Source organism: Corvus cornix, chromosome 2 (assembly GCF_000738735.6).
Source record: "Corvus cornix cornix isolate S_Up_H32 chromosome 2, ASM73873v5, whole genome shotgun sequence".
Lineage (NCBI taxonomy): Eukaryota > Metazoa > Chordata > Aves > Passeriformes > Corvidae > Corvus > Corvus cornix.
In genome coordinates, this window is record NC_046333.1 from 119,194,056 (window position 1) to 119,265,222 (window position 71,167).

The window sequence follows — 71,167 nt, forward strand, 5'->3', positions numbered from 1 at the left end:
GCTTCTCCAAGGGAACACATCCCTGATTGTGAGTGAAGCTGTGGCTAATTCCCTCAGGAGAAAAACCAGTTTGAGAGATTGCTGTTCCCTCTCAAACGCCTAGCCACGAATTCACACTCCCACCCCATCCCAGAAGCTATGCTGATTCAGCTACCCTGTGAGCATGGCCTAAAATGTGTGAATTGACTATGTTAATCTCTAGGACTTCTTTTTCAGCATAAGAACTATTTTAACCAAATCTGTCGTCACTTGGTAATGATGTAGAGCCACAGCCCTAGGCTGTATGACATTCAAAATTAATAACATTTGTCTAACAGAATTTCTCCTAATTTACTCTAAGCCACAATATACATCCTAGGTAGAAGATCACAGAAGTTTACAGATGATTCTTGGCTTACAAAAGTCACCTGTGGTTACATGTAGTTGAAATCCTCCTTAATATCTTGGATTGACCCTTTAAAGTGCCCTATTTATGTATACAAAAAGATCTAAACCAAGATTTCTTTCCCATTTCATTAATAACTACAAACTGGAAATCTATTAGCAAGACCTTGAAGTCTTGAATGTATCTTTAAGAACAAAATGGTCTAAAACCACACTGAGGACAAAATTCCATCCTGACAGATCAGCCTTGCTGATGAATGGAAACATGGAGGATAAAAGGTTACAAACCATGTTTGGGAAGCCTTTTTCTTGCTGTCAAGTAGTGCTGAGGCTTTGAAGACTGACTTTGACAAGCAGGACTTCAGCGTGCATCTCCATGTCATCCAGCAAGGGCTGGGAGAAGATTCAGGCAGTTGAGGTGTGTGAAATGTTGCGGTATGTGTATGAAATGATGCTTGGATGTATGCCTAGTCTCAGATACAAATTTCCCCAATAGGTTCCTGAAGAATCCTGGTCCTGAGTGCATTGCATTGTCTTGCTTTAAGATCAGGTCTCATATTTTTTCCTTTACCAAAATCAATATTTGTATCTCTTGCAATAAGTGAATGATGTTACCTGCATAGGTTTAATCACGTGCATGGAGTATCTGTACATGCACATAAAAGGATGAGATTTTCTATTGAAAACCTGTCCCAAGAAGGCCACTGCTGGGAAATGGATTATTTCTGACTCACAAAAGCAAGAGAATATAGGAACTGGCATGGTCATTGTCAGCAGATATACATTTACCCTTCTCTCAGATTCATGGTATTGAACCTCTTGCTCCATTTACTTTATCTTATGTCCTTCTGCCAACAAAAATCAGTAGTGACTATGGCACATCTTTTGTGTTATGGATGAAGACTTATATGTTTCATCTCGCTTCCAATGTTGGAGATAATTCCAACCGTGAACCCAACCCAAGAACAGAGGAACTTGTTTTGTTCTTCTGTTTACAAGTGCACACTTAATCAAGGACAAATCTCTGAGCATAACAGATTTGTTCTAAAAGAAGGAAATGTGTTCATTGGCTTTTTTTAACTTGTAGAAGTAATCTTATGCCAAAAAGTAGGTCTACTCTAGACAGATGATAAGAAGGACTGACCCTGGAAAAGGAATGTGTTACTATGTTGCCTTTCTTTCCATCACTGCCTGGTAAAGTTCTCGTTCTGTTCTGCAAATTATCCTAAAAAACACCCAACAAAACCAAGCCACACCATTGCTGGTATTTCTAATATTAAGACTGTGCTACAAGAAAACTTTTTCAAACAAAAATCAGGTCACAGTTAAGCTCATAAAAAAGCAAACCACATCACAATCTGTTCTCAGTCTGATTCCCTAATGCATAGCAAGATAGGCATCAAGCACTTGGGAAGGCCTCAAATTAGCTTAGCTTTGTTTTGTTTACCCAAAATCAGTTCAGTGAAACCACACAGTCACAACCAGTCAAATGATGAAAATAGGTTCTGGTCCACCCTTCACTTTCCACAGTGCCTGCAGTCATCCAAATCTCCCTGCTATCTCACCAGCTATCTATGTTCTGGCTTCTGCACCAAAAATCAGGCTCTGCTTAGCTATCCACTTGTAACTGCATTCCAAACTACCTAGTCTTAGGTTTTGGAACTAGAGCTACAGCCTCCTGAGTTTCATCTGCATGGTTTTTTTCGTAAATACAGCATTCTGCTATAATCACATTAAATCTTTGGACAGGAAATTTAATCCTGCTCATTTACAATCCAACCAGAAATGTTTTTAAATGTGTGAGCATAGATAATATCATCACCATCAACATAACTCGCTTAGAATTAAGTATGTTCCCTATGAGGTTCCTAGTAAGGCCCCTTACAGTGGTGAAACTATGAAAAGGAATGCCCCATTATCTGCAATGAGTAATTTAATTCTTGTAATAGGAAGAGCTTTGACTACCAGATGTATTTTTGTTATACAGCTGAAGTCAACTCTCACATTTTATAAAAGATGGTGCCTTCAATCTTTGTGGGTTTTTTTATTCCTTACAGACAGTTTTTTCACATTATATGGACTAGTGAGTAGGAAAGAGCCTTTTTTTAGCCAAATTTGTATTCCTATGTTTTGTTATTTCGACTGAAAAAGCACTTATATGTCCCAGGAAATAGAATACATGCTGAAATACATGACATGTATCATACAGGGATTAAAAAAAATGTATCAGGAAGCAGCACTGGGTCCATAAATTGTACTTAATATAGCTTCAGTGAACAAACAACTCCCTTATTCAAAAAAAATCCTACAGCACAGATTTTTACTTCAAAATGTACTGAACAAAGTCAGTGGAAGGGAATAATTCGGAGATAGTGGGGATATTTTAAGGGCACTTTCTATTATTTTCCAAAATTATCAGTACTTTGAGTTTGCCTGATAAAAGTGTTCTTCATAACAATCCTCACAGCAGGCTTGTGAATTGATTGAATCATCTTGTAACTACATCTACTGCCATCCAGAGGTAATTGGCAAAAGTTTGAAGAGTTAATCTAAGTTAATGGTATCACTAACAGTGAGACATGAATCCTGTACATTAGAGCAGCTGCTATCAAACACAAACTTCAAACTGTAGCCCAGCTGAACAAAAACTACAAAAATATAAGTTAAGTAGGATAATTCTTTATTCTTTCTCACAAGAAAAACAAACCTGACAGTATATTACACCGATGTTGTAGTTCTTTTGGTACATCACGTATATCCTGCATTATGCTTTCAAATAATCTTTTGGACAAGCGTTTCTGCAAATTATACTCTGCCATCTTATGTTTCTCATGCAGCTAAATTTTTCACGTGGTTAAAAAAAAAAAAAAAAGACGCAAAACTCTACAGCCTTCTTCACCCCAAAGAAAAACCGCACTTTGCAAGAGCATCCAAACCCTGTCTGGTCACCTCACAGTAAAGAAAGCAAGCAAACAGTACAGCATTAAGCACATATATGCACATACTATGACATGTATGGCTATTGTTCATACAGAAGAGATAAAGCACCTCAAGGAAAGGGAGAGCAGAGATTAAATTGTTTAATTATCTATGGATTGTAAGTGCCCACAGTTAGCTGTTGTCAAGCCCTATAGCTAAGCACAGCCCACAGGCAGTTTGTGAAATGTGGTATTTGATATGCCAAAAGGAACACAGGAACCCCAGAACAGAGATGATCAAAATGAATAAACACTTCTAAAAATTCATTATTTTAAAAATTGCTAGAGAAGTCTTTTTTAAAAGCTAAATTAAACATGAGATAATAAAAACATTCATTTTCTAAAAGCTGCTTCTATAACTGAACATTGGTATTACCCTTTCATCTTTTGGAAAGCCCAGATTTGCAGAAGTACACACACACACCTACTCCCTTAACAGAAGCCATGTATCTGGTTGTAATCCCCAGTTCTAAGTTGGGAGCACAAGCTCAAAGCATGACTATCATTACTACAGTAAGTTCAGAAGCTCCTCCTCAGAATGGGACAGTTTCCCAAAATATCCATGACTATTTACAAATCTTTGTTTACAAATCTATTCCAATATTCTTCCAACTACCACCTTCCCAACCACACTGGGAAATCACAAACTGCAAACGCCAAAAGCAGGGTCACACTCTGAGGTGCAGGTTCCTGGAATACATTAAAAGGCTGGAATTCAGATCAACACAGCAGATCAAAACAGCAGTTTCCAGAAAGTAATTTTTACCTTCTGAGATTCCTCTACATGTTCTCAGGTAAAACAAGAAGATAATTCCTGGCATGCACTCCTTCTGCTATTCTAGTGGTAATCATTAACAGTTCAAGCAACTTTGGAAGTGCAATAGATATTACCAATTATGTCCCCTCAGCCCAAGGCATCTGCCTGAAGCATTCTGGACTTCGTAAAAATACAGACCAAAAGAACTCCGAGAGTTAGCTGCATAAGGATAAAACAGGAGGGTACATGGATCAGTGTAAAGGTACCGACCAGACTGCCAAAACAGTGGCACCTTGCAGTACAAAAGTTTAAATTTATGCCTAAATCTAGATAGTGCCTATGCATCTCTTCAAAGAACTGTCTTTAAAATTTATCTGCAATTCCAGGTGAAAATATGAGCTGTCCAAGACAGGGTACAAAATATTATCCAATGCCATCTTGTGGTAAACAAGAAAATAGTCCATGCCAACCAGCTTGGATTTAAACACATAGGGACTCTGTTGCTCCATAGTACACAAATCATGCTGAAAACGGCTGACTTGGGGAAAAAAATTTTCTTAGTTAGACTGTGGGTAAGTTGTGTTATGTTAGCCATTAGAATTTGAGAATCAGCTATTTGTCTTCATCTTACAGACATGGCACTTCGTTTTAATTTCAACAACACTACTGTGGTATTCCACTCAGAATCATTTCCGTCACTCCAAAACTAATTTAAAGGCAAAGATACTAACTTAGAAGAGAATTGTACCTTGTATAAAAACACCCATCATTTCCCTCAACTACAGCTAAGTGCTATCATGAGCTTGTCTTTAGGGCACCAGGGATCAGCTCAAAATGTCATGGCCACACAAGCCAAATCACTGTATAGCTATAAAAGGATTCTTCTGTAGCCCATTTGTTTAAAAATATCACGGAGGTATCTTTGACCCAGCTGACCTTTAGATGCATGCCAAATCACCCTGATCACCTCATTTATAATTATGTCTGTTGAGACATCTGCCAGGTGATACTGCTTCCCAAATGCTGTTCCTCGCCTCCCTTCTCTGCGGGGAGATTTACCCACAACACCTGTGTCAGTCTCTGTGGAGCTGCAATACAGTATTTGAATTTTGGTCCTGCAAAGGAGCACTTAGAGGGACTGTTCCACAGCAAGGAGAATCAGACAGAAGCATATGCTTTAAAAAAATCATCAACAAACAGACAAACAGCCCCCAAACAAACAAACTAACAAGCCACAAAAAAAAAAAAAAAAAAAGGAAAGAGTCAGTTCCTGTGTCTCAGTCGCAGTGTTTGGATGCCATGGCACATCCCTAGTGCAGGCAAAGGCAAGGCAAGCTGCGGGGCCCTGTTGACTCTGCGATGGTCCCACCCCTCTGCTTTTGGCTTTGGCCTTCCGTCATGTGCTGACTCTTCCCACTTATTTTCCGCCTCAGCACCACCTCATGGTGGGAGCAGGAGACAGATTTGGGGCCACCCTGAACCTCACACAACCCCAGCCTGGGAGCCACCGGGGATTTCATCACTATCATTGGTGAAGGGTCCAGAAGGTTAAGTCCCATGAGGAGCGGCCAAGGGAGGCAGGGTTGTTTAGCCTGGAGAAGAAGAGGCTCAGGGGTGATCTTATCCTTCTCTACAACTGTGTGAATGGAGGGTGTCGCCAGGGGGGGTTCGGCTTCTTCTCCCAGGCAACCAGTGACAAGACAAGAGGACATAATCTTAAACTGCACCAGGGGAGGTTCAGGTTGAATACTAGAAAGAATTTCTTCACCAAAAGGGTGATTAAACATTGGAATGGGCTGCTCAGGAAGGTGGTGGAGTTACTGTCCCTAAAGGAAAGACTCAGTGCCCTGGTCTAGTTGACATGGTGATGTTTGGTCACAGTTTGGACTTGATGTGTTCAGAGGGCTTTTCCAGCCTAATTGATTCTGTGATCCTGTGATTCTGTGACTGGAAGCACCTGTCCATAAGCCACGGCCGCAGGGTCCCGTGGCAGAGCAGCTGAGGCGCGGTGACGCCGCAGCGGCGGCCGCGGACCCGAAGGTCTGTGGGGAGCCACAGCTCCCTCTGGCGGGCCGCCGCAAACGGGACTACATCTCCCGGCGGGCATTGCGCCCGCCCCGCCCCCAAGGGCCCGGCCGTTCCGGTGCGCTGACCCGGCGGAGCTTTGCCGCGCTCCCGGAGCAGCGGCGGCGCTGGTTGCACGTGGAGCCGCCGCCATGGCGGCCGTGAGGGTGGAGGCGGTGCTGGCGGCCGCCGAGGAGCAGGAGGCGGAGAAGCGGCGAAGCATCACCGTGGAAAAGGAGCTGGAGCTGGAGTACGACCTGGGCAACTTGCTGGCGGTGGACCGCAACCCCCCGCCAGCGGCGGCGCTGCGCGGGGCCGGCCCGCGGCGGGAGGCGCTGCTGCGGGCGCTGGCCCGCGACAACACGCAGCTGCTCGTGTCCCGGCTCTGGGAGCTGCCGGCCGAGCGCGCCGGCGGCGCCGGGGGCCCGCTAGTAGCACAGCTGCCCGAGCCCACGTTCCGCCTGCCGCGAGAGAAGCCGCCGCCGAAGCCGCGGCCGCCGACGCGCTGGGAGCAGTTCGCGCGGCTGAAGGGTATCCGCCGCAAGAAGAAAACCTCGTTGGTGTGGGACGAGCAGGCCAAGGAGTGGCGGCGGCGCTGGGGCTACCGGCGGGCGGGTGGAGACCCGTCCCGCGCCTGGCTGGCGGAGGTGCCTGCGGGCGCCGACCCCGAGGAGGACCAGTTCGCCCGGCTGCGGCGGGAGAAGCGGGAGCGGGTGGCGCGCAACGAGCTGAACCGGCTGCGCAACCTGGCCCGAGCCCACCGCGCCGGGAGCGCCGTGCCCGCCGCGCCCCTGCACCCCACGGGCCACCAGGACCGCGACGAGCTGCGCCGGGTCGCCCGCGTCGCCCGCGTCTCCACCGCCTCGCTCGGCCGCTTCCAGCCGCGGCTGCCGAAGGAGTCGGCGGAGCCGCCCTCTCGCAGCGGCGGCAAGAAGCGCCGGTTCGAGCCGCTGTTGGGCAACCTGGCGGCCGAGCGCAGCCGGCAGCTGGAGCTGCTGCGGGACATGGGCAGCAAGAAGCCGGTGCTCGACATCACCCGCGCCGTCAACAAGCAGCTGCGGCAGGAGGAAGCCGAGGCGGCCGCCGCCAACAAGGGCAAGAAGCAGTCGAAGCGGGGCAAGCGCGGCCGCCGGCAGCAGCGGCCTGGGCGCAGCGGCAAGAAGAGCGGAGCCCGGCGGCAGCCACAGCAGCAGAAACCTGCGGGCGGGGGCACCGGCGGGGGCAGGAGAAAGAAGGCGTGAGGGACCGTGTGCAGCATGGGCTGGGGATGCCCACCGAGGCGTGGGAAGGGACTGTTGCTGCCAGCCTCCTGCCCCGTGCTCTATTCACACACGTATCTGTCAATAAATGCGTTCTGGCCTTTATAAAATACCCTGCGTTTGGCTCTTAGCTAGTAGACAAGGAGAGCTGTGCTCTCCATCCAGGGGAAATTGGTGTCCTGTGAAGGGGGTCGGGAGCCCCGGTTCCCCCCAGGCTGGCAGTTTCACAGTGACTTGTTTCACAGGTAATGTTGCTTCACAGTTGGCCTGCAGCATTTTCGCCAGGACAAAAGCTGAGCAAAGCTGTCCCATTTTCAGGTAGCTGGGCTGGGGGTGGACCGCAGACGTGACCTGGAGTTTTGATGACTAGCAGCCACAGATCCAGTTGAAGGATGTGGCTGCTGCTCTCTGCCTTGGGCAAGTGGCCTGACGGTGGAGCTCGTGCTCTGTAAGCCAACTTCTGCCGCTCAGCTCTCTGGTATTCAGGTTCAGTTACAAAAGGAACGTGGAAATTTACTGTATGGATTTCTTGCAGGGCCTAAGAAATTGTACAGGTTTTCTAAAGCATTTTATTGATTAAAAAATAAAGTCAATAAAGACCAGGCATTGAATTCAGCAGAAAAGTGTTTGTATTGTAAGGGTTAAAACCTAAATTTCTTCTAGTAACAGTAATCCATCATTTTATAGAAATATTCTTACAGTGTTTACCAAGCAGCTTGAGAGCAGGTAGTAGAAATTCTCTCAGACTTCTGCCCATTACTCTTTTGAACTTTGTAGTGTCACATATACTCTTGAAATAGAAAAAAAAAATCTGCTGTCTCAATGTGTGGCTTAGATACAGGAAAGATGCTGTTCCCTGGTAAGAAAGTTAGTAAAACAAGTTTTAGCAATCTCAATTAAATTAGGTTTTCAAACTTTGATGTTTTTGAGTGGTTAATGATACTGTAATGCCTCACTGCAAGTGAGTTTTTGAAAAAGCTAGGTGACTTTAGCAGTTCTCCTGTCTCATTCTGTAGCACTTCAGTTAGGGTGGTAGCTTCAGTAAAAAGCATCAGAAATCAAATCCTCTGTGAAGGGAGATCCTCTGAAGGCAGAAGGGGTCTATATACACCTTGGAGCTTGGATGGCATTGATGGACTTACCAGTGCACAGCCTATGGCCTTGCATAAGGTGTGTTCTTTGCCTCTCTGATGCTTCTTGCCCATGTGCTGAGCAGTCTGCAGCACTGCAGGCTGCTTTGGACTTGTCAGTGGCAGGAATGGTCTTGTGGAGACAACCCTGTGTTATCAACCCTTCAGTGTAAGTATCAAGGCAAAGCAGGGGCAACAAACACTTGGACAGGTGGAAAAGGTTACATAGAGGCATTCCAGACCTCTGATCTTCCAGGCATTTCCATAGGGCACATCTTGTATGTGCTTGGCCCGAGAGAAGGGTTCTTTTCCTGTATGCATAGACACCTGATAAGAATTCTGTGCTGCTTACAAGGCTATTGGTCAACTTCCTCCACCAAAATCCTGTGGAATTTGTTCATTTCCAGCAGCAATGTGGTCACCTGAGCAGACGTGCAGGTGTTCCTGTGGTGTTGCCACTTCCTGGCTCTCACAAGTGGGTAAAGGTTTTGCAGCTTCATGTGGGGGCCTGAGCAGGCCACTAACCTGCTTTCCCAAGCTCAGCACCTTGCAAAATCATGACTTTTAGGCTCATCTGATCTGCTCATAGAATCATTGAATGGTGTGGGTTGGAAGGGGCCTTGAAGATCATCTAGTAAGACCTAAGAGTATGCAAAGGCAAAATACTTACATCTGTTACAATGATGCTTTTTTTTCAGAATTCAGTTGTTCCATTGCTTAATACTGGTATACTACTCTGCTGACAGCTAAGCAGCATAGCTTACAGCATCGTAAAAATTTGGTTATAAAATTTTGATCCATCCTGCACTGTAATTTACCATAATTTCACAGAATCACATAATTGTTATGGTTGGAAGAGACCTCTGGAGATCATCTCATCCAAGCCCCCTGCCAAGGCAGGGTCATCTAGAGCAGGTGGGTTTTGAATGTCTCCAGAGAGGGAGCTGGGCAGCCTGTTCCAGTGCTCTGCCACCCTCGATGTGAAGAAATTCTTCCCCACGTTCTTGTGTTTCAGTTTATGGCTATTCCTCCTCATCCTGTTGCTGGGCACCACTAAAAAGAATCGGAAAAGTATTTCACTTAATTTTAAACTGCCCCATGCTCTGGACCATGGCTTTTTTATTATTATTTTCACTCTTCATTACTTCCCATATTTTTCTGTGACAAATACTATGATACACACTCAGTCCTAATTAGGTTTTAGTCGCTCTTACTGGCATTCTGTGCTGTGTGTTTTAGCAACCAGGTTTTGCTTGCCTTAAAACAGGCGTGAGCGGGGTTTTGCCAACGCTAGGACCCTGGGCTGGGGGTGCTCTCTGCGGACACTTCTCCCCTCACCCGTGCGAGTCCCTGTTTGGGTCCCCCGTGTGTCGGGAGCTGTCCCGGGAGGAGGCGCTGCCGCCTGCCCGGCCCCGTCCCTGTCCCGGGCCCCGTCCCCAGATCCGGGCGATGGCGGCGGGGCGGGCGCGGGTGTCCCGCCTGCTGCGGCAGCTGGAGCGGGCAGCGTGAGTGCGGCGGGACGGGGCGCGGGGGTGCCTCCCGGGGGTCCTTCCGGGGTTCCCTCCCGGGGTCCCTCCCGGGGGTCCCTCCCGGGGCCGGCGCGGGCCGGGGCCGCGGCTGGAAAGCGAAAAGCGGCGGCCGCTCCGCCCCCTGCGGAGTTCTCCCGTGCCCGCTCCCGGCGGGCTCAGCTGCAGGCCCTCGCAGTGGGTGCTTACAGGAGACTTTTAGGACGTAGTCGTTCGTCTGCTTTAGTTTTCCCCTTTTAACCATACTTTTTTTTTTAATTATTTTTAACATTTTAACTAGTTGTCGGTGCCCGAGCCATGGCCACACTTATTCCCAAGGTAAGACTTAATGTGTGTCTCCCAAATAACTCTGTAGGAGACCATGGCCCTGCAGAGGGCCGTATGTGTCCATGTAACCTGGGCAGAGGGTGCAGGTAACAGTGGGAAGGAACAATCTAAAGAAGGTAAACAGCCTGTTACTTTGCAACTGTAAGGTGGTAGTGGTTGTTGCTGGAGAGAGTCACTGTTCCCACATAAACCACAGTTACTGCCTCCTGTCCCCTCCCTCCCCATACCGTGGGGCAAGCTGATCTGAACTTGGCTCTGGCTGTCATCACCTGAACTATCTCAACTTTAGATCTGCTTTTGGATACACATCTTTTACATTAGAAAAGAAACAGGAAGCGATATGGATAAAAAGTAGCTTTTCACGAAGGTCTGTGTTGGCCTGGACAATAAAATCTCCATAGGCTTTTAATACAGTCGGTCCCAAGAACACAGCTCACTTAGGCCAGGATTGTGGACTATGAGCAGGGGAGCTGCGCTGAGTAACCCAAGTCACCCTGGGAGGTGTCTCTGTTTGCCTGGACTGTAGTGAGGCTAGAAGAATAACTATCTGTCAGCCTCCAGATAGTTGCTCAGTCTTCAGATCCACTAAAAATTAGTGGTTTGGGCATCAGTAATATGTAACTCTAAATAGTGTGGTTTCATATGCTTAAAACACTTCTTAAAGAATTGGCATTGTCATTTTACATATGGAAAAGCTATTTATATGTTCAGATACTGGTTTTGCCCAAGACCATCGCACAGCAAAACAGTAGTGCAGTTGAGAAATAGAATCTCATTCTTTTGCTTGTCTGCTTGATGGCCTACTCAAGTCAATCCAAGCTAAGCTCTTGCTAAGCAGAAGCCTGAGTTAAGAGCCCTCTCTGAAGGTTTTAGGCAGCAATAGAGTCTATAGTGTAGCAAGATGATATCAGTTCAGTAAATCTCTGAATAGTGGGAATAGGTTGAACAGTGACTATAGCTGGAAAAAAAAAGTTCTTTGCGTTTCCTGACAGTGTTTGAGGAAATAGTGCAATTTTTGAACTCAGTAAAATTCACCCTGAAAGTTAAGTTTGGTTCAAGAATGTAACAGCAGGGCGTCTATTATACTATCAGAAAACAAGAGAGTAAATGGTTTGGACATGTCCTTAGCCTGTCAAATTAATGACTGAAAGTACAGCAGACTCCAGCTCCAGAGGTCAAACATGTACAGCCTGGCAAGAGGTGGCAATGAAAGAGCTGATAGCAGCTGGCCTGTGCTTGAATAGAAAGTACATAAAGGATTTTAATACATCTATCTGTTACTGTTGTGGGTCAGTGCTTCAGTGCACCCCAGAGTGTTTGCAAGACTCATTATCATGGCTTCACTCATTGGATCAGAATCCAAATTGCGTATTTTCAATTAATATAGCAGGCGTAAGGCATGACTTCAGCAGGAAGAGCAGAATGCTTCGCCTGATCTTTTCTTGAAGAAGAATGGGCAATTCCAGTTGATGTAGTTTGTTTCACTCTGTGGCAAAATCAGGATATGCCGGAAATTGAGTTTTGTGATAATTCATGCAAAAATGACATGGCAGAGAGAGGTTGTTACTGAAATACTGTCCTTATAAATATCTTTTCTTCTAAGTAAAGTTAATAGTAACACACTGATTCGTATTTATTATTAGCAGTGCATGCAGTAATTTTCTAGCAAGTAATTCAAGTTCAGGAATAGGCAGAAGTAAAAGGAAGGGTAAACACCTGTTAGTATTGCTGCCATGCATACAGAAGTTGTTCCCTATCCAGGTGGATATAGAGGATGTCTCATGAATTTGTCTTAAATGTTCTGAAGGTTATCATGTAACCCCTACACATTTCTAGCACCTCTCAGCTTGTATGTAGCAGCTGTACGTATGCTCAGTTCTACTTACTGTGTGCCGTTCTGGTCTTTGTGGACTGCAAACAAACTCTCATGCAACCTTCCTGCTAATTTATTCAGTTTTTATAAGCAATACCTAATTCTTGAAAGAACTTGAAAAAACTTACTTGTTTTGTTGGGTTATATGAGTGAGATCAAGTACTTGGATCATTTAGTCTCATAAACAACAAAGGATGACATGGTTAACTGCTATCCAGACAAGCTGAGATGACCTGTGCAAATATATTAGTGATTCTAAAAGCAAGGGAATCTGTCAACTCTTGAGCTGAGAAACAGATTTAAATCACTTTTTTTCCCCTAATTCTACTGTTTTATTTCCATTCCAGCCCCTGAACAGCCCACCCTGGGGAATACAGACTATGCATTTGAGGTAGATTTAATAATAAAATATATTTCCTTTAAAAGTCGTATAAACAATACTTCTTGACAAATACAGCATTTTAAAAATATTTACATTATTAAATATTTATATTTCACTTCGAATGAGTAGGGCCAGATGCCATTTTTGTCGAGAAAAAAAATGTTCTTTTTTTTTTGTAGATGGCCATTTCGAACATCCGATATGGAGAAGGAGTCACAAAGGAGATTGGCATGGTAAGCTGCCATGGTATAAGTCCATCACTGGTGAAAAGTTATTTTCTCAAGGGCTGCCAGTGCTATCAATCCACTTAATAAAGGAATATGGTGTGTCTGAATCTCCACTGCTTTGCAGTTATGTGTGGTCCTATGTATCAGTGTAAAAAAAGGTTGGAACATACTGTTGGTTAAAGAGCAGAGTCATGGTGCATCAGTGCTGCTGTGGTATGAGTACCTGAAATGCAGCTCAGGGGTAACTGGGTCATTGATCATTTGCTAGAATTATGCAACCATATTTTTCTCTGACAGGGAATTTAATTCAGAAAGTTTTCAGTCCTGGTGACTCACTAGGATTTTCTCAAGATCACTTTAATCTCTCTAGTGCTCATTAAAATAAATCAGAGACTTTCTATTAAATTATCTAGATATTCATTCAGCTCTCAGTTTGCCCTGTGTAAGTGTAAAATTTTTGTTTCAGCAGTGTGAGATGGTTCACCTGAGTACATTGTTCCAGTATACTCTTATCTCTGGGTTTTTTCATTTATCATTTTTCCTCCTTTCTTGGAATTTCTAGCATTAATAGATCTCTTTTTTATTTGCAAATTTGTAAAGTAAGATTATAGTCAGACAGTAAATGAATTACACAGAACCTGTCTTTAAACAGCACGAGAATTATTTATACATATTATATAGCTATTGTGACAATTAATTTAGCTAAAGTTAGGAAATAGTATTATTTTTCTTCCTTTTGCCACCTCATTTTGATTTTTCGTCAATAAATTAATAGTATTACATTTTCAAAATTTTAATGCTGTGCTTTGGTAGGCAGTTAGTGGAGACAACCTGTGAAAAGGCCTTTTTTATTCTCATGGGAACTGAGGGAAAAATATTTTTTAAAGTATTTTACATTTTACTGTAGTTTCAAGTGGTTACATTTGGTTCAGCAACTTCATTTTTCTCTATCGTAAGACTCCAACTATATAAATTTGGTAACTTTAAACCTTATTCTGCTTTCTGTATTCTACATGTGTATGGTTAATGCTCTTTTTCTTCAGCTGATACGGTTTTAAAAATTTTACAATAACCAACTATTTTTAAGTCAGAGTTCTATTATTATCAAATGGTTTGGTTGATTTGGATTAGTGTTTAGATAGTGAAGTGTTTGATTTTATACCAGTTGTTTGGTTTTTTGATTCGTTATTGTAGGACCTGCAGAATCTTGGTGCTAGAAGAGTTTGTTTGATGACAGATAAAAACCTCTCCAAACTCCCTCCTGTAAATGCAGTATTGAATTCCTTGGCAAAATATGGTATAAACTTTCAAATGTATGATAATGTCCGTGTGGAGCCAACAGACCAAAGGTACAATTTACTTCTGATAGTGCACTTCTCCAAGTAGTGCCTAGGCCTTTACAGGATTCCATATGGCTGTTTAAACACCTCCTTGTGGCCTGCATGCTGGTCTTAATAGTTTCCCTGTGTACTGGTTTCATCCTGACTAATTGGAAAATCTTTCTTGGGTTCCAAGTTTCCTGGATGCCATTCAATTTGCTAAAAAAGGAGAGTTCGATGCCTATGTTGCTGTTGGAGGTGGGTCTGTAATGGACACCTGTAAAGCTGCCAACCTGTATGCAGCCAGCCCTTCATCAGAATTCCTGGATTATGTCAACGCTCCTATCGGGAAAGGGAAGCCTGTCACTGTGCCCCTCAAGCCACTTATTGCAGGTAAAGCATGAGGAGGGCGTGTGGAGAGTTGGGGCCAGGGGAAGGTGAGTCATTCTACACTCTGATATTTCTACTGAAATCAGTTTACCCTGACTGTTTCAGCTTCCTTTGGGCTTACTTCCCCTCTGGTTGTATTCAGCAGCAATTTTGCTATTTACTCCAGTGGAGGTAAAATCAGAGGTTTTGTCATTACTTTGTCTTGTTTAGCTCAGTTAGACTACTGAGAAAAGAGGTCAAAGTAGCGTTTCCCTTTGATCTGCTGGCTTTGGATCAGGGATACCTCCAAGATTTCCTGGGTCTTGTATTTTTGGTGGTGTTACTATTGTGGTTTTATTATTTATTTTGCAATATTGTATATTGCTTATTATTTGTTGTTATCCCCATTCTTCCTTTTAAGTTCCTACAACATCTGGCACTGGAAGTGAAACCACTGGTGTTGCCATTTTTGACTTCAAAGAACTAAAAGTTAAAACCGGTGAGGTTTTGGTGTTTTGTTTTGGGATTTCTTTGTTTGTTTAGTGGGGTTTTTTGTATGTTATTCAAGACAATTGCTTTTTCAATGTCTTTGTTATTTCCCTGCCTTGAAAGGAAAGGATACTGCATGTCATTTCAGGTGTCATTTTGTTTGATTCAACTGCCACAGGCAAATTTTAAAAGCTCAAAGGTTTCCTTCTTGAATTAAATTTATAGCATATTAACATAATGAAATACCTATGTAATACAGTGGATTATAGTTGGAAGTCAAAACAGGAAACTAAAATCTTTCAAGTCCTTAAATGGCAGAAAATGTTAATTACAAAGGAAATTTCTACTTATATTCAGAGTCAACCAACTGTTCCTTATTTCCTCTGTCTTTTTCTTTCTACTTTTAAGACTTCTGTTTCTTTGTTGTATAATTGCAACCAAATGTTCCTTTTCCTGACTTTGGAAACATCAGGCCTGGGATGCTGTGCAAGTGAGGGACACTGTCTTCCTTTAGCCTTTTCATCCCTGGCAAATAAAGATTAAGGCTAAAATGTCATCTTGATCTTCATAACTGTTTTAAGGTTTTGCTTCTAAACATGTGGATTTTATGTGCCACACAGTCTGTGGAACTTGGGACCCAGATGGGTGTGCTAAAGAGGTTTGACAATAGCTCAAGAGTTTTCTAGTCTATACGTAGTCAGTCAGTCTGTCTCTGTCTCTCTCAAAGCTACATCTGTGCTCCCTTAACCAAAATGCAAGGACATGGTTACTACAGATGCTGAAGACAGCAATTGGCAATAGCAATTGATTGTAGATACAAACCAGTTTTGCCCTCTGACTGTCCACAGACATTTTGCAAGGCTGCTCAGGGAGGGTTGCAAATGGAGAGAGAACATTGTCTGGTATAATCCACATCAGGCAAAAGTCTCAAATCATATAACTTTGTTAGAGAGACTTCATCATCAGTAAGCCTTACATTCACAGATACTCTATCCTCCCTTCTCTCTCTTTGCTTTTATGTTCATAGTTTCAAATATATTTTCCCTCCTTATTGTCATCTTTGGAACATTAAGCTTATCTTGTCCTATTTTGTTGCAAAAAATCTTTAACTGATTTTCCTCCCTTTACACATTGCAGGTATTGCTTCAAGAGCCATTAAGCCAACACTGGGTATCATTGATCCTTTACACACACTGTCTATGCCTGAACGAATAGTAGCCAACAGTGGCTTTGATGTGCTTTGGTGAGTTTTCTGTGTAGGCTGCCACTTGAGTTTATTTAAGTTTTGTATTTTTACTAAAATGATTGTAGAAAAAACATATTTTGAGAGCAGAAAAGGCTGATCTTTTTTTCTCTGTTTGCTGTTCTTGTTAAGCTGAGCTCTCTCATGCTTTCCTCTTTCTCAGTTCCACTGCCTCCCTCAGAATGTACGGAAATAAGTCCTGCATTTGCAGAAATGTGAGTGTTTTTGCTGTGCACCGGAGAAACTGTTTGCTTCCAGAATAGCTGTTGTCAGGGAAGAGAGTCCAGGTGTTCCTTTTTAAGAGATCATGGGGATAGATGATTAATCACAACTGTAATAGCATTTATCATGTATCACAGACATGGCAGAGAACAAGAATTTTCTAGCAAAAGCCATGATGTGTCAATAAAAATTTGTAAAAGCTAGTGAGATGCTGGCAGGTCTTCACCCAGCTATGGTCATCTTTGTAACCAATCTCAGGTTTCTTTTCACTTGGCACAAAATTTTCTTCATCTTTAATCTACAGCTTAACTGCACAAAATGCATTGACATTTCTATTTGGAGAGTCAGAGCTTACTTTGCTTCTGGGTGCTATGTATATTAAAGTAATAGATGTGTAATGAAACTGCGGTTTCTCAAGCTTGGCGAAGGACCCTGGACTGCAATGTCTGTAAAGGAAAAAAGGCATTTGTTCATCAATGAAAATGAGTTGTCTGTAGTTTTGTTCACCTAAATGGAGCCATGTAGGCAGTGCCCCTTCTTTATGTAGTTGGATTCATGAGTATCTGGGAGATGAGACTATTGGCATTTCCACTTAGCTTAAATATCATACCCATAATTTTTTCAAGATCAGTACTTCTGAAAGAAAAGTACCTTATGAAGCTTCCAGTGCTAAAGCATCTTATGGTTCCTGTCCTACACAAAGGAAATGCACTCATTGCACACGTACAGTCGTCTTTAGTGAAAAACAGCACAGGTGCCAGTGCATCCAGCCAGGCTTTTAGCATGGTGTGAGCTGATAGAGAGGGAGTGTGTTGAGACTGCCTTCTGTGTGTTTGTTGGAGAGGGAAGTGCTCTGGAGATGCCCACCCAGCATTCTTCCAGTTGTCTGTGAGATTGTATTTCTTGTTTCAGCAACTGTTGAACACTAGAAATAAGTAAGGACCTGCATTCAAAGGACAGCAGGGCAGTAAAATGGAGCTCCCCCCCTTAAATAATGGATTCCTTATCTTTCTGTTAGCCATGCCCTGGAATCATACACCGCCCTCCCTTACAACGAGCGCAGTCCCTGCCCTTCCAATCCCATTAACCGCCCAGCCTACCAAGGCAGCAACCCCGTCAGCGATGTCTGGGCTCTTCACGCTCTGCGTATCGTCGCTAAGTATTTGAAAAGGTAACCCCTTTAACAGCCATCTCCCATGCACTGTGTTCAGTCTTCAGTGCCCAAAAAGGGATGCTTACAAGGATGTAAGTTTTAGGCTAGAATAAGGCAAGCTGCAACAGTAAGCTTTCATTTTCTACCCTGGATCTTTCTTAAATAAAGCAAAGTATTTTTCAAATAAAATTTAAAGTAAAATTGGGATTAGTAGTTTGTCTTGAGGAGGTAGCTTTATAATTCCTCTGTGAATCTATTTTAGAAGATCTCAGTTAAAGGTATTTCAAGCTGTTCAGTTAATATGGGAACAGCATTTCATATTTTTTCAAGAATGTCCTTTCTATGACAGTATAAGGGGAAAATGTAACAAACTGAATAAAATACTGCTGATGTTATTTCTGTGGAAATTAAGATACACATCCATCAAGAAGGTAATGACATGCACTTATGAATGTGCAAAATTTTGCATTTATTGCAAACCTGTTCATTCTTAGGAGAGCTTCAGTTTAGAATAGATATTGACTTAGCTTAGGAGTTGGTTTTGATCCCTGTCAATAAAGTTTTAGCTTCTTTACGGCTTTTGCATACCATGCACACTTCTATTAAAGATCAATGTGGGGGTTTTTTTGTAGAAGACTTTCCACAGTACCTAGCAAGTCAAAATAGTTGGGTTTTGTTCCTTTGAAATCTATTCATGAGACTTTTTCTCCTTTTTGTCAAACTACACAAGGAGCCTGAGGCATAGGAAGGCAAGGCATCCTGTCTTCTTCCCACACAGGTGGTAGAGTCTAGAGCACCACCAAATGAGATGGTGAGAAAACTGCAGTGATCCTGGAGCCATACACAGGATTACCAAAGCTCCTAAGTAGAAGTTTTTAATTCACCACTGAGGTGAATATGGTTAAATTCACTCTATTCACTTGTTTTTTTGAAAAGTGAAAGGAAGCTTGCCCTTCACTGAACCAGTATGATCTACTTAAGTGATCCAGATGCAGGATTGCTCTTTTACCAAAGTGGGACTTGATTCCATTTCCAGCATGTTTATCCCAGTTTATCATTAAGATTTGTTCTATATCTGTCCATAAAGAAGCCCCCTCTTCCTTCTCCCTCCTGAATCACCAGTCTGTTTGTGATTTCATTGGTACCATTTGCCTCCATGGTGCACAGAGCCATCAGAAACCCTGAAGACCGTGAAGCAAGAGCCAACATGCACCTGGCAAGTGCTTTTGCTGGTATTGGCTTTGGCAATGCTGGTGTTCATCTCTGGTGAGTACAGAGAAATAGTAACCCCATCTGAGGTCAGCTTATAGCTAGTGTTTGTTTCAGATTGTCAAAGATGTTGTTGCCTTTGTTGTTGAATGTATACTAAGGGATTGTTGCCTGGCCTGTGATGCTGAAGGACCTGTGTGTTGTGACAAACTGATGGGCTCTTGGCATTTATGTGTATAAGGATTGTGTATTCTCCAAGGGTTGTGATACTCAAAACCAGTCACGTCAAAATTACGAAACACAGCCTTCTTTGCCTTCCTTGGTAGTAAAAACAAGAGTAAAAAAAGTCAACGGCATTTAAAATGTTAAATTTCCTGCCAGCTGTTCCACAGTGAGGCAGCAATGATGTAATCCTGAGTTTTTCCTGAATTGATGCAATAATCTGGAAGTTTGTCTGTGGGGTAGACAATCAGCAACCTTAAATGAGCTGTAATTAATATTGCAAGGCAATATAGCTTCATTTGGATGAAAATCTCAAAGAAGCAAAGCCTAAAAGTGAATTGTGTGCAGAAGTTATTAGCAATCATTCTCTTCAGAGACCTTCCTTTCATTCCTTTTCTTTGAGCAAGTCTACTCTTTTAATTATACCTTAAAATTAAAGTTTATTTTTCTCAGGCAGTGTGAACCCATAGGTATGCAGATTGTGATATTTTTGGCATATCTGTATGACTTCAAGAACTGACCATCTTTCAGTCCAGTCACTGAAGTAATATAACTTCACACTCACAAAGTAAGGAGGTACTGTTTTTTACAGCTAGGTCCCTGAGGTGCAGAGGGATGAGGGTTGTCTGTACCTTATATCCACACCATTCCTCTCAATACCTTCTGAGTATCTTTACTGAAGAGACTTGCATACTGAAAACTGACCACACAAGGGACTGAACACAAATTTTCCAAATACTGGTAGAGCTGCCCTAACCACTCTCTCTCTGCTCTTTGTTCCAGCCATGGAATGTCTTACCCTATTTCTGGTTTGGTGAAAACTTATAAACCAAAGGATTATAATGTGGATCACTCTTTAGTGGTAAAACTTGTTTATTTTGGGGTTTTTATTATACATTTCAATTATCTGTTATCTGTCATTAATGAGCATTAAAGTCCATTGAAGTTAAAAGTACATGTCCTGTTGAAGTGTCTAATTCTTTTTTTCTTTTTTTTTTTCCCCCAGCCACATGGCCTTTCTGTGGTGCTGACATCCCCAGCAGTGTTTGCTTTCACAGCACAGATACATCCTGAGCGGCATTTAGAAGCTGCAGAGATTCTAGGTAGGAATCTCTATAGGTACAGTTCTCATGTACAGTTCTCATGTACAAATGGAATTCTTTCCAAAATGACATTCCAAAAAATGTATGCAAGCAATTGTCATTGGTTGTTGGGAGGAGTTTAAGTTTGAAAAACAAGATTCTGGTGTTACATGTAATGCAAATTAGATAGAATAATGCTGAATTTTGATATTGAATGTTGTGATTAGAGGAGTAACCTGGAGAAATCTGATTCTTGCCAGAAAACTGGACAGCTGAAACTAACTGGAGGTCTGTTACAAATCAAACAAGAGTAGCTGTGATTGACACAACTCTTGGTGCTTTATGGAGAGTAGTTACCATAAAGTGAGCTAGTACTCGGGCATTTGTTAGCTAAAGGAAGGATTTTTCCTAACAAATTCCCTGCTGTGACAATGAATTAGAACAGTGATATTCTGAATCACTCCTGCTCTTTTTCCATGGCACACAACTGTGGGTTTTGGTCTTTCTAATGTAGGCCTAAGGTTGTTTGTAGGCGTTGGAATTTCTCAGTGGCTGATGTCAAGGGAAAGCTTTTCTGGAGTAGCTCTTCTGTGGACACACATGTAATGACTAAGAAGAGATTAATGAACAAAGTGGCCTTTTCTGCTTTTTAGCAGAATAAAAGTGAATGCTGCAAGCTGACAGCTTATTTAAAGGTTATTTTCTCATACAGTGCCTTGTTATGTGTGCAACCCATCACCAAAGGGTGTCCTAAGAGAAAGGATAGCTTTTTATTGCACCCCCAGCATGACTATGTGTAATAAACCAGCTTTCAGTGATGTAATCTCAGCTAGCTGTGACAGCATGGCTCTGCAGTGACCTAATTTATTTACATGTAAGGTCAGGGTTTCTGTCAACACTAGGTTCTGTGTCGTAGCTAAACTGCTGCTAATACCCATGCTGGCTAAGGAGCAGTCACAGTCACGTGCACAGCAGTGCAGGGAGTGAAGAAAAAGTGGTTAGGCAAACTCTCCTGGTATTTGGGAAATTTGTGTTCAGTCCCTTGTATGGTCAGCCTTCTGTATGCAAGTCACAGCAATCCAGTCACATGTATGACTTGCTTGTGTAAGTAATCTGAAAGCATTGGGGATTTCAAGAAAGAGTGTGACTTTTATATAGACAATGAAAATATTACAGTATTTTAAAGAGGGTGTAAAACAACATGGTCAGAAAAACTACATTGGGTGAAAGTTCTGTTTATTTCATAAACAGTCTGTGAGGTTGTTCAGGCTTCCTCTAAAGTATGCTGTCCTGCCTATGGCCAAAACCGAAACACAAACCTAGCTGGAATCATATACTAAGCGAATAAATGTCTGTGTTCCTACAGCAATAACACACAACTAAAATTAGATGAAGAAAATGTGTCTGGATAACTGGTCAGCACAGCATATCAAAAAATTTCAGCTCTGGCTCTTGATTTTAAAACAAAAGACTGAAAAGCAGTTCCTTTAAGTTTTGTGGTACTAACTGCTGCCATAAATTCTGTCTCTAAAAGTTCTGTTAATTTTCTCAGTAGAAATTATAACTACGTCATTGTGTGCCTTGCTGTAAAGAGACTCTGCTGAAAACATGTCACGTGGAACTGAATTTATTAATTCCCATCTGGGGTGTTTACTTCTGAGTCCAGTCCAGAGTCCAACTGACTACAGTAGCTGATTCAAATCTGTCATGTTGCCAAATGCAATGACTAAGAAGGTATTTTATGACATGAAGCAGATTACTAAATAGTTATGTTGTGTGTATGTACAGCTGTGAATTTGGGTACAGCCAGAAAAAGCTTAATACCTCCCTGGGTGGATTCTAATACAGTTGAAATAGGTGTACATGTGGCCAGAAATTTTCTAAGTGCAATCAAAGACTGATGTATCTTTTAGGTTGAATGAAAAGAAAGTACTAGAACTATAGCAATATTTTAAAACTGCCGATCACATTTACTGTCGTGTTTTACCCTCCTCCCTTTTCCTTTTACTTTAATATCTGAAGATAGGGTTTATGTTCTAGTTACCCCTTCACAGCAAAACCCACGATAAACTCAGACTTCATGGCACAGTCCCAATAGCACAAGACTTTGTACAAGACTGTCATATCTTATTCATCAGTTTCTCCCAGACATTATTTGCTACATTACTGCCAGTCTTATCTGAGTATCTGAGCTCTTCAAGTGAGCTTGTAGGTCTCCTGTTCACTTAACTCCCTTTGAATGTTACACTGAGCTGCATGAGGATCACAGGAAATATTTTGCCTGTAGCTATGTATTGCTCTTACTCATCTCTCAGTAAGGCACTTGGACCTAACATAGTTCTGGCGTAACATCATTGAGGTTACACGGAGAACCAATTTAGCTCGGGTTACTTTGAAAGAAATCATATGGAGGAACTTGGTTCTCCTGTCTGGACATACTTTTATTATTACTTTTAACTAAGTCCTGAACATTCATTGAAGAAGGGGACACCAGCTATTCTGTAAGAAATATTTGTAATCTTTCATTTTATATTGATGTTTTCATTACTGTTCAGTATATGTTTCAAAGAGAGCAGTTCCTTCTCGTCAGTTCTACAGTACCCTGCAGAAGTCAGCGCAAATTCAAACAGCAATAAATTTAGAATTTACTCAACCCCCTGAACAGCTGCCCTGCCGTCTCCTGCCTTTTCAGCCTGCATGCTGTGGTCCTCTCTGTGAATGTGTAATTGAACAGAGCAGTCCTCTAGATGTCAGCAAACTCAAGGCCTTAAAATTAAGTTAGCATTTGGCACACTGTCCGTACAAATAAATACCACTGACGTTCATGCATTAGCTTCTTTCCTCCCAACAGTTAGTCAGACTGAAAAGTGCTTCTCCCTGTAAGCACAGAGGGAAAGGAAGTTAACCTCATGTGGCAGTTAGTCTTTTTGGCAGCAGTTAGCCTGCTTCTGATCTTGTTGTATTTCACCTTTCACAAACTATTCCAACTGTAAAATGAAGACTGATTCTTCTTTTTACTTCATGTTGCTTTTAGGGCAGTGGCTGTTATGTATGGATATGTATTCAGCTGATATTATGATTAAATTAAGTCCAGGACAGGCTTCCTCTGCTCTCTCCACCCTACAGTCAAGGCATTATGTCTTATTTTAGGAGCTGACATCCGCACTGCCAGAATCAAAGATGCGGGGCTTATTTTGGCAGACACACTCCGGAAATTCCTATTTGATCTGAATGTTGATGATGGCTTAGCTGCAATTGGTTATTCCAAAGCAGACATCCCTGCATTAGTCAAAGGCACTCTGCCTCAGGTAAGACAGAGAGCAAAACAGTTTTTCTTGTCAAATAAAATAGAACAGATTTGGGCAAAAGCAGAAGTGCTTCTTTTCAAGCAAGTTTTATTTCTATTCCTACATGAAAACTATTTAAATTGAGAAAATTATAGATAGTCAACTGTATTTTGTTTCACTCCACAGTTTAGGTTTTTCTTTTCAGTGGTATGGAGTGCATGCTGCAGTTTTCACATGGATTCAGAAAAAAAGGGCTAAGTGTTTGGCTAAGGAGGTTTTTTTAATGTTACAGTTTTTAAAAAGAGGATGTTTTTCATAGGCCTTTGATCTTTGTAGTAGATACTGTTTTTTCATAACTACCTCTCTTAATTATGTATGCAGGTGGTCTATAGATAAAGCCTTAATACTGAGTGCTATCTGGTAAGAATGACCAAACTCACTTTGCATTAAACTTTCCATATTGAGAAGTTGCATTTTTCTTCGCAGATGGCTTTTTTGTTCCATTGACCCCCATCAGAATTTGAAATAAGGTCCCCTGGGATGATATAGATTAAACTTGTAATACCCTTTATTGTTTCAGTGCTTACAAAGACACTGCAAAGAGCAACACACCACTCTTAAAGCAAAATCCGGTGTCTTCCTTATAAAAAGACAGTTTTATTCAAATACTATGGACCTAGTATTTGTTTTCCACCAAGTTGCAAGTGAAATATATACCATGGAGAAAGTGAAAATTTTGTAGGCCAAAAGATATTCACTTTTTACAGGAGATTCTGTATAGTTCTTCTCATTCATTAATCTCAGAGCAACTCAGAGCAGTTACATTAACAGCAAATATTAATGTTCCTGTTTTATACCTGAGAAAGTGACACAAAGGTGCAACTCTTTAGGATCACACACAACAGAGTAGTGGCAAAGCCAGGAAGAAAACTAAGGTCTTTGAGCACCCATCAAGCAGGTTATGCATGTACATTGTTATGGGGCATTTGGAGGGCTTTTTTTGATAAACATGTTTCTTTAAAACAATCACTGAATGTAAGTTTTGCATAGCTGGGGGAGGGTTCTTCACCAAAAGATGTTGAAGGGTTTTTCTGTCATCTTATGGCATCGGTGATTAATTGTACTGTGTAAAATGAGATGACCTAATAATTTCTCAACCCTTATTTTTTCATATCAGATGTAACATGATGAAAACGTATCAGTGTTCCATAATAGTCTGTTAATAACCACAGGGTTAATCCATACAGTTTATATTTTTGTATCATTTCTTTACCTTTCATCTTGCAGTAAGTTTGCTTTGTAATATAACAATGGCCCGTTCACATCAGCAAAGCAGTGTGGTGCAGTGGTGATAGCACTAAGAAGTTTGCAAAGTATATTCCATGCTCTGAAGTGCAGACTGCAGGGAAAAAAGTAATCTGACTGTTGGGATTTGGGGTGGGAGCTCTCTTGGGACAGACATCTATGCTTGAAGTTAAAAGAGAGTTTTATTTTCCTTCCTAAGTGAGTCTATTGAAATTGATCTTATTTACAGACAGCAGTGATTCTAGCAAAGAAGATGCTGTCTCATGGTTCAAGGTGGCTGGCCCTGTGGTGGTGTTTGAGAGGAGATGGGGGCACTGAAAATGAGAGATGGTGGAAGGGCTGTTCTCTGTCACCCACCCCCTGCAGATGTCCCGGAGGCAGCTACAATGGGGCTGAGCCAGAATGATGAGTCCGGAGCTGCTCGGTTTGGCATGAGACCAGAATGCACTGAGTCAGACTGAGGGAGCCTGGGCCTTGCTGTCTGGGCACCAGCAAATATCAGCAGCCTTGTGCAGAGGTGGTGCTGGTGCCTCTGTGTCGAGGCATACGGGAGGAGCATCCATTTGCAGCCTTCTGTCGATAGAGCTGGGAAATGCTCCAGTCTGTCAGGCTGTCAGGCTGGCTGTCTCCTGTCACCCAGTGTGATTTTACAGATAACCCTGGACATCTCAGTGCGCAGAGCTGCAAAACTGGCTTTGGCCCAGAGTGTCTTAATATAAGCCTGATGAATTTATGAATACTTGAGCACTGTGTTATTATATTACGCATATTATGAGTCTGAAAAAGCAACACACTTTTGCCCTAGTGCTATTTGAATTTTCCATTTGGTTTCAAAACTGCATAGAAGAATCTTAGTCTTCTCTTTGGCTGGATCTCTTTGTGTAGCAGCACTGGTCAGGGATGGGGGAAGAGGTACCATTTGATTGCTACTTATGCACCAGTAGAGCTTGTTCTGTAGGTAAAATTATGCACGCAGAGCTGCACTTTTCAGACTCCTCACAAGCCATGCTAACCATGATTATGAACTGTGAATACCTCACAGCTGGCTTCCTCACCGTGCTAGACCACTTTTTCACGTTGATTTTGCAGTGTGGTGGCCTCGCTTGCTGTATAACCACATCCAGCATGCCCACAAATCGCATCCCGCAGGCTGGGGGGAAGTGCAGCGGCTGCAGCCTTGTGCTGCAGCGTCACCCTGGGCAGTGGGGTGTGCTCTGCTCCCAAGGGGCTCCACTGAGCCTCCCGCCCAGGCAGGGCACTGGGGGAGTCCCTTCCTCTGCATCCCACCCTGTGCCTGAGGCAAGGACCTTGGCAAATGATACCCACTGTCTGACATGTGAAAAAAGGGGCGAAACTTTAAAGCTGGAGGGCAGCATCTTCCACAAGGGAGATGTTGGAACAGGTTGCAGCAGAAGAAACTCTCTCTTGCCAAAACACACCTCATCTAAAGATAATGTGTTCCTAGTGTAGGCCTGGACTTTGCAGACATTTCTAACTCTCCCCAGTATTTTAATAAATGTTAAAATCATTGGTTGTTGAAAACATGAAAGTTCTAGTCATAACCAGTATGAGTACACTGATGTTAGGCCCTTTCAGCTGAATGTTTCTGCAGTAACTGGGTACCTACACTAACACAGCTCCTCATCCTCAGTAGCACGGAGCTTTTCCAAATTGCAGCCCTACCTTTGTGGTTATTTTGTCAAGCAGAGCAATGAAGCACATACCTGAGTTTCATTTCAGTCAGTGGGGCTTTAGCACCTGAAAATTCTGTTGAATCAGTGTCCAAATGAAGACTGACCACAACTACTTTGTGTTCTGACTCAGAGGTGTGGGGCTGTTTATTAAGCAGTTTCATACTGTCCCTTGCTGTGTTTCTTTTTCAGAGTCTAACTTACAAGTGCTGTTTATTCTCCCCATTTACAGCAGCTCCTGGGCCTTGAGAGATGTTGTATTTTGAAAGTCTTGGTCCCTAAAACTCTAACTCCTAGTTCAATGCTGGCAAATGAATTTTAAAATGGACTATATTCCCAGGATAATGTCCTCTAGTGTACTGACATCTGCGATGGAGAAGGCCCAGGTTTGCAGTGCTTGACTCTGCAACTGAACAGCATTCTGATCTTGCTTCTGTGTATTTAATTCTAGGAAATTTTAGCTAATATGGTCTTGAAGTACTGTACAGTTGATGATGCTTCAGCCTTAATTACTTGATTACTTCTTTGCAAAACCTTGTTATTCTCTGTGAAGGATGTTAGTATAGAGACACATAGTTCAGCTACTGTTTGATTAATTTTATTGGTATCCATGTATAATCCAGTTTTTCTTTCATCTTGCAGGAGAGAGTGACCAAACTATCACCACGTCCCCAAACAGAAGAAGACTTATCTGCTCTCTTTGAGGCTTCCATGAAACTTTATTAGCTTAAACATTTTGTTCTGGAAAGTGTGGTCTATTCTAACACAGAGAGAGTTCTCATAGATATGGGACTGAACTTGTTTAGAGCATGGAAGAATTTGGGTACCTTTGACTTCTGTTCCATTGTACACTGCCAAAAAGTCACGTAATTCATCTTTAACTAAACAGTGCTTTGAAGTGAGGACTTGACTGTGGTTTCTTGCTTGCTGAGTAGTCAGTGGTATTGACTTGCATAAAAGTTGGAGCAGATTTCTTGCATTACTGAAGGCTTTTTTGTGCTTTAGAGGTGGTCAAAGGTGGAAAAAGGTTTTAAGGGATATTTCAAACCATTTTGCAAATTATGCTTCTATTTAAATTATCCATTATTTTGTTTTAAAAAGTCATGCTAGTGAAGAAATAATGAAGGTCATAGTTAGGGAGGGGAAGTTCCCTGCAGAAAATGTTAGCTTACTGTATTCTGTTCTGCTTTATCATCTTTTTACCATCTGGCTTTGCTAAGAAGGCTGTTGAACTGGGGCACTTTTTCATTGTTTGGTTAAGAAAAATCTACACACTTCTTAGCTGTTTGGAAAAGGCTGCTTGAAAATTTGCTTTGGGTTAAAATTCTGACATATTTTGTCATATATTTATCTTTCCTCTTATAATCTCTAGAATTGTCATGTATTTATCTTTCCTTTTATGGTTGATATGAGGTGTTCATCAGAGGAGCAAAACTGGAGTAAAGCATCATCACATACTCAACAGGAACCATATAACAGCAAGACAGCATCCATCAGGATCATTCTGTCTCTCTGGAGGCAACATCTCCCTTTTCCTGTTGTGTTCTGTGGAAGGAAGCACTCAACTGTATCTCTCTTTGCTGTGAATCAATTGCTTCTGCTGAGCTCCTGCAGGTGCTGTCCCTCAGAGTGCAGTCACCAGCTTGAGGAAGTGGCTGTGTGCTGTGGTTCAATATTAAAAAGTGGTGGTGAAGCATTTGGCTGCACAATGCCCCACGGGGAGCAGTGATTAAGTGTGGGAATGAGCGTGCACCTTCTGAGCAGTCAACCAGCTGGTTGACTGTCAACTGAGAAAGGGAAGTGGGGAAGGGAGAGAGGAAACTAAAATTTTAATACTGTTTTCCTGCATTTAAAAAGTTCACGTGGTTGTGTACACAGTTTGTTTAAATCGGATTCTGCTTCATGTTGAACTCTGTCAGCATCTGATTCATGCAGCTACCACAGCACAAGACAAATGAGAGAAGAGCCCCGTGATTTCTGGTGTGCATATTTCTTTCTGCTGGGGAGGGAGCACTTTTCAGTCATGCTGTTGAAGTAGAAAGCTCTATGCTTACACCTTTGCATTTGTGTATTTGCCTGATCAAACTAGTGCTGTCCTAGAATCTGAGGACAGAGTGTACTGGATATTGATACTGAATCTGTTTCAGTGCTGTAAAAATAGGTGGATGGATACTCGTTGAAGACTGGTTATTTTTAGCATCAGAATGGGTTTGGTGGCCATAAGACTGCACTGCCACTGTGTGGTACACATGTGATTTCCAAGGTCCTTCTGAACCTTTCCCTCTGCTGAAATTGCCCACAAATATCTCTATCATGAAGCCTGATGTTGTAATAGCAAGGGATTCGCTTTATTATATTGTGCAAAGCTGCCATGTTTGGAAAAAAACCTTTTTGTCAAAACCTTTTATCAAACCCAGTTGTTCACAGTCAGTCTGGATGAGGCTCTGAACAACTCGATCTAGTGGAAGGTGTCCTTGCCCATTGCAGGGAGGGTAGAACTAGATGATCTTTAAGGTCCCTTCCAGCCCAAACCATCCTATGGTTCTATATAAACTTTTGGCCTGTTTTGTCTTTCCACTTCTGTCTTTATCCAGTCTGTAGTAGCAGTACAGATTCAAGAAGAGACAATGTTTTTGTCCAGGAGCCTAATTCATGGCAGTCATGCTGTGTTGGGGGGAATATACTTTCTGGGGAACTGAGCAGCATGTGATTTCATCACTGCAGCAAAGTACTTTGATGGGCTAGTTAGGGAGGTAGGATAACTTCTTCCAGCACACTTTTTATCTGCCTTTTATGCCAGTATGGCAGTTATTGGCAGGCTGCATTTTCAACTGCCAGAACCTCACACTTAACTTCCTGTACCTGGTAACCTGCAGCTCCTGATTGTTTTTAAAATACCCCCTTTGATGCCCATATTTTGCAGATGAGACAAAGGGGGTTATGTAATACCTAACCTAACCTAAGCAGATGGTGCTGTAAGAAGGGCCATTTCTGTTTTCCACACCTCTTTGGCAGCATCAAGGTCTTCAACTGGCTTAAATTTGTTGTGAAATCTCTCTCAAGAGACATCAGCTACATGTAAAAATCTCTCTCACGGACATCAGTCTCCACTGCCAATTATTAGTTACGTGTAGAGATTTTCTGAGGAAGAACCAAGGGAGCTCAAGTTGCCCCAGAATGCTGTCTTTCAAATAGTGACAGGGTGCCACACCCTGGCTCCTGGGCAGTGGTTGTTTTATTCCCAGATACGTAGGATTTTTCACATATTATTTTACTCAATTAGTCTGTACTGGTATTTCTGTGGGGAGCTGGGGTAACACGGTAATTGTGTGTGCCCAGTGGTGATTGGGCATGTGTGTGAAATCTGGGAGGCTTGTTCTTGTGGCCCCTGTTACTGCTCTGTTACTCAAACCCTCTGTGATAGTAACCCCTCTGTTACTTTAGATGATGCTGAAATGCAAATAACAAAAATAAACCTAAGCTTGTTTGAAAGTGTTTGAGAGCAGCATTTAACTCTGTATTCTCTGAAGTCTGCACAGGTAAATACAACCTAAAACCTGGCCCATGTGATTACTCACTCAATCCATCTACATTGCTTAGATTAGCTTTGGGGAGCAAGTATGAGGAAGTGCATATGAAGTGCTGGTGAAAATAGTTTACCAGCAGGTATAGTTTTATTTGGAGTACCAAATGGAAAACCCACTCACTTCACAAGGTAGAGCCTGCAGGATTGCTGCTTGGGATTTATAGATCTGTGACCAGCTGGTACATTAGTTTGTCCATCCCCTAATTTCCCTTGCCTTTTCCCATACCGGTGCTGATTTTCTCAGCAGTTAAAAAGAGAATGAAGCAAAAAACAGTGTAACTAACATGCCTAAATCTTAAAAAACTCTCACCATCATCCTGTGTGAATAAACTTGGAAGAAACTACAGGTAAGTTAGTGTGTATGCTCATTTCTGTTGCACTGTCTTGTGCCATGGCTGTCATCTTCTATCTTGTGGTTGGCTTTGCATCTCCCTGAGACCTGAAAAAATGGATGAAAAAGAGCAATGGTTAAGGGACACAGCCAAGCTCTGTCTAGACCCTTTCCATAACCCCTGAGTAAATCTGCTTAAGCATCACTGTGCTCCAGGACACGTGCAGTGTGCCTTGGATTCAACAGCTCCATCCGAACAAATCCATCACTGCATTGAGCGTGTCTGTGCAGAGGGGACAAGGGCATCCTGATGAAACGCAGCAGAAAGCCTAAAGGAAGGGTCTCCATTTTTCCTCAGACCATCCCTGCGTGCTTCCTAAATAAAAATGAACTTAATTTAAATCCAAGCACCAGCTAGAGAATGCAGAAAGTGATGCCACCATTTTCCTGATATCTCCAGCAGCCATAACTCACACAGCATTGTGCAAGCTGCTTGTCTCTGCTGCAGTGTCATCCCTGAGCGGTGAGAAGAGGGTCTTCCATACCTTCCCACCCCTGCTAATCCTGCCTCAAGATCTGATTTAATCTTTGACATAACACCCAGACACCTATAGAAGAAGAGGTTCCTCTGAGCAGTGCTATGACAAGACTGTCAGTGACCGAATTTGCAGAGGTCTCAGCTCTCTTTGCACATGCATATTCTTCAACCTTTCTGTTTACCTGCAGTGTACATGTGAGGAATCGCACAGGGTCAGTTTATCATAAAATGTTTAGTGCATAATTTTTAGATGTAGTGGTCCATGAGAATAAGCAGAAGCTTCTACGGTTTGCTCTGAATTTCTCAATGAAAGTGAGACCAAAAAAAAAGCCCCACACCTGGGTTATCATTAAGAAGGCTACAGTTCCCTTAGATGCAAAATTTTTGAATGCAATTTTATACTTTGCCAGTTCTAGTCTTCCATTAACCCACTGAAATGCCATTCAGATTCCTTTTTTCTCCATAGTACTGAAAAAACTACCACAAGTGAGTTGGTAGAAAATGTCCAAACAAAAAATAAGAGGGAGAACCATTTGACACAGCTCAATGGAATGTTAATCAGGTCCTTAAGTTAACCACTTTCCTAGTAATAAGAGAGGGGGATGAAAAAAATACTTTCAGTCTTTGATTTCTATTGAAAAATTACATGTACCCCATTTTCAGAGAACTCTTAAGTGCAACAAATGGCAGCAGATATTTTCCTTATTTCTCTGAACATGAGAATTAAAAGGGAAAATTAATTTACATCCATGTGGTGGCATAGTGAAGTGAAAGCAGAGGAAATGTGACTTGTATCTTTTGGAGATAATTCACATGTTGATTCGTGTCACCCTGTAGAGCCACACAGCTTGGTTCCTCAGCCACAAACACTGGCAGTACACACCCCCAAAGTCAGCTGAGCAGCAAAGGAATATTGGTAGTGCCAACACTGTAGTCTGAGCTCCCATTAAATGTTTAATTTAATCGAGTATTACTTCATCATGAAATACATATCTCATAGCCCAAACTGGTTTGTTGATGGGGAACTTTTCCTCTGACTTGCAGTGACTTTGACCTACTTTAACAGTGTACTTGTGCTTTTTCTGGGGTACTCTGAGTGTTTGACCATACAGCCTTAAATTAGCAAGTTGACATTGAAATGCTGATTTACACCTGCAGTCAAATGGATAACACATGTTAAAGACTGATTGTCAGCAGCTCCAATACATTATCGCTTCATTCTCTGGCATTGTTGCTTGCCTTTATGGGATTTAAGGACAACATTGTGTGGCATTGTTGTTATAGTTATGGACACAGCTGTGGGGGGCTGACACTGTGTATGGTCTTTGTCATTTATCTAAAAGCTGACCTCACTTTCAAAAAATGACTCTGAAAGTTTGGATGTTTAACTGTTGCTGTATATTTTAAGACAGCATTGGGAATAAAAAAGCTTTTTTGCTGGCATAAAAAAACCAAAACAGTTAACATTGAATAACTTGCTCTTCTGACCTTTTCACCTTAAGAAAGATTAATGGTGGTTTAGATCAGAACTTCCCCCCTGATCAGGGTCTGAATGCTTCAGGGATTCAGACAGACAAAGCAAGTAATTTCACCTCTGGGTCACCAGCACAGACCTATGGTGTCTCACTAGTGACCGCTAGATGATTGCTCGGCAGTTTATGTGCAACAGTTGGTGGTCATAATCCATTTTCCAATGGACAGGTCCCTGCCTCATGAAAGCTGTCACCAGGTGCTTATCCATCCAAGCAGCGAAAAATGGGAATTAACATGAACAGCCTGAATTACATTTGCCTTGCACTACTAAAATCTCAGAGCCCCTGTAACGCCTGTTGCAGTGGATCAGTCCCTCTCCAGGAAGGATTGAAGCTGTGCCAGTGCTGTGCTGTGAGCAGTGGCATTTTGGTGTTCCCTTCTGGAGGGCTGCAGCCTCTGCTGCTTCTGCCTCTGGAGCACACAGGTCTCATTCAGGCACAGTCACAGTGGCACCACTTGCATTTAGGACATCCTCGAATGTCACGTCCCACAGCTTTCATGTAACCATCTCCCAAGTTTAGTTCTTGGTGTGGTCAAGCTGGAGTACTTCATACCTACTGTACTTGTATTTTAAATGGAAGACCTAAAGTTAGGACTCATCAGTTGGTAAAACTGAGCACAGAGCTGGTGGGCAGGTTTTGATAGTAGGGTAACTGTGCCTTCTCATGTCAGAAATTATAATGTCACCAACCGTAAAGCCCAATTTGGGGGCCTGCCCAACAGAGCTGAGCTAAAAACACCAATGTGCCAGACAAAGGCAGCACAGGATTGGCTGATGGGCACTAAAGGTCTGAGCATGTCCTTCACCAGGGACATCAGCATGCACACAGCAAGCCAGGCATTGGGAAAACCTGGTGTGTGTGCAGACATATGAGTACAGTTGTTCACAGCTGAGGTGTTGAGCCTGAGTATATAACATGGTTACACATTACAGAGAAAAAAGTTGGAGTGCTAGGATCTAGGAATCTAGGAGTTGAGAGGATACAGAAACATCAGACTTCAGGGGGACATCTAAGATGAGAATACGATTTTAAAAAATATTTTAAAAGACCTGAAGGATGAGGATTCTAGACTTGTGTTTTGTTATTAAGGAGAATGTGCCATGTCCATAGCAACGCCCACAAAAACTCCTTCCTGTTCTCTTTTGGGTTTTTTTTTCTCCCAGGGTTAGCTCTGTATGGTACTTTCCTAGCAGTGGACAGAGCAACTGAACAGATTGCAAGTAGAACCGAATTAATAAAGGCAAATGCTTAAGTGTAAAGGCTAATAGGACAGAGGAAAAGGACAAGTAAAGATCATCAGTTCTACAAAAATCAGAGATCTCGGGGGCTGCTGCGTGACTTGAAAAGTACTGACCTCTATGTAGCTTATAAGCTTGAAAATCCTCTCTTATGTATTTACAGCATTAATTCCTCTTGTTATCTGAGGTGATCTACTTTAATCAGATTCCTACAAACAAGTCAAATGCTTACAGCAGAAGATCTTTGACACCCCTACTGGCAGCGTCAGTGGAGAGGACAAAGACTGAACCAGCAGGAAGATCAGATAAATTGCCTCATCTCAGCAAAAACTGGTTTAGGATAGTTGACATCAGAGTGTCCCTGCTCCAGACTCTTGCCTGTGTGCTTCATGGTCATTTGACATACTGGTTGCACAAAAGATACCTCAAAATAATCACATTTCAAAGACACAGCAATTCTGAAGCCTCCTCTGTCACAGTGCCATCTCCTGTGCTACCTTGCTTCTTCACACAGGCTGCATAACTTAAGTCTGGATCAAAAGGGGACTCCTAAATTTGGTCCTGCTTTTGTGCCTTTAGTGCACCTTCTACTTCCTAAGTTTCTAGTCCCGTGGCCTCTGAGTCCAAATAATGATGGTCATTGTTTTAAATTTAATCTCATTTTTACACAGAGTTTAGCCCAGAGGAGGCAGTGCCATCTGATACCCTCCAAAGACCTTTCATCCCCATGGAGCACATGTGTTGCATGTGGCAAAAGGAGCTTGATGGCTGTGTGAGGACACACTAGAGACATGTAAGGTGACAGCTCAGGTTGCCTTATTCTTTAGACTTATCCATGGGAGAAATCCTAAATATTTTGTGCCTGGTTACCCGAGAGTAGGTTTTACTGCATATGGTGTGAGTATGCAGTTGCAGTTGAAGCAAGAGGGTTACCACTGCCTAAATCCAGGAACCACAGGACAAGATTTGATTAATGTTCTTGTTTTCCCAAAACCAGTTATGTTTATAGCAGGAGAGAATAGTCCAAATAATCTTAAAATGTTTTAAAGGAAAAAATTGGGAGTGAAAGAACCCTATCCAAAAATCGTTGTGCTTTATCAGGGGAATAAAGACGTCACTGTCAATCAGCTTAAAATTAATAAATCAAGGACAAATGTAGTTAAAGATCAGCATCTTAATAAACTATTGTTGTCACAGCTCAGTTTGGACATATCGCTCCTTTGTTGACATTTTTAATGCTTTCTGTGGATTACCAGTGCATGACCAGTATACGAAAGCTTGTTAAGCCTCCACGTGCTCAACCTGGCCTTAGCTTTAATACTGGCTTAGTGCAATCCCTGCTGTTGGCACAACCTCTGCAGGCCTGGAACCTTGTGGTGCTGGGCATTGTGTTTCTACCTAATCATCATATGGACTTACTCAAGTGTGTTTTACAAGCTTAGGGCAAATTTGTGAATGCCCAATTATCTATATGTAACTTCTGTAAGAGAAGCCAACCGGGGGTTTTGTGGTTGGGGTTTTTTTGTTTGTTTTTTTTTTTCTTTTTTTCAGAATTCTGCAATATCTTTCTATAACTTTCCAGGTCTGGCTGGTATTTCCTTTCCTGGTTAGCAGAGAAGCCTGTGCACTCATCTTTTCAAACTGCACAGCTCTTGAATCTCTCTCTCCTGGTTCCCTGTAGAGAATTTAAAGCTCAAAATGTTTTTTGAATGCCTCAATCTTATTCCCATTCAGGAAAAATCTGTTGCAGCAGCTTCTAGACAGATGCAAATTCACATGTTACTTTTGAAAATTCTTCACTTGTTCACAGACCTTTAAGCTGTGCGGTGGTACTTCAATTTTGAACTAATTTTGCTGTCTGCTACAAGTGTGAGGTGGAGTTACTAATAGTGTATCTGTCTCTCTATTCCTTTCATTCAGAGAAAAATAACAGATTATGTATGAGGAACTGACTTTATCGTTTGCTTTTATGGTTGGTTTTCAGTTATTTGTGGTTGTAATTCTGTGGCCCTAAACTGAAACAAAGCAATTTTCCTTCCACAAAAATTGCTGCTGGCATTGCATCATGCAGAAGTGGTTTAGGGTAGATGCCTGCAGTATGCATGTGCAGTTTTATCCCATCTTATTTTTAAATGGTTATCTGCACATCCCTCTGGTACCCAATCCTATTCCAAAAATACATGGGGTTTATCCTTATCATATTGCCCAGCTAACAGCAAGAAATAGGCTCAAGTGGCTCAGTACAGATTAGATTTGCCTCTTATGCAACAAGGTACAAGAGCCAGGGAGAAGCCAGAGACGTGCCTTGGGAAGAGCACTGTCTTCTGTGGGCCAGGGAATCCCTTGGCAATACCCCTTGCACATGTTGAGTACCAGGTTGCTTCCCACCAACTTCACTGGAAGAATACTGCATTGAAAAGGGATTCATTTGTTCACAGAGGCCAGGAAAAATAAGGTCTAGAGGTTTCTGATACTTATCTTAACTCAAAGTTTTAATTACAGTTTTTATAACCATGTTTTATTTTTTTTCATTTGATTCCTTTCAAGTTTACCAGCTCTGGCATACTTGGTAAACAGGACAAGCATCTACACTAGTTTCTTCCAAATATGTCCTAACAGATTCAGGCTTTGGAAAAAGCACCCTTGCCACCTCCTCAGAGACATTTCACCAGTTTATGGGATTTTCTGCCATTTTTACAAGGTTTGATGCGACTTCTGCTGGTTTTTTTTTTCCTTTCAGCCTCAGCAAACATTTCTTCTCTCCACCTTTCCCTCCTTCCTACCCAAATTTCCAAATATCTTCCCTGTCCCAGACCTGCAGATAAGGTTAGATGGGTGTTTAGTCAGACAGCAGGTGTCTGTTCTCATGCCCTGAGTTCTCCTCCTCCTTCTCAGTTGTCCCTGTTCACATTTGGTAACCTTGTTCTGGCACCAGGAAATGTTTCAATCCTTCACTATCAACACCGAGAGTGGGTATTTGGTAAACTGCTGTATCACAGCCCCCAGGGAGGAATTTGGATTCTGCGTGTTCACTTGGGAGTCTCCGGTCAAAGACATGCCCTGGTGCAAAAACTTCTTAGGGTCTTCTCATGGCTACAGTGGCACTGTGGGAATAAAGTTAATAGCTTATTCTTCACCTTAGCAGAGAAGGAAAGGTTTGAGCCTGGTTTCTAGACATTTTATCTAGTTTGGGGAACAAAGAAATTATTCACAGAGTCAAAAACTGTTTGGTTTTCTGCTCCTACCACAGACTGGAATAGGGAGCTGGAGGGAAATACCATGTGAGGCTGTCTGATGTGGCTCTGCAAGTTCCTAGGTTGAATATTGTGGAGTATTATGTCTGTCCTCCTGAGCCCTGTTTTTCTGTCTGAAAGTGATGTCAGTGCCTTTCATCAGCTCTCTGTGCAGTGATTTGTCCCCAGAGCATCCTGTGCCTTGTAAAGGTGTGTACCTGCCTTGTAATGCAGTGAATGCCAGGTGGTAACCAGCTCTAGAGTCTCACTTCAGTTTCCACATCCCACCAACCCTCAAAGGATGAAGCACCCAATACTTGTTCTAATGTTAAAACCCCATCTATGATTTGAAAATATCTGTAGGTCATACCTAGAATTAGGAAAACAATGACTTAGGTCCAGAAGTGCCCCTCTTCTCATAGAACTCTGAATATCTGAAGCTGAAATAAAGGAGGGGTTAGATTTGTTATAGCTTTTTTTTTTTTTAATCGACTATTCAGTGTTGGTCTTCATTATTTTTTTTTATCCTTTTGAAAGCTTTTAAAGCCTCCTGCATAACCGCCTCTGCCCCATTCAGGGCTGAATGGACGGTGCGCTGATCTTTTTCTCGGTGGGTAATGGATTTGGGTTGATTGCTTGACACAGGGACAATAGGGGGGTAAACAATTGCCTTCGCACCCGTGCAGCTCCCCATCTGTTGAGTGCGTGCGCCTTCAGAGGCAGCCGGGCAGGGACAGATGAATGCGCCAGCCGAGCCTGATGTTAATGACATCAGTCATACAAGCAGAACATGTGGCGCAATAAATCAAAAACTAATTGAACTTTTGGTTGATTATATTGCCGTCCCACTGCCTGCTTCAAGCACGGCGCGGCTTCCTGGGACAATGCCGCCAGCCCCGCAAAGGCTTTGCTGCCCCTGGACAGCAGGAGCCTGCCCTGGGAGGTGACAAGTGACAACAGCTTCTCTTCGCTCACTGCTTTCTTGAAACAGCGATACCTTCCACTCAACCAAAATGCTTCCAGGCTCAGGATGGCTATTTGACCAATATTTATTATTTCAAATAAGAAACGTTCATCAATATGACAGTGACAGCCCATGTTCACTGGCACTTTCCATCTGGGACTGTTGGTGGCAGACCTCTATAGAAGAGGACAGCACACGTGTTAATTAATTGTTTTTGTGTTAATTAGACAGACACGTGGTAGTAATGAAGGCTATTCATTAGACTGATATAATTTAATATCATTATTCACACTTGAAAGTGCTCCAACTACATCAGTTGCTGGAGCCTGCAAGCCAAAATTCTCTGTCTTGGGTGTCCATGGCAGCATTAAGTCACCAGAAGTTGAGGGGGATGATATTCATAGAGGTGGAAAGGAACAATTTCTGATGGGAGTATTAAGAAATGAAAAGCTTTGGCAAGAAACCCCTTTATTGAAGTGCATAAATATGGGATTAGGCCCCAGAGCCATCTAGTCAGGAACCCATCTATGACTGAGACACCTTCCCTCCCTTTGCAACCACAGAAGTGTAGGGGGCATGGAGACCTATGCACATCTGCCTTTTGTAGACATCTGCTTTTGAAATTTTACTTTGAAATGCCCAGGATTCCAGTATTTGTTTATGAAATGAAAAGGTAAAGCACAAAATGCTTTTCTTAATACACCTAGAATCATCTCCTCATTATATATAGGGACCAAATTTTTATGGTAAATGTTTTAAAGTACACATTTAACTGAACTTATTTCAAAAATCCTTGCAGTACTTCTGTAAACATTTGTTTGCCTATAGATTAGACTTTAATTATTAGCTCTCTATTGCAGAGGTTTCTTCACACTGGTAAAAGGAAATGTAAAATAAAATGCTCCTATCTGAGTAGAGGCTTAAGTAACAGCTAAATTAAATCTTTGTGTTAATATTATTCATCGAAAGGCAGATGGGAGCAGAAAATGTTGCAATGAAGAATATGGAATGAGATGAGATCACAGCATCAGTCTGTCCTTTGTAGATCTGGACAATGATCACAGAGCCAGATTGGATTAGTGAAACCTATTTACCAGAAGTTCAGAGCGGTTGCATGAAGCTGAAAGGCAGTCAGTAGGGAGAGGTGGAAAATGCACCAGATTTACAGCTGCAGCGATGAAAATTTAGAAGTTTTCACCACTGTGATTTCATCCAAATGTGAGTACATCAAAATCTAACAACTGCTACGATGCTGTCTTTTAGAGGGATGGGATGATTAGCAACGGGGAAACGTTTGAAGTGAGCAGCTCATCTGTTCTGCCGTGCTGTGCTCTGCCTGCAGCCCAGCACTCACTGCTGCTTTCTCGAGCTAATCCATGCAGGTGCTTCAGTATTATGGGTCTGTAAAATCTTTGCTCTGGCAAAATTGGGAGATCTGGAATCGGTGTTGCTGTACCTATGAGGTAACTGCTAAAGTGACAGCTTGCAACTGTGTGGCTTTTCTGTGTAATAGAAAAGAGAATTAAGTTCTGCAAGCAGTTAGAAGTGGGTGAAGTGCATGAATGTTGAACTTAAGTCTGCTGGCTCAATAAGTGGAACATTTCCAAAGCCATGCCCTGGAAATGAATGCATGATTAACATTAATTGCTTCTAATGAAGAGTAAGAACCGGACAAAGCCCAGCCTGCATTTGATTGAACAAATTAGTTTAAACTCAATGGCTGCATATTTCAGCAACAAGAAAGCAGGGAAAAGCAGGGAAAACAAATTGTGGGGCCAAATCAGATCCTTACTTGCAAGCTGCGAGCATGAGCTCTCAGCTGCTTAATTTTGGAATATAAGTGGAAATGACAGAGTGAACCATTACTGTAATTGTATTTGTTGCCCGAAAGCCGGGCTGTACGTACAAACATCCCTTTACAGGCAAATCCACCTACATTCTCTTCCTTCTCCAACTCTCTGCAGAAATTCGTGTTTGCAGGGACATCCTCGCAGCTCCACTGTTTGCATTGCTGCCATTGTATTCCCATGCAAGTGGGTCACTTCTGGCTACCTCTGTGATTCACCCTTCTTTCAATGCCTATTCAAGTAATTGCATGTTTGCTGGTGCTGCGACTTCCCTTTCATGCCTTGCCTTCCTTCAGCCCCTGTAAGCCTTTTGCCATCGTTCTGGCAGATGACAGGCGATGAGGGACTGTGAATCATCTGTACTCTGAAAGTAGGTAAATTTATTACTCTTAGGCACATTTATGTGTTGTTCGTTTTGCAACAGCCTGGGTAGCAGCTATAACAGCACAACAGCACTTGCTTCTGGTAGAAATCTCTAAAAACTGTACTCCTCACACTGTGTGGTAAAATACCTAAAGTACCAGAGAGACAAATAGATAATTCCTTGCATCACTAAACTTTCCTGCACTTGAGTGTTTTGCTTATGAGTAACTAGTTTAGTCCTCACACAGTGAAATTCCAGAAGTAAAGGTGATGGAAGCTGCTTCATAAACAACTTACAGCATATTCCTAGGTTCAAAAAACCCCAAACCACCTTCATTATGTTTGTCTGGCTTTCATCCCACACTCACCATGGTTTAAAATATAAAATGTGTCCTGCAGGAGAAGACAGTAAGGATCCCTGAGGATACCACACCGTGCAGAACAGACCATAATCGTACTGACAGCTTAGCACACTCTGGGCAGGCAAATAACTTACTTGTGATGAGTTCAGTGTGGAAGTGCCCTGTGCTGCAATGGGCTGCCCCAGGGGCCCTCCCATGTTCCTGTCCAGTTCCATTACAGCCACAGCACAGGCCAAAATTTCCTCTCTGGTGGGGTCCTAATGCTCGGTACTTAGATCCTCACTGGGGTGTGGAGGGGTGGCTGCTAGACACACACAGGCTCTCTAGGAAGAGTGACCTTGGTCTCGCTGCCAGCTCTGCTTGTAGCAGAGCCCTGGAAAGCCCAGTCACTTGTTATTCCTGCCATCTGAGGAGAGGAGTTTGGCTGCGGTAACAAGCAGCCTTGGATGACCTCCAGCTGCTTCCACAGCTCCAAAACTCTGCAAACGGTAATACATAGCAGCGATAAGCACTGCGAGTCCTGGAGTTAAATGTATGCCAACAACGTCAAGGAAAGCTCACCTGGGGAGTAGGAGTCACCCATCATCCTATAACAAACCTTCCTGGCTCTTCAAAGCCTTTGGATTATACACAGAGCCTGAATAGGAAACCCCCATTCACGTGCCTTGCCCCCAGGGTCAGCCTTTAGAAACGGAGTTAATTCTCCACATTTGGCAGCTTTTTGCAAGCCTGTTTCTGTCACTGGCAGCTAAATCCTGCAGCTCCAGTAGCCTGAACACAAGGCAGGGTAAGAAATGATGAGAGGGAGAGCTGGGAGTATCACAGTCTTTCAGGCCAGTTTCAAGTCTAACTCAAACAACAAGAGTTTAAAGAGCCTTCACTTAGTCCAGTAAAACTGTCACCCAAAACCAATTGCTTCAGTCCAGACAAAAACTTGGCTTATGGACCTGGCATCCTGTGTGTCTATTGGCTAGTTGTTCTATGATTTTGGTGTCTTCATGGATCTAAGAAATAAAATTGAGAAACAGACTTTAAGCAAAATGTCCCAAGCTAAAGAACTGAATGGGTCAGTTTGAGGATTGAAAAATAAACTTTAAGCTTAGTGCAAATGTTGTGCTTTGGACATCATGCAGTAAAAGTGAAATAATGTCATGAGGGAGTTTGAGCTTATTGATAAAGCCTATAACTAGATAAAAATCATAATAGTCTCCAAGTTAATGTATACACTACTCATTTCCTACTGAAATATTGGCAGGTGGAAGGCCAGATCAAAACTGAGAAAGGAGAAAGAGTGTTCCTCCTGGAAGCCTATGGGAGAGGTGCAGAAACTGGGGATAGGCTGTTGCCCTGTGTCCACAGATGTCTGTATTGTAGCTAGACCATAGCTAGACCATAGCTAGAGCATGGTCTCTGAGACGACATCAAAGAAAACTTTCTTTTGGATTGTTTCAGCTGGAATCTTCCTTAAACCCTTTCTTGTTCCCCCTCTCTCCACCATGCCTCCAGTGTGCTCTTACAGAGGACTTTTAGAGGCACTTGTCCACCTCCACAGCATCCTGACCATGTTCCTGTTCTTCTTTTTGCAGCATGTAGTCCTGCCCGAAGACGAGGCAAAGCTACGCAGCACATCCTGACAAAGAGTGTAAGAAAAATCTCCTTTCCTCTCCCTATTTTTTTTAATTTTAGTTGGCTATGCTTACCCTTAAAAGTGCTGTGGGTAAATAGGAAGCAGATCCTTCAGGGTAAAGAAGTGCATCAGTGTCTGATTCAAGGAGTGGGCTGCAAAACAGAAAGGCGAGTTTTTGTAAAGCTGCAGTTTATTTACAGAAGCGCTTTGAAACAAAAAAAATTACAGTCTTGCCATGAAGAGCCAGTCAAAATGAACATAGTGGCTTATCAACACTGGCCATCTGAGGGAATCACAGACTTAATTCTTATCCATAGAGCCTTCACAATAATTCCAGAGAGACATGCAGGAATGAAAAGTAAACAAATCATATCAGTACACATGTTAATCAAGCAGCCAGTATCCTAGGGAATTCGGGAGAAAAACACTGTAATTTCGACCCTAAAGGTTGGCACTGAGCCATCCAGGGAGGAATTTTGTCCCCTGATCCCAGCAGTGCTTGCCTGCCCTTGCCTCAGCCCCAGTGCAGAGGGCACAGAGGAAGCTTTACCCACTCCCTGCAGGCGAGGCACCCCCAGATTCAAATAACCGAACATTTTTCATGCTCTGAGTAAATGTCTTGCAAGTTCGGGTGCTTTCACACATGGGTGTGAGGTTTCTTGCCTTCAGAGACAGTTTTCCCTCCTTAAATCTACTTGACCCATTCACAACCGCTTCTACAATCCTTTTAGCTGATTTGCAGGAATGACAGTCTCTTCTGCATATCAAAGTACTTCTTACAAGTTTGGGACTCTTCTACCAAAGCATTTCTTCTCACCACAGACCTGTCTCCTCTCTAGCACTTTGTTGAAGTATTTTGCTCCATGGTCTTTCCTTTTTCCATGCCCTTTCCTACTTCCCAGCTCCATCCTCATTTTTAGAGAGCCTTTTCTTTGTATTGCTGATTCCCTGATGTCCCCACAGAACTGTAAGTCCTCATTACCACACTTATCTGTGCACTGGAAAAAAAACTCACCACACTCACTCCCATCCCCTCTTTTGGTTATTAAAGCACATCACAGGATCCCAGTACATCACAGGACACCTGAAGTGGTCCCCAGGAAGAGTCAGTAACACGTCTGTCATTTTTTTGGGGTAGAAACTATGCATGTGTGTATTTTCCCAAATTGTGACGGTCTTGGTTTTATTGGTTTTGTCCCACAGCTCAGGCGGAGATTTCAAAATTACTCTTCATTCCAAATGAGGATGAGTCAGACTGCTGGAGTGTTACTCAAAATAAGACATTTTGAGATATCCCACTTTTATTTGTTAAACCTTTGGTGTATTTTGTTTTCCATGTAATATAAAAACAGCAGAAATTGACCAAACCAAAAGTGAACTATTCTGACTTGATGAAACAGAATGCTTAGATAATTCACCTCTTTTTTTTTGTTTTTTTGACAAAATTTCTCATAGAACTATTCAGCTGAAAATTTTCAGCTGGCTTTCATCAAAATCAAGGGCAATTCTATGTCTGTTATCATGTTTCAAACCTCAGTAGATAGTTGTTTCTACTAAATGGAAGCATCTAATATTTAATTTGGATTGGATCAGCTGCTGTGGCAGCACTGTACTCGTAAAGGCCTAAGAAAATAAGATAAGAAAGTCCCTGTTTTGTTGCTGTATTTTAAGAGGATTGGGTTTTTTTTCCTTTGGGGTTTTCCTGACCCCAATTAAGGATGTCATTTGATTGGCTCTTAGTCATGATGCAGGCAGCATCGCATTAGCAGTGGGAGCACCAAGCCTGAGGAATGGTCTGCAGCTCCAGCTACAAAAACAAGGATGGCTCTCAAACCAAAGTGACTGGCACAGTCACCTCTTAGACATTCCTCTTCTTCAGTGGGATGCAGCTGCTTACAGCTCACAAGTAAGCATTGAAATAAATTGCACATACTGGAATAGACGTGCCTGTGAGGAAGTTGTGATTGCCAATTTCTAGACCCACAGAAAAGTCTCAGAATGATTATTTATTTTTCACTTTTACATCTGCACCTGCAGTCAGAGCTGTAAAAATGCCTCAGCTGACATACAGTCTTCTGCTCTGGTGATTGCAGTGGATGCACAACTTTAATCCTCAGCAAGGACAAAAATAGCAACTAACGTGGACATCTGCCAGACTTTTTTTTTTTGCAGCAGAAATACTCAAGCAGTGTAGCATTAAGCGATTTAACATTCAAATTACTGACTGTGGGGGGTAACTTCCATCACATACAAGAACCCATCCCAAAAGCATGATAATGACTGCAGGAGGGTGACAGAAAGGCGGAAACACCTTTTATTTTAGCTGAGCATTTCACCAATATGTATATTTGCAGTTCCTATTGCCCTATTAAAAATTATTTCCAATGATAGTAGATCCTTCCCTTCTCTTCCCTTCTTCTTCTAGCCCCAAAATCCCTTGGGTAGAACTGTCTGGACACCAGTACCTGGCTACTTTGCAAGAAAGTAGAAAATACCCCTATGCATGCTAGAGCTGCCATATTAAAAATTAGCTCAGCATTAGGCCATCAAGAAGAACTTAACTCTACAAATCTGGATTTTTCTCCGCTAACACGCATTTTGTTGTCCAGACTCTAACTTTCAAAGTTTTATCCAAAGCCAGATATTTCATTGTCACCTTTTCTGGATGGTTGTTGGTTGGCAGTGGATTTTAAGTCCTGGATCAGGATGGTTGGAACAGGCTCTCTGCAACCATCCTGTGTCCTCCGTGCCCCTTCCCTCTTAACACAGCTAATTCCAACAGTAGGCATGCCAGGCCTCAGTGCTCTCGTGCATGGCAAAGAGAGTTTGCTGAGCTCTGGTTTCAGAGTCGGTGTCCTGCAAACAAACTGGGCCAGTCAAAGGATTTACAGGTTCTAAAAACAGTAGGTTTTTAGAGAGCAGTTTGCTAATTCCGCATAGTTCGGCTGACTCTGTCATTTGCACAGATTTAAATCTCCTGGTATGTCTAGAAAAGAAAAGTGACTCCCAGTTGATCCTTCTGCCTTACCCTAGGTACCCTAGAGAAATGTCAGCTCCATTTTAGATCAAAACCAAGCTACAGCAGGTTTAGTTTCCTGACCTAGATAAGTCTTTACATATTACAGTAATGGGTGAGGTAGCCAAAGTCACTGTGAAATCTTGAATTAGGAGATAAGGAACTCCCAAGTGTGCTACAACCAAATGCGGCAAAGATGTTCACTGAAGATATGTTATTGTCATGGGTTATTGTCATTCTTTTAAATTTTGCGCCTGCTTTGCTTTCTCCTAATTCTTATCTCACATAAGGTAAATAAGTAAGTAATGAGTATTTTGGACCTAACCACTACAGTTATAGAGACTGCACTGTTGTCTCCAGCTGTAATGGAAAATGAAACTGTAACTTATTTATACAGATTCTACTGCTTGAAGGCATTTTGGCATTACTGACATCATATGTAACAAGGAATCTCAAAAACATAGACAATGTGCCTAAATAATTCTTGCTATTAATCAAAATAAAAATCCTACTTCTTTTCCCCAAGCCATATTTCATTCTGTGCAACATGTAGGCAGAATGTTAAGTTTCAAGTCCGTGGTGGTTTACACTGATCAAAAAAGCCACTTTCAGGGTTAGAGGTGACTGCAGCCAGCATGCTACTTACCAAAAATGCTCTTTCCATGACAATGCAAAATAAGTGACCTCAGGTGTCTCAGCAGCAGAGGTTTGATGACATTTTCTGTCACACACCAGCTAAGTGTGTCCAAGAGCACTGGGCATTTTTCCAGAGATGGTGGGAAAAGATGAGCTTTGTGACGTTCCTTGAAAGCTGGAAGAGCTCGGTTCACACGAGGCAGACTCCAAGGACTGTCATTAGAGACCCTTGCCAGCCACAGTCTCATCATATTAGTACTGAAGACAGGTGTCTCCACTGGTGTCACTGTGGTGAAGGGGGTGATGCCCTGGTAAGCAGCTTGCAAGGTTTGTGTGGTCAGGGCATGTGTGGACACAAGAGCCTGCAGCCTACAAGGAGCTGCTGCAGAAGGATGGGGAGGTGCTGGACCTGGTCCAGGGGCAGCTGGAGGGAGCCAATGCCAACAGCTTAAGCAGCAACAGGAGGCGTCTCACAACCAGCATCACCCTCGTTTCAGAAACATTGGAGCAGTGCTGGGGCTTGGCTCTTTTGGCAGCTCCAGATTTGTGATCAGTAGAGCTGGGAGCCAGCTGCAGCCTCCTATGGCATCTGTTTGTCTTCAAGGACACCAGTAGTCCCTTTAACTTTAACTTAACACTGAGCATGTCTTTAGGTAGTTTACAGCACACAGAGTGTGTTAGGCTGTGTGTCAAAATCCACAGAAATAGGAGAAAAGTCCTGTTCAGCCTTGGATTAGGCTTTGGTTGCCTTACCTGCCTTTTCCAGAAGTATTTTTGCCTGTTGTTGGGCAGTTTCTGCTCCTCATCCTACTAGTCAGTAGGATTGAGGTAGTATAGCCTTCTCTAGACTCCTGAGGGTACATGGAGACAAAAGAGTTAAAAGTGGTCAGGTTGGGATTTTTCTTCTTTCCTGTTTTGGAAAACATGGGTTTTCATGTGGTTTTATGTCTGTGTAAAAAATCACCTACACAGAATATTGCAGATTAATGGCAAACTGAATTAAAACTTAATTAGAGGAAATGGACAATTTGGCGTGAGGGGACATACTTGAATAGGGTCTTGTTTTTATCTTGAGTGTGTGTTAGAAGGCAGAGCAATAGATAGAATTAAGGCTTTTTCTATGCCAGTAGTGGGCCGGTCAGTTGTTGGTCTCAGTCTTGAGACAAAATAACTATATTTATATCTAAAACATGTAGACAGCAACTACCACTCATCAGTTAGATGCAAGTAACTGCTTTTCTCATGATCTTCCAACACAAGTAAGTCTAATAGGAAATACTCTGAATAGTTGCCATCTGTCTTGTTTCCTTGCTGGTTTGGATCTTCACCCTGTTTAAGTGGTTCTCTGTATGACAGCAGCAAGTCTTTAAGGAAGGGTGGAAAAACACCAACAAAGTATGAAACACTCTTTCCGTGCTCTTGGAACTTTGATCTTCTTGAGAAAACTCTTTCCAGACCATCCTGCATAACAGTCCTGATGAATCCATTTCCTTGAGGTGCATCCCTGTTTTTTCAAACTCACATTAGCTCTGGCCTCCCCAGTTGCCTGTGACAGCACAGTGAGTGCCATGGCTTAGTGTCTTATTGATTAGAAAAGAACTTGATTTTTTTCATGCCTGTTTTCAAAGACTGTTGGAGATATGAGGGGGAGGGCTGGTGCTCAAAGTTGCAGCTGTCAGTGAGTTTTGTTTGAGTGAGCTAATGTTTGTGAAAATTAATCTCTAGGAGCCCAATTCCTCACTGCCTCATATTCTCTGTAGTCATTTACTAGGTACAAAATGTAAGTTCAAAAGACAGGACAGACCATAAGGAAACAGCACTTTTAATTCACATTGCATAAGTTTGACTGGTTTTCCAAGATGTGATGCAATAAGAAATTAAATCTGAGTTATCTCGGAGGCATATCCTATACAGTACAGTTTGGAAAAGAGCAGGTTTCAGTCTCCTGAGGAGAATACAGAAAGGTGCAACTAAGTAGCTGCGTCCCAGAAAGACCCAGCAGGATTTTCCTATACTTCTACACAAAGCACAGAAGCTGGAGCCAAACAAAATCCCACAAATCCCTCAGTCCCCACCTGACAAAATCCCTTTTGGATGACAGTAAAGCAGTGGGAGGAACAAGCAGCCTTTCAGCTCCCCCATGACCTCGACAGACCACCTAATCCCCAGGGCCGGGTGTAATGGGGTGGTTTTCCTCTCCCCTGTAGGTGGTGGCCATATCGGAGCGCCAGCCCCAGCAGGGCGAGCTCCTGCAGGTGCTGTACGAGGCGAGGGGCGAGGAGGAGGCGCGGGGCGTGGGCTGCCTGCAGGGCACTGCCCAGCACGGTAAGTACAGGGAAAGGGCTTTATTCCTCCGTGGCTGGAGAACATTTTTAGATACTGCAGTCTTCCAGTTTGCAGAAAAGCAGGAACTTTATTACGTACCTGGAGGATAATTCCATGCTTAAAATACCCAGAGGAATTAGTGAGATAATGACCGTGGCATTGCTCAATTTATTCAGAGTCATAAACTCACTTTATGCAGAGTCATAAACACTCCCTGACAATACTTTAGAGATGATAAATTGTAAATTATTGAGTTTGCCTGAGTCATCTTATTGTATAAGATCCCTGTTGAGTTGCTTAGAATTAGCCAGAACATAATCATTTGGGATGAGATTTCAGATTCTGGATGTCAGCCACAGACCTGAATTTTTGGCAACCAATACTTGTTCAGCATATTTGTAAGAAACCATGAAGGAAAAATAGAGCTTGCCAATACAAAACCAAGGAGATGAGTAAACATAAACAGAGTGGTCATGCAGCTCCTCCAACACTGCTGTGTTATGTTTGGAAAACTGAAGCTGGAGCAGGGCTGTGCAGTTTCACATGGGATGGCCTTTTAATCAAAAATACCTTTTTCTCTCCTTTGCAATGTCACCCAGATGCAGGCAAGTCATATGCCTTTAAAGAAATCCCAATGGCATGTTTTTCCAAGAGAAACTGGACATTTAGGTGCTAAAAGGTACAAAATCTCTAAAGCAGGTCCATGAACATTCATGTTCCTCATATCGCCAGCCTGCAACCACACTGCACATAAGCCATCCCATTAAGAACACAGACCAGACAAGAGAGGGGCCTGGGAAACTGGGAAGGAAGGAACTGAGCCTGAGACCATAAGGAAAGATCTCAAATCAGGACCAGAGCCAAGATGTGGCTGAAAAAAGAACTGGAGCTTCAGGACTGGAGCAGGGACAGGAGGAGGAGTGGCTGGGACTGGCTACAGGGTAAAGGACGGCAGAGAGCCAGAGAGACAGAAGGGAGGGACTGCTGGTCACTGCTGTTAGGGGAGATGAGAGGTAAAGGATGACAGAAAGGTGCAAACGAGAAAAGCTGTAGGAACCTAAAAAGAAGAGCAGAAAAGGGGAAAACAAGTTTCATAGGAGGAGAAAGGGAAATGAGTATGCAGAACTTAGAAACTAAGTTTAAATTAGAACAAAAAACAAACAAACAAACAAACAAAAGATCACAGGTGAGGCCATTAGCATGTTTGTTGCTAGCATCAGAAATCCTGCACAAATAGCAAAGCAGGACAGTCCATTCCAGCATGTGAGAGGGTACTTCTGGAAGTGGAATTCATACTGCGTCCAGCCACCACTGTCCTGAGGGGAGCAACTACAAACCTGAAGCCATGAGGACTTTCTTTTGCTTAGATATTTTGCAAAAATTCGCTAAAACATTATCTAATAAGAGGGGTGGGCTGAAGGGAAGAATCCGACAGTATAAGAGAAAAAGAAAACCAAACAAAAAGAAAAAATATGGGCATTAGCTGAAGCACTGATGCCTGGATCCACTTGCTGAATACTGTTAGTACCTAATACGCAAGATGAGAGGAGGTAATTGTATTAACTTTGATGTGAGGGATACAGTAAGGTACCTAATGGAATTACTGGAGGGAGGGTGGAGCAGGAAGCAAGAAGCTGGTTAGGATATTTATCATAGTCAAATATTGCCCCCAGAAGGAGAAGACAGTTCTGATTGCCAAGTCGTGCTGGAGACAGCACTATAAGCAGCACCCTGGCTGTTTCCATATTTGCTGTCGTTATTTATATTCCTTTGGTGGGAGCAGTAGAGAGGTCCACACTCCCACAGCCAAATAGGAGCATTTGGCTGCAAGAAAAAAACTGGCATCCCTCACTCATTTATTTCTTTGGCACAGTGAGCAGGAATGTCAGTGAGTATTTATCCAGGGATAAGTTATTGGATGAGCAATTACTTGAAACTGAAGGGTAACCTTCAGAGTTGAGGACAGCAGAGAGAGATGTCACTCAGCCACAGGCAAAAAAGGTGGAAATCCCTCCCTGTGACAGGGCAGACATAGCACACATCACTGCCTAGGTTAAAATAACTCTCCAGGGCAATCCAGAAAGGAGAGAATGATCTCCTAGGCAGGACAAACCTGCAGTGGGGGCTGAGGAGCAGCATTTGGGCTCTTTGCCTGTAGAGATACATGAGTGTTTACAGAGGAGGAAAGGGCTCCCACTTAGCTTGGTCTGCTAAGGGCAGTTTTGTCATCTCATTCGAAAAGTCCAGGAGCAAGCTGAGAGACTTTCCAGAATGACTTAAGTAATCCCACAATCACTTATTTTGACATCACAATAGATGATCATAGTAAAGAAAACTCTGCTCTTTTGGCTATAACCAAATCTGGTGGGACTATAACCTGTATCTGGGCTCTGTCCATGTCTGTGTTTTACTGCATGGAAGGAGGTTTTTCATACAAGCTGTGCCAATGGGATAATTGCAGATAATATCATGTTTCTTATGCTTTGCAGTGGGAATTACTGAACGAGAGTCATCCAAGTCCTATAATCACCTGTTGGACGGAAAATCCTTGGTAAGCAAATAGAGCAAGACCAACTACCAATGCATCTTAAAACCTTGTACCTGTCAGCATGTCCCACAGTAACAGCATGTCAGTCTGTTGCAGTACCTGCAGATTTCACAGCCTTTGTTAAAGCTTGAAACATAATTTATGCCAGAGGATCCCTTAGCTGAGTGCAGAGGCATAGGACAGAGAGATGCCCCTCAGGGAGCAGGAAGAGCGGTGGGATGGAAACAGGCATGCTCCTCTTCTGGATACTCAGCCACCTGCAACAGCTGGGAGAAACTAGCCTCTTGTCTCTCAGGGAATTTCGCAAATTGGGAAAAAAATAATTTCTCAAGTGGCACAAGCATCAAATAATTTGTACTCTCCAGTTCACCAACCTGACATGATAATCTCAAAAGTCAGAAACTTCAATAAAGAGTTGATGGGAAAATTATTGTACAAAACCCCAAAATGTGTTCTCTAATAGACAGAAAAAATACTTTGGTTAAAAATTACTCACCTTTACTAAAATGCTCTCCCTCCCTTCTTTGTCTTACAACCCCCCCTAATTTTCATAGTCCTTGCATTTAATAAAAATGAACTTTTTCAAAGAGAAAAAATTATTTTGAATAGTTTCTGGCCAACACCAGACCATGCTATCAAAACTTTATGGCTTCAGAGACTCTTTTGGATGTCTGAAGCATGCTTTCTAGCTGATAGCTGGGCTACATGAGAAAAATGACAGTACGATACTTAAGGATGGCTCAAACTAATGTTATTCAGTGTAATGAATCTAATCAAACCTACCAATAATTAACACAGTTAAATTTCAAAGGATGCTTGCCAAAGTGATTTCAAACGTCTCTAAGTCTTAGGATACTTGAAAAACACATCTAAATGTACCCAGTCTCAGATTAATCCAAGGAGAAATAGCCCTAGAAAGCTTAAGACCAGTTATGGTAGTGACAATAATATGAACATTTTTTTCAGGATTGCAGGTAAAATCAGTAAGTGTTCTTATTGCCTGAAATAATGAGATCACCTCAAAATTTTTGACTTTTTTTTCTGTTTCTGGGCAATTCACACTTTAATTTACCATCTTGGAGGATATGCTATTCTCAGAGACCTGTTTATGGGAAAACGTGGCTCAGTTCTGGTGGGCAATTTAGGATCAAATAAGACAAGGAGGAAGTGGGTGATCAGGCACTTGTGGGGCTGTGGCAGAACTGGAGCATAACCAGGGCACCCCATACCACAGAGCAGCACCCAACAAACAGGGAAACATTTCTGAATGCCCAAGGAGCTGTGATGGCTGAGACATCTGCTTCCCAGGCAGCCGTAGAGGTGGAGACCTGCAAGAGACAGGCTGCTCAGTCTGCACAAAACCTCCCTGCCTCAGGAAGCTAAACATAAAAACTAGGGAATGAGAAGTTCTGCAAGCATCCCTTCTTTGACGGGAGGTGTAACTCTCGCTCATGCAAGGCCTGTGCTGAGCTCAATGAGAACATTCACGTGAGCAACTGGTAGTTGTGTGGGTGAGAGTGGGGCAGTCAAATCCTTAACCTGCTTTCTCTTGTTAAGAGATTTATAGTATTTATTGGTTTTCTTAAAACAGCCTCTTTCCTCAGATGAACCGGTGTCCCTACTCATCAGTGGTATTTCCTAATGATGTGCTTTATCCTCCCACAGATTCCTCCATCTCCAGTTGCCCATATCACAGTGAAAGCTGTGGCTGTCACAGGATCGCCCACACGCAACCACGCTTCTGTGGAAGAGTAAGTCCCTTCCCACCCTCCAGCCATGCCTCTTACCTCTTGTTTCCCAAAGGCAGGGAGAGATTGGTAAAGGATATGCTGATTTTATTATCAGCCATGGCCATTTATACAGCTATCTCAGTGCCCATTACAGCTCTACTTTATCACTAGAAAAAAATCATCCTAATTCAAAATATAAGTATTTTTCCCCTAGGAAGTCTATAATATTTGCCCTAAAATGTAATTATAAAATGTAATTAATTAAAAAAAAATTATGTCTTTAAATCTGATTAAGGAACAGCTTGACCACAGTACAAATGCACTCATCAGCAGGGAGTTAACCCAGACATGGATCTGGGTGGGATTTGAGATGCCACCATTGTCTCCTGAGGGACAGTAACTAGCTCAATGTCACAGTGTCCTCGCACTCCATACACTCCTCTCAACCAGTGGAGCTCACCAGTCCTGGGCACCGCCACATGGTCCCTGGAACTTTGGTGGAAGGGCCCAGCTCTCTCCTTGGGCAATCCCCCCGGTCCTTGTTGGGTGGCAATTGCTAGAGAGGATGCACTTAGAGTGGTCCCACTTGTAGTCCGTTCCCTTGTGTGAGTGTTCCCTCTGACACTGAGAGAACAAGGCCACCAAGCTGAGTGGTGGCAGCTGCAGCATCCAAGCCCCCAGACCCACAGAGCCTCTGCTCATTCCAGACTTACCAGTCCCAGGGATGGGCCAGGCATGGATACACCTTTCTAGCCAGGCAGCTCTTGGTTCTGAGTGCCCGGTCACCATCAGCAGGGAAGAAGGGCCGGGGAGAAGCCCTCTGTACACATCTGTGTTTTATTTGTTAGCCACAGGCAGCGCTGGAGGAAGACAACAGAGTATGACCTGGCCCTGCCACCAGGGGCAGAAGCTTCCCTACCGCTGACAGGAGGCAACCTGTGCGGGACACCCAGCCTCCTGAGGAAGATGTGGATGAAGCACAAGAAGAAGTCAGAGTACCTGGGGGCAACAAACAGTGCCTTTGAGGCGGACTGATAAGGCTCAGCATCACTTGGAAAGGCAGAAGGTCCTTCAGCAAGACAAGGTGTTTTTAGGATCGATGAGGGAACAGACGCAGCACAGCTCATCCAGGAAAATTATATCCTCTTCTTACTTGATGCCATTGCCTCAGAACAATGGGAGAAAGGCTAACTAAGGTAAAAATGGTGAACATGATGCAGCTCAATGGCCTTTCCTTGTTGCATTACACTAAAATCCCAACTATCCCACTAGATTTACATCTTGACACAATGATGCTGAGACTACTGCTGACCCATTCACCATTTTCTATGTCCTGTCTGAATGAGCTCAGACTTGCACAAGAAAAGCCTGCCAAGAGGTTTGTGTATTCCTGCAAGGCAACAGGTTGATTACAGAGTGCCATTAAATCCCAGGGATCTACCACTGCTTGTCGTCTTTCCCCTCTCATATCATGAGATAAAAACCACACCTTGTGATATGCTTGGCTGAATGACACATGATAAACATCTTTTTTCCTTCAGTTTTGATGTTTCAAGTCAGGAGTAAAAGATGCAAAAATTCTAAAACAGTGGGCCAGAACTGAGCAAGTTTGCAAGCATATGTACCAAGTTTTGCTATATGACAAGTGATTTGTGTTTTAAGGTGTCCTGTCAGATCAAACTATGAGCAACAGGATAACCTCAAGGGATACTTTCTGCTGTAGAACCTGCTTTTAAGTGAAATGCTAGTCAGCAATTTACCCTTTACCCACGTGGCAGAGAATATCGCATTAAGTGCACAAAATACTGGGAGGAAGGAAAATTTGTAAATGGTGCAACTAGGTGACTAAGTGTGAGATATTTGCATGTAAGAGACCTGTGCTTATGAATAGATGGATTTAATGGAACTTGCTTTAAAAAAAAATTCTCCTTTTTTTTTTTTCTAATTTAGAAATTCCCGGTCAAGTCCCCTTCAGCTTTTCTCCCAAAAAAGAACAGAACAGTTTTACAAAAAAAGCTTTCACCACTGTTATGGACAATGTTATATTAGTCATGAGCAGTGCTTGCCTTCTGTAAGTGCTCTCCTAGTTATTAAAAAAACCACTGGTTTCCCTAAATACAGAACTTTATATTTAAAGTTGGAGGAGGCGTATCTCCTGTTGTTCATAGTATTGATGGCCTCTAATCTAACTGCCAGTGCACCAAAGCGTAAATTAAAAATAAAGGTCTTACTCTGTGACAGTAGCAGAGGGAAGGAGCTCCCATCTGAAACTTGCTTGCCTGCAGCCAGTGCAGTGAAATGCACTGAGATGCCATCACAGACAGTGCCATGATAGTGAGGGGCAGCTGGCCCTGGTCAGGGGTCACCAGCTCAGGAGTACCAAGGGACCACCTGAATGGGAGGGAAAGGCAGCCAGGTCTTCTGACTTTTGGTTGAGTGGGGTGGAGCAGCACACAGGAAAGGTTTGCAGCTTAACATCCTGAGCAACCAAAGTTCATGGAATGGGAAAACAAATAGAGAAGCCCAATAGCTTTTACACAGAATATGTCCCTGATGGCTCCAAGGAGGGCAGCAGGGAAAACCTGTTTAGGGCTGGACATGGTGGAAGTGGTAGTAGGATGGGGATGGAAGTTCTTACTTTAAAAGGTACTGTGGCTTTTCATACTGCTGGAGCCAGGTCAGTCCAGAGTCTGCCAAGGAGAGAGAAGCACTACACCTTCATGAAATACCTCTGTCAGCCCTCTCGCTCAGCTGTCCATCACTGCTTCAGTCACAGGCTCCTCCTTCAGAGGTGCTCAACTAGTCAGAGGACAACTTTGCACCTAGAAATCACACAGACTCTCCCTCCTCTTTACCAAAAGTAAAAGTCCTTCTCTGGTCCAGCAGCCAAACACTGGGATGATCTTCTCTCCTGCTTTTATTTCTTGCTCCTGGGAAAGAAGGAGAACAGAGTTCCTTGTGAACCACGTGCTGGCAGTGGTGACCTGGTATTGACCATGTGTTCTCTGCCCCGGTGTGCAAGAGCAGTGCTGACACCCACTGAATGCTGCACACCCGAACAGCACCAGAGCAGATTTCTCACAGGGACCCAACCCACCTTTAAATTAGAGCCTGCCACACTGACCCTGTGCAATGGTCTGAGCACCCTGACCCTGCCAACACCAGGTCCTCTATGACTGAACCAAGTTGGAGCCGTGGTCAAGAGTTTCCTGAAACACCTTTTACAAATATCACCAACCACACTTCAGCCCCCTCCTCAGCCCATAGAAATCCTGCCAGAAACCCATATGTGTATTTTTACACATGTAGATAAACCTAGTAAATTCAATGCTCCCTTGCATAGCAATACATACATTCAAAGAGTAGGGAGAACAGCAATCACTAGGTCCCTTTTTTGGTCCCATTTACTAAACAAAGCAAAAATAAGGATGATGGACAGACACTGGGAAAAGTCCATTTGCTGAATTAGGTGTAATTAAGAGAGTGAGCATTTGTGGTATCTGCCCTTGTAGCTATCATGGCCCATAAAGCACCCAAACACAGTCCAGGACAGCAGGAGTTTTGTCTGTTGAGAAAGTTGCATTGTAGTAGTAGTATTTAATTTGTTAATTAATAGCTTTAAGCAGTATGAGGATGGAGATGGTTAATATTTCTTCTTAATAATTGCTCCATCTTGATATGTGTATTTATATTTTTCTTATTTATTTAATTTATAAGTTGGATCTACAAGAGAAGGAGCCATTTACAAGAAGCATATTTAATTTCCTTGTATTCCAGGGACTGCTGTGGAGATTTTTTGTATTGTAGTAGATATTTATTTTATTGATTAAAAAGTATGTTCTATTCTTAAAAAAAAAAACCAAATAACAAAATAAACAAGTAGCATGTGGTAACAGACAGGTCTCAGACACTTAATAGTTTTTGGGAATCATTTAGTGGAAAGTAAAGGAGTGCGCATGGTGCTGAAAAAAGGTGAACACCTGATAGCGAAGAACACAAACTTTGTTCTCCACAGACTGAAAGTGTGTTTATGAGCAGTTCCAGTATTGCACAGGTGGCAGAACCATTGTTTGTTATCAGATGTGCAGAGAAAAGCCCTGGCACTATCAGCAGTTAGAAATCAGGTTCACCTTTACACACCTGACTTCGAGCACATTCCAGACACGACACTTGCGTCACCTCACTCCCATCAAATAAGAGTGCCAAGAAAGAGACTCCTCAAAGGTAGTTAAGGCTCTGGTAGAGAACAAAACCAATTGCTCCTTGTCTTCATCCTACTAGTTGTCAACAAAGTCACTGAACTTACCTCAAACACAACCCTGCCTTTGGAGAGCCCCTGCTGAACCACAGCCCAACCGGAGCTGGATGGCACAGGACTGCAGGAGCCCAGCCTAGGCAAGATGACTCAGGACTGCAAGTGGAAAGACTTCAGGGTACAAGGAAAGAAAGCATATGGTGTTGGCATGGTGCACCAACTCTTCAGAGACTTCACAGCTCTCCATTAGAGGATGACTTGTTCCCTGCTTGCCACACTGCCCGTACTCACACAGGTCCAGTACAAAGTTGTCATGTTTCTGGTCCTTCCATTACAGACACCACCTATGTTTGGTATGAGCAGCTAGGGAATGTCCTCTCAGTGAGTGTCCACACCACAGGACTTGGCACAGATTTTTTTCCAGGACCTGGCCTCTGCTGGGAACTCATCTGTGAATAGCTGATCTTTAGCTGTGCATTAAAAATACCAGCATGAGTATGGAAGAGAATGTGGACATGCAATATATTTTCCAGATGAAGCTGTACAGAAAGCTGTGTTGGGTTTACTCCAGCACACCGTCAGAAAAATGTGAAATAGTGATTACAAAAATAAGTGAACTGTACCATTTTTCCACCAAAGCCAGAAGTTGTTAACTGTGCAGTCAAAAGCATCACCTCTGACACTACCAGACACAAGCCTGTTGTCATAATTTATAACATCTGCGAGAAGATGCATTTTTCAGACATGTTTCATGTCAATTTATAATTTTCTGTTCCCCAGAACTAGAGACTGACTAGGGCACCAACCTGGCAGAAAGAGACTGCAGGATGACAGTCCATCCCACTTATAGTCATTTATAATTAATTTCCCACAAATAAAAAGGTTTCTAATTTCTCCTCACCATTTCAAAACCATCTTTGTGATAGAATTACTCACTAAAATATGCGTAATTACTTTGCATACCACTTTATTTAAATAAACTGTAGTGAATTTAGGCTAAGTTAATATATAAAATAATTTCTACTGATGCATGAAAAAAACTACCCCAGATATGCCACCCACCTTTCTTCCCCTTTTGCTCTCACCTTACAGGTCCTGTAGCAAACAGGGTTGCCAGAAGAGTCAGTCACAGACACATCACTGTTTGAGGGAATACCACACACTTTATACAGAAAGTATTTAAACTCAAACATTGACATCAGCAGAATAATTTTACTTCTGTAAGTTACCCAGTCAGAAAAGTTGAAATATCAGAACTTACACAAAAATTGAAAAAAGTCAGATTTCTCAGATGAGATACCTGCTAAAAATCTCTACAAACAATACAGATGTCGAATAGACCAATTATTTATGTGAAGTTTTTAAAATCCCAGCTTTAACACCGTAGATGATTCACAAGTGAGCAGCTCAACCCCAGACCTTCGAGGTGAGTAATGATGTTATTCTGGGTAGTCCCAATCTCCTCCTTATGAGTATATCATATACCTCCTATGAGTATATCATCAATGTACTGGTAAACTTTCACTCCCTCTTCTACTGGTATCTTTTCCAATTCTTTTCCCAGCGCATGGTGAGCTAAGGTGGGTGAATGCTTGTACCCCTGAGGAAGCCTAGTGAAGGTATATGGTTGCCTCTGTACACAAAGGCAAACTGATCTCGATCCCCGGGCTGCAATGGCACCATAAAAAACATGTCTTTAATATCAATAGTAGCCATACCCCTGTTCCTGGATGGTCGCTGTGAGCTCACCGATGTTTGGTGCAGCTGCTCTTAAGGGGTCTGTGTCAGCACCAAGGTGGTGGTAGTCTACAGTTCATCTCCATTTGCCATTTGGCTTTTGAACTGGCCACACCAGGGAACTGAAAGCTGAGTGAGTGGGGATAACAATTTTCCAATTTTTCAAGTCCTTTAGGACTGGGGCAATTCCCTCCCAGGCCCCCAAGGGCAGTAGATAGAGTTTGACACTTGTTAGTTTTGAATGGGAAAGATTTGGGGCCATCTGCAACAGTCTAACTTGATGGTTGGTGGTTCCAAAGGACCACTGCTGCCCTAGATAGTCATGCCAAGTTCTCCCCTTCAAAAGATCCAGTCCCAGTCAGCTTGAAGGGAAGCCCCCTGTTGCCATGGTAACAGTTATGCTATCCTCTTCTCCCAGTAACATTAGACTAACTGCAGTGGTAGTTACTGGTTGTGACAGCCCTAACACATTCACTGCAAGCAAGGGCTGTTTGGATGGGACAACTCCTCAAATGATGGCATCTTGTTGAGTCAGGGCTGATATGTGAGCCCCAGCATCCACTAAAAATGTTAGTAATTGGTTTTTGGGTCAGGGAGCTACTGTCAATGGATGTCTCCACATCCATCTTCAGTGAGCTGTCCAACATAAACTGAGCCACCACTCCCCCGCACACCTGAGGGGAGCAGAGCCTCTTGTTTCCCTATTTTGGCATGTTTAGCACATGTTCTTCCCTGCCTAGGTTGAGTAAAGGGGGTGCACTCAGGATCATACTACATTTCTCTGCCCTTGGTTTCTCAGACGTTTTGTCCAGCCATTGTAATACCACCTCTTCTAACTTGCCCAGGGGAGACCATCCATTAGTTTTAGAGATTCCCTTCTGCCGACCTTGTGACCAAATTGCCCCCCATAAGTGGGTTCTCCCACCAAACCTGATTGGTACAGGGAGGAATCCTGTGTGAAATCCTCAGAATAAACAAGGTGGTCCAGATTACGAAGATGCAGGAGCAGCAATGTTGAGGCCCTGCCAGGATCACCTTGGCATGCCTTTTCCAGCCCCAGTGTTTGTGGAGCTGTAGGCTCTTTGACTCTCTCAACCCTAACCCTAACTCTAACCCTACTGGCAGCTTGGCACTGGGCCAGAGGTCCTCACTGCCACAGGTGGCTCAGATTAAAGAATGTGGAGCTGGCAATGGTGGCACCCTGCCCTGATGTCCTTGTAATGCCTTTTCGAGCATCAGTGTCCCTGGAGCTGTAGGCTCTGTAGATCTCTGAAGCCTAAACCTAACCTTCACGGCATCTTGTCACTGGGGCTGAGGTCCCCATCCCCACAGCTCGTCCAGATTAGAAACATATAGGAGCAGCAACGTTGGGGTCCTGCCGGAATCGCCTTGGCATGGCTTTTCCAGCACCAGTGTTCCTGGAGTCATAGGCTCTTTCACTCTCTCAACCCTAACCCTAAGCTACATGGTATTCAGAACTTCTTCTAAGTGGAAGAACTCTTATTTAAATATAGGGGCACACAAATCACTAATATAAATACTGAAGTGTTTTGAAGGAAAAAAAGGAGTGGAATATTTAATTCAGTTAGATGAAGGCCCAGAAAACCTCAGGAGTTGAGTTCAAAGGGGGACAATTCAGAATGAAATGGAAGCAGTGTGAATGATGTGCCTCTTCTTAAGCCATCAGGCTGGGGTCCCTACTAAAAGAGACATCATATTTAACAGCCTTTAATTGATAAGCCCTGTGGAGTAGTGCAGGGCCTCAGAGCTGGCCCAAAGGTGGCAGCTCAGTGCAGACACTTGCTGGCAGCACCCCAGTCCCAGCCAGGTGTTTCACCACATCAGACCTCCTGTCCTGCAGATTCACCTGCCTAACATTTGACTCTGCTTTATTTTAGACTGATATTTTCCTACTGAGCCGTCAGGTTTTGCATAGCAGTGAAACAGCAAGAGCTAGCACACAATCTATTTGTCTGATGCTCCCTTTTTTGGGGAGGATGGGGTTCACTGGACCATAAAGCAAAAGAGACATGCAAAGGCCCCTGCAGCATGCAGAGTTCTTCACCCCTGTGTCTGACGAGGCACTTTTGGGTGAAATGAGCTCCCAGCGTGGCTGATGCTGCAAAACCAAACACTTTTCCTGTGATGTGCCAGCACAAGCAAAGGTGGGCCTTAGGAAAAAACAGCCTCCTCATCAAAGCTGTTGCCTGAGTAACAAGGACCACTGTACATACAGCAAAAATTTCCGAAATGACAGCCCAGTTTGGCAGTGACCTTAAAGATTACCTAGTTCCAAGCCCCTGTCATGGCTAGGGACACCTTCCACTAGCCCAGGTTGCTAAAAACGAGCCTGACTTTGAACTCTTCCAGGGACAGGGCATCCACAACCTCTCTGGGCAACCTGTTCAGTGCCTCACTACACCCACAGTGAAGAATTTCTTCCTAATATCTAATCTAAACCTACCCTATTTCAGTTTAAAGTCATTCCCCATTGTCCTGTCTCTACATGCCCTTGTCAAAAGACCCTCTCCAGCTCTCTTGTAGCTCCCTTTAGGTACTGGAATGCTGCTCTAAGGTCTCCCAGGAGCCTTTGCTTCTCCAGGCTGAGCAGCCCCAACTTTCTCAGCCTCTCTCCAGGTGCTCCAGCCCTCTGAGCATCTTCATTACCTCCTCTGGACTTGCTCCAGCACATCCAAATTTTTCTTATGTTGCAGGGCCCCAGAACTGGACATTATAATCCAGATCGGGTTTCACACTACTTATCTATAACGTACCCTTCTAAATGGTGTTCATCAACATTCAGACTCTTACAATGTCTATTCATTTAGTCTCAATTGCAATACATAAAAATCCAAACCTGGCTAACAATTTTTTAAAATAATTTACAAACAGAAATACCAAGTTATTTAGCTAACAACATATTGAAGTGGGTCATCCCATTGCTGAAGAGACACAAATATTCTAGGGGGGGAAAAAAGGCATAAGAAATAAGCCTCAAATAATTTTCCTCCATGGACAAACCCTTTGACATGGAAACTTCCAGCAGCTGTCATGCTGGGCTTCTGTGCCTCAGTGCACCAGCCACATGCAGCAAAGACAAAGCTGATGCATGGCAGGCAAGGTTGCGAGTGGAGGTTGCTGTCATCCATGCTGGGGTTTTGCAAGAGGACCTTTATTTTGTGACTGTTGCACCCACCTCAGCTGACACCTGACCCATGCACTCTGGCTGTGAGGCTGTTTTGGAGCCAGGCACAAGGCTCTCACCAGACACAGGGTCTCCGTGTGGAAAGCAGAGATGCTCAGTGACTGTGCAGTGCCTCAGGTAATGCCCTTCCTTCTATGACCTCTGCCACCTAAAGAAATGAGACAGTGTGACAGAGGAGTCACCCCAGCTGTGCAAAACAGCTACGGTCTGGTTGCCATCATTACAGCACCTGTTTTGCCCATGTCAGTCCTCCCTGTGGGTAAGGAGTGGGAAACAGCCATGCAGTCCCTTTCCACAGGCCCTGTGGAGCAGAAGGACTTGGCCCATTCTGCCTTCCTTGTGGCTCACAACATTCCCAGCCATGCCACAGCCAGCCCCCTGTGTCTCCTCATGCCAGGGAGGACGGGTCAGTGCAGTGCTCGCACATCAGTTGTAGCAAACATGTGGAATAGGGTCTTGCTCCATTTGCACACCAGCCATGGCAGCTGGACACATCAAGGGCCTCTCTGCAACCCAGGGTCTCAGCTTCAGCTCCCAGGGCTAACACCCCCCCTACTGCCAGGCAGGAGACACCTGTGTAATGAAAGCTTAACCAGGGTGATCAGTAGAGATGGAAACCCTCTGAAGCCAAGCACTGCGGGGGTCAGCAGTCTCAGCCCCATCAGTAAAGGGCCAGTTAAACCCTTCCTCACCCAGCCCAGTTGCTAAAGCTGGCACCAGCAGCTCTGCACAGATAGCAGTGTAAAGAGGAAGACTGCACGTTCCAGCTGATAACAACCTCTGTGCAAAAGCAAGAGAAATGGCTTATTCACACAACTCCTGGTTTTGGCCATGAACAGCTGGCTTTTAGCAGTCTTCCCACTACACAGCAGCCCCCAGCAGGCATCTGGAGTATTCTATGAATTACCAGAGCAAACATCACACACTAGCATCATCACAACACAGAGCATGGCTCTGACACTCAGTCAGCTTCACAGATTTTCTCAGCCTTCAGGTCACCCCACTGGGTTGCCCAGGTCCATAACCAGCTTTTGGGGGTGTACCACCTCTCAGAAACCCTGCAGAGATGTAAGAGGGTTGTGGATGCTCTTCCCAGTGGGTGGGAAATCCCTGCCCTTCCTTTCTGGGTATCCTCTAATGAAGAAGAGAGGCAGGCAACCACCCAGGTATGCAGAGGTAAATGCTGCCTTACTCAGACACAGGCTCCATCTTCGCATCTCTCTCTATGTCACCAGCTAACCTGGCTGGCACCATCACCTTCTGACTCATAGCTGCCTGCATTTCTCTCAGGAGAGTGTTGGTATTAACAAGCTTGCAAATTGCTGTTCTGCAGGGCATTTAAAGGCTCAGTAAAAGCAGACATCAACAAAATAAAAATCTACTCCAGCTAATCCAAGTGCCTAAAAATAGAGTACAAAAACTGCTCTGCTGTGATAAACCCACGTGTATTTATAAAGTCACAGAATTGTATCACAGCCACTGAGCTGAAAACTTCAACAGTGACTATTAATATAAGATGGGGGAAGGTATGTTTCAAAAGCCAGACAGAACAGGCATAAAGTTGACACACAGCTCCTGATGGCCCATGGACTGCTCAGTTTTCAGCAGTCCACCCGAAACACAAAGCCAGCACATGATGCAGTCATTAAAATGCTGAAGGAGGCTCTGACCAGTCCTAACTTCTCTGACTGTGCCCTGCTGCCATGGAAGCCTTCTCCACAGGCTCAAGGAGGGGGCTCACTTTATGCCAAAGGAGGACACTTGCCTTCACAAAAGGGACACAGCTGTGCAAACTTCAGCATAGTCTGTGTTTAGTTGCTCACAGTTTTGGACCTGATAGTTTCCATGAGGAGCAATATTTTTCAAGGCAATTTGAACACTTCCTTATTCCAGGATCTGACAAATGCTAAAAAGCCCTCTGCCCTCTAATCTCTTTTATGATGCACCATAATAGACTAACAGATGTTTGGGGTGAAGTTAGAGATGAATGAGATTATGGAGCCAGTTTTATGCAATAGTCAGGTCAGCCATTTACAGCAATCACTTTTGTCCCTAGAAATCATCAGGTCAGCACCAAAACCCCTTTAGTAGTTCTGCCACAGAGCCCACAGCAGAAAGAAAACTCCCAAGTCATCTCCTCAGCATGTAGTTGTGCTCCCAGCTGGAGGGCTGTTAGTTTATTTCAGAGAGAAAGTAACACATGCATGAGGCCTGCAACATCCGTCTGAGACACAGGACACAACAGCTACCTTACGGAGAAACACGTCGCGTGGTCAAGGAGATCTTGCCTCGCGCTTGTTACATAGAGGGCACATGTTGTACAAAACCACCACTGACACACACACTTCCCCTGTGGCTCAACACCTGCTCCCAAACAACAGTGTAGAGGTGTCCTGCTGGGGCACTGAGCCAGGGGACACCTGGCTTTACCCTCTCCCAGCCAGCAACCCTACCACAAACCACCATCACCCACTGCAAAAGTAACTGCTTTATTTCCTTTCATTTCCCATGAGAAAATAGCCCAAAGCCCATCTAATCAGGGCAAATGCACACAACTATTATCCAGGTTCCTGCATCTTGATAACCAGCATAGGCATGGAGACCTGTCAGATGTCACACACTGGGAAATGAAAGGACTTCCATCACATGATGGTAACAGTACTACGCGAACTCATTCTATCACTGTTCCATAAATATCCAGGATAGCTGGGCACCTTAGGCTGCGCACAGCTGAGTAAGAGGGTGCCTGTCACCACCAACACAGACTGGTTGTGCACTGTGACCCATGGGCAGCACTGCACCTCAGGACACTGGAGTTGCTCATGTACCACATGCTGCAGGGCAGGGACAGCAAGCCAAGAACAGCCCTCAAGTCTGCACCCTTGTGAACAGCCAGCTCTGAGTGTCTATGTTCTATTTAGGTTGCACAAACCTCAGCTAGTTCTCAGTGCGTGGTCCATGCATGAAATTCCTCATGGAAAACATTTCACACAGTGCAGTGTGATAAGAAAAATATTTCCACAAATGCTTCAACATCTTCCAGTGCTATAAGGCATCCAGGTGTGGATTTAAACAACTTTAAAAAGTAAAAACTAAATATTTCTGTGTTTCCCCCTGCACAGGCTCCAGGCCAGGTCTGTCAGAGCACCTGTGTGCCCCTGAGCACTGCTGGGACAGACTGAGCAGCAGAGTCAGGGCAGTGCCTGCATCCCTCACCTCCCCGGTTCATTTCAAACCTTTACCAGATTTTCAGAACCAACCTCCTCCTTTCTCACTCAAACCCAAAGAGAGCTTTTAGCATACTGCTGGGTATGAGGTCACAGCAAGGCATCCAGAGTAGGGAACAAGTCTGGCAGCTAACCCAGCAAATGAAGGTCACTGGTATAAAGCTATTGAGGTGTCTGAAGGTCTTTCTTCCCTCCAAGATCTGTGTTCCACCTGCTTTGCAGCTGTCATATTGCTTAAGTAAATCAGTAGCCAATAGCTTCATTCATGTTCCATAAAGAGCCAGATTGATTTTCTTCTGGGGTTATGCACAGAAGAAAAACTGTGGTTCATAAGCATCATGCTACAATGTAGTTACTTCTATCCTGCCATCACACACTTTTGTGAGACAAAAAATTGCAACAAACTCTGCCTGAAAATATTCTCTCCACAGTCATTAGACATACAAACATCTCCCAAATGACCTCTCAGATTTTAAATTTAAAATTAAATAAAATTTTAAAAATTCAATTAAAAAAATAAAAATAAAGCCTAATGGGGAAAAAGTTACCAGGGTATAATGGCAAGTGCTTTGGTCCAGCCACTACCTGAACTTTACAGCTGCATGCATGTGGGTTCAACTCCAAACTTCATGACATCTAATGTCAGCAATCAGTAGACACACAGACGTGCTGGCACTCTAGGTGGTCCTGCTCACTTAGCTCTACATATTTCAACTAAATCAGCATTATCTTTTTCTCCCATCCTGCCATAGTCAGACCTTGTACAATCATGGTGAATTTTTTCAACATTTTTAATTATTTGCATTTTTGACTGTTTAAGCAGAGCTGGCTCCAAGCACCTTTGCAGAACATGCCTTTGCTGTGAATGCAAGCAGTCTCTAGCAATAGAGTTTAAAGCACATAGAAGGATGAGGTAGACAAGGATTGCTGCTGACAGCCAGACCCAGTGCTTTTCCACCTGCAGAGCTGAGCTGCTATGGGGCAGGGAGGCAGGCTGGAACTGGGGTGCTCACACCTCCCTTGTCACAGAGCCTGGCACTGAACCACGGGAAGATGAACAGGATTAGAGGCTGCAGGTGCTCCTTCCCTGAAATTGCTCTTACAACCACTAATTCTCTTCAGGGCAATATTTCTCTTACCTTGCTGTTACCTGCTCATTTAAAGCTGGAAAGAAGAGGAATGTGCATGCTTACTCCTGCCTCCCCCAAGGGCAAGGAACAAAATGCTAACCCGTACAGGGCCAGGCTGGGTTATAAACACAGATGCTGATGACTCCTGGGCAAATATTTACCAGCAGGAAACCTTACAGAATCACAGAATACACTGAGTTGAAAGGGCTCCACAAGGATCATTGAGTCCAACTTTCAGCCCTGCACAGGACCATCCATAAAACTGCTGACAGTGTCTGTTATGAGCTGAACTGAGGCTCTGGACCTAAAAGCTCTAATGAACATGATTTCCAGAGGATTCAAATTCTGCAGCTATTTACATGGTTGAGGGCCGTTCACTGTAAGCATGAGATTGGGAGGACCTCAGGTGAAGGGAAATTCCACTTGACATGTTGTTTGTACCCATCTTTGCTCCTGAGCCGTTGCTGTGGGAGGGAGCCAGATGCCACACGTTGTTCACCAAAGTCCTCAGGAGCTCTGCAAGGAGAGAGACATCTGCTTCCAGCCAGCCCTGGCTCTCCTCTCTGGGGCCAGGACCAATGGAGTCCCTTTGCCTGCTCAGACTTTTGCTGCCTCCACTGCAGCCTGAAAAGGGCGACCTCGGGTGACCCAGGCCATGTTTGCCATTTTTCCCCAGCCAGACAGACAAAAGCAATGGAAGATTTAACATGTTTTGCACATTTGCCCAATGCAATTAGCAACAGGCTCTTAGCCGAGGGGCTGCATTGTCACACTCAGCTGGAGCCAGCTAAGCTGATTTGTCCGTGTTCGCAAAACTCCCCTTTCACAGGCCAATGACTACAGTCAAAGGACAAACCGATGAGGTCCCATGTTGGCCGCAGCTGCCAAAAGGTCCACCCCCTCCACCTGGCCCTACAGGGAGACTGGAAATTTCTTGGTCACTGTTGGGCAACCAGGTCCACGCTGCAGGAGCTTTCAGGCTCTCTCATTCTCCTGTTCTGCACTGGAAGTCTTCTGCCCCAGATTGGCTGGCCAAGTGGATAAAACACCCGTGCCAGCACTGTGGGCCAGTATTTGCAAACTACACGATGTACAAACACAAGCATAACCACCACTTATTGTTGGCCCAGGGGAAAATGCTTGCACTCTGCAGCACTCACCACAAGGCACAAAAGGAGCATCAGCTCAGCAAACACAGGATGCTCCACACCCACCCAGTCACTGAAAGTTTGCTAAAGGAGATGCTGTATTAACAATAATAACAACAACAACAAAAAAAAAAAAAAAAGAAAAGAAAAAAAGAAAAGGGGGGGGGGAGGGAGGCAGGGGAAAGAAAAGAAAAAGCTAAGAAAAAGCTCTCCTCTTCCCGCCAAAAATTATGCAGCAGCAGGTCCACAGAGTGTCTGCCAGATGACCCGCTTGTCACACTCATAATTGCTTCCCATCTGGTGTCTGGAGCACACAAAGCCTGGCCGTTTGCCAGCGCAGGACGACGCACAAACTGGCCTACTTCTGGTGACACGGGCCCTCCAGACACCGCTGATCTCCTGTTTCCGTATGGCTGAGGAGAACGTGGCATTCATTTGTAAATTGCCGGCGGCTGATTTATCCGGCTATTCGGCCCCGCTCAGCCCAGCTCGCGCTTCCCCTTCGCTGAGCAGTGCAGCCCCAGCCTCGGCGCCGGGGCGAGTCCTCTCGGACACCGAGTTGCCACAAGCACACACTTGCCAGCGTGAGAGGTAAGCAACAAGGACGCTGTCCGCCCGCACACCGCTCAGCTTTGAGATGAGCGCAAGCCGACTCATCCCTACGCGTACATGGAAGCACATCCTCAGCTGCTCCGATGTACAAAGCTGATTCCTTTTCCAAACTCTTTCCACCTAACGTGTATGCATAGCTCGTGCTGTTGTCGTGGTTTGAAGCTGGCCACAGCTGTTCAGACAGTTCCTACAAAGACGTCTGAGATACTTTGCATCACTGCTTAGGAGAAGTCCTTCAATAAGCACTTTTCCCCGAGTTTTCTTTGTCTGCTCTACCAGTATGTCCTATTGATAATTTTTGAATTATTTTTTATTTAATGCCTACTGGTGTAAGAACTTGATGCCCTCAGAAAGCTGAGCAAATATTCCTCGATCTATGTGACAGACCATTTCAAAGCAGAGTGCACAACACTTTAAGGGGTGCTCTGAAACTCTGATGGTTGTGCAACCACCAAACATCACTTTTACAAGGAGTAACTATGACCAAGTAACTGGCCAACGGTGGGCAAGGAAGTAAATGCTAACTAAGCAGAATTCTCTCTCCCCAAAAGAGAAAAGCACCCCTTCCCCTCAGACCATGACACGGGACAGTCACACATGTCCATCACTGCCAGCCAATACACAGCCCATTTCCATCTTGCTTGCACTAAGGCCATTAACATCCATTCTCTCATAATCAGGGGGTGTGATGACACAGGAAATCAGAAGTCAGGTAAATAATCCAGAGGATTCTAAAAATAAATCCAAATTAGAACCCAAAATTTCTGTAAAACATAGTAGCAGGTAGACAGAACTCCCATTGCAATAGCAACTGCATCACTGAGGTGATTACAGCCCAACAGTGGGCACTGTCAGAGGGCTCCTTTCAGTTCTGTACCTCATAAAAAACACACACAGCAATGAAGCAGAAGAGAAAATGAAATTAAAGAAAACCACACCACCAACACAAGCTGGAACTGAAGAATGCCATATTCCACATCTCTTACTCCAGATGCAGAGAAGCTGCACGACTGCGGTTTCTTCATTAAGGTGACACAGCGGGTATGAGCATTTGGATTTTTACTTCATACAAAAATGTAAGATTGTGTATAAATGTCCAAAGCTTACCTGTTCTTCCAACACATCATGCTAGCAGAACTACAAGGATCCCATTGTTCCCTTCAGCTGCAGGGCAAGAATCCAACCCACTCGAGGGATCAGCTGGCTGTCTCCAGGGGAAGCCACACAGATCAGTATGCTGCAGCTTCAAGAGGGACCAATCTTTTGGCTCTGCTGGCACAGAAACAGTAATCCACAGCTTCCTCATGAAAGTAAGCATTTAAGCCCATAAAGCTTCAGCTTATCCAATGTCAAGGAAACTTATGAAAAAAAATTAAATGAAGTCTAGCGTTAGAAGACAGCAGTGTATATTTTCTGCCTAGGTAATGAACCATATCAGAGTATTCATCACAAAACCAAATGCAAGAATCAACTTCAGTTTCAAAATTTTTGTTGTTGGCATTGTGTCTTGGTCATAGGTATGGTGCAACCTTGGTCCATTAATATTCAGTGTTAAAACCCTTATTTCACAATGCTTGATTCATTCAAGGCATTCGATCAGTTTTAGTTTGGTGCAAATCTAGTAGTGTTATTCTCATGTAAAATCTGAGTAACAGCAGTAGGAACTGGGATTATTCTCACCAATCAATTCCTTAAAGACCACTTCTTCCAAGTAAAAGGCAGACCCATAAGAAAAGCTTCCAGTTTTCATATAATAAAACTTAGGATTGTAGATCCTGCCAAACCTGCCTTGCTGGCTGTCCATCTGCTCTACTTTGTTTCACTGAGGAAAGTCAATACAGAAAAATTAATTTCCTGCATCATTGGACTTTGCTTTCCTTTACCTACACTTCACCCCCATTTCAGACAACAGCAGCCAGCCACGACACAAACAAAAGCCACCTCACTCGTCCCAAGTGATGGAAAACTTCACACTTGCAAACAAACATGAGCAGGTTTGCAGGTTACTCATATAGTGGCCTGGCTACAACAGCTAAAGCCCCTGTAACAGTCAAGAGTTTGCTCATACAGCTTAAAGCTAGATGATACAAACTACCAGGACCTATTTCTGAAGAAATGGCTCATGTTAGTCCCTCTTGTCCCTTTCCTTCAACAGATTACCTTGTCATTTATATTGTCACAAAACTGGGAAAGGAAATCAAAATTTTGCATTGAATGCCCATGTTTCTATCAAAATAACAGTGTTCAAGTCTTACACTAACTCAGATTAATACATGTTTGTGAGAACTACTTAGGAGAGGAAAAAAAATAAAATCACACTGCACAACTTACACTTGCATTTACCTCCCAAGACTCAGGCACACATACTAAAATACTTCTACCCTACAAATGAAAGGAATGTAACTAAAGCTTTACACAGTCAGCATTCATTCCTCAAATTGTCTTCTATACATAAAAATCTGTGTTACAGCTTTGAGAGACAAATATAAACTGATAATCAGATACAAGTAGGCTTACATGCAGGTTGGATTGAAGTAGGTATTGCCAAGGGACTCCAACCTGCTGTGTAACCCACTGATTCCCATGTCTGCTGCCTCTGCCCAGTTCAGAGAACACAGGTCTCTTGCAGTTCCACAGGCACACATACATGTTGCTTTAACGAGCACTGTGTGTTACAGTTTTCAAACAAAAGACACTTACAGTAACCTGGTACATAGATGCTTTATTTCTGACATTAACGCAGTCTGTATTGTGAGATTCTCTTACATAAAAGAAAAGTTTGTAGTACAACAAAAACTAAGATAAACAAGGCATTTGTTGCACATTATGTCAAACCTTAGAACAAAAATATGGTGTAATATGTATTTAGGTTTCATGCAAGTTTGGCTGCTGCATGTACAATTTACCTATAAACTGAAAGAAATGCAAATGCACACAACATTCAAAAAGTAATAAGATGCCTGACACATGAAAGATTAAAACCTTCCTGCTAAAGCAACAAAGTAGGAGTTAACTAAACGATCCAACCAATACCAACACAAATTATTACTACTTACCATAAATCTATGCTTAAACTTGGTATAGGTAGTTTTGATGATACCATTTCTACTTCAATATACCAGCCAGATTCTAGATAGTCATTCTGTCTTAATGTCTGATTTCATTTTTTGTGAATTAAATGCTGTCTCCAGAGTTACATGTTGCTGTTAAATCTGTTCTGGTAATGCACACCTAAATCTAGTATTGCCAAGAATTCCAATTGGCTCCTCTAAATTTTGCTAGGTGAGGAGTAATCCTGGCATGATGGGCCTTTTCTGATCCCTTGCTTATAATAAGATTCCCGCCCCCCCTTAAAATTTTGATGTGAATTAAAAATTGCTAAAAATGTTTGTGCCTACTACTATCAGAGCCAATATCAAAAAGCTCATAAAAACAAGGATTGTATAAGCTCTGAGATGCTTAAAAAAAGTTTAAGA

At 43.2% G+C, this 71,167-nt stretch overlaps 4 protein-coding genes across 11 annotated transcripts in view; 3 read left to right on the top strand and 1 right to left on the bottom strand.

The window, feature by feature from the left end:
- The first annotated feature begins 6,265 nt into the window (after nt 1-6,265).
- On the top strand, nt 6,266-8,057 carry RRS1 (ribosome biogenesis regulator 1 homolog). The gene has a single exon (XM_039550076.1). It carries the CDS (start codon nt 6,336-6,338, stop codon nt 7,422-7,424), a length of 1,089 nt encoding a protein of 362 aa, XP_039406010.1. The 5' UTR covers nt 6,266-6,335; the 3' UTR covers nt 7,425-8,057.
- A 1,920-nt stretch (nt 8,058-9,977) lies between these two features.
- ADHFE1 (alcohol dehydrogenase iron containing 1) lies at nt 9,978-29,993 on the top strand. Its single transcript, XM_039549632.1, has 14 exons — nt 9,978-10,077; nt 10,379-10,416; nt 12,646-12,689; nt 12,860-12,913; nt 14,102-14,256; nt 14,423-14,619; nt 15,017-15,094; nt 16,222-16,327; nt 17,568-17,720; nt 18,870-18,968; nt 19,917-19,995; nt 20,140-20,236; nt 23,366-23,523; nt 27,141-29,993. Exons 1-14 carry the CDS (start codon nt 10,022-10,024, stop codon nt 27,222-27,224), a joined length of 1,398 nt encoding a protein of 465 aa, XP_039405566.1. The 5' UTR covers nt 9,978-10,021; the 3' UTR covers nt 27,225-29,993.
- Nucleotides 29,994-38,985: 8,992 nt separating this feature from the next.
- VXN (vexin) lies at nt 38,986-56,268 on the top strand. The gene is made up of 6 exons (XM_019289333.3): nt 38,986-39,141; nt 42,082-42,137; nt 47,982-48,099; nt 50,589-50,650; nt 52,313-52,398; nt 53,226-56,268. Exons 1-6 carry the CDS (start codon nt 39,075-39,077, stop codon nt 53,410-53,412), a joined length of 576 nt encoding a protein of 191 aa, XP_019144878.1. The 5' UTR covers nt 38,986-39,074; the 3' UTR covers nt 53,413-56,268.
- Nucleotides 56,269-70,393: 14,125 nt separating this feature from the next.
- The window catches only part of MYBL1 (MYB proto-oncogene like 1), a 24,096-nt gene continuing 23,322 nt past the window's right edge, over nt 70,394-71,167 (bottom strand). For all 8 annotated transcript variants that reach the window (XM_039549974.1, XM_039549971.1, XM_039549973.1 and 5 more), the window contains one exon: nt 70,394-71,167. This exon is cut by the window's right edge and continues 1,868 nt beyond it. The gene's annotated coding sequence lies outside the window, so the exon portion shown is untranslated.

Coding starts and splice junctions, on each gene's coding strand:
- VXN (XM_019289333.3), top strand. CDS start 39,075: ATGCACCAGATTTACAGCTGCAGCGATGAAAATTTAGAAGTTTTCACC. Junction 39,142..42,081: donor CACTGTGATTTCATCCAAAT/GTGAGTACATCA, acceptor TTCTTTTTGCAG/CATGTAGTCCTGCCCGAAGA. Junction 50,651..52,312: donor TGTTGGACGGAAAATCCTTG/GTAAGCAAATAG, acceptor ATCCTCCCACAG/ATTCCTCCATCTCCAGTTGC.
- ADHFE1 (XM_039549632.1), top strand. CDS start 10,022: ATGGCGGCGGGGCGGGCGCGGGTGTCCCGCCTGCTGCGGCAGCTGGAG. Junction 14,620..15,016: donor CCTCAAGCCACTTATTGCAG/GTAAAGCATGAG, acceptor CTTCCTTTTAAG/TTCCTACAACATCTGGCACT. Junction 17,721..18,869: donor GTCGCTAAGTATTTGAAAAG/GTAACCCCTTTA, acceptor CATGGTGCACAG/AGCCATCAGAAACCCTGAAG.
- RRS1 (XM_039550076.1), top strand. CDS start 6,336: ATGGCGGCCGTGAGGGTGGAGGCGGTGCTGGCGGCCGCCGAGGAGCAG.